Source organism: Bos grunniens, chromosome 9, assembly GCF_055505025.1.
Source record: "Bos grunniens cultivar Pamir isolate PY7600 chromosome 9, Bosgru_T2T1.0, whole genome shotgun sequence".
In the NCBI taxonomy this organism is placed as follows: domain Eukaryota; kingdom Metazoa; phylum Chordata; class Mammalia; order Artiodactyla; family Bovidae; genus Bos; species Bos grunniens.
This window is the reverse complement of record NC_141173.1, coordinates 22,093,968-22,154,915: the sequence shown is the minus strand read 5'-3', so window position 1 is coordinate 22,154,915 and position 60,948 is coordinate 22,093,968. Positions and strand designations below refer to the sequence as shown.

At 38.0% G+C, this 60,948-nt stretch overlaps 1 long non-coding RNA gene across 2 annotated transcripts; it reads right to left on the bottom strand.

Moving 5' to 3' along the window:
- Positions 1 to 18,533: 18,533 nt before the first annotated feature.
- On the bottom strand, positions 18,534 to 39,068 carry LOC147365666 (uncharacterized). 2 transcript variants are annotated; one of them, XR_015132642.1, is made up of 4 exons: positions 38,952 to 39,053; positions 38,758 to 38,828; positions 35,457 to 35,543; positions 18,534 to 18,641 (listed from the first exon to the last, which is right to left on the bottom strand). It is a non-coding gene; the product is annotated as an uncharacterized LOC147365666 (long non-coding RNA). The 2 variants fall into 2 exon arrangements; XR_015132641.1 differs by lacking the exon at positions 18,534 to 18,641 and adding an exon at positions 21,535 to 22,775 and having other exon boundaries at positions 38,952 to 39,068.
- Between the last annotated feature and the right edge of the window lie 21,880 nt (positions 39,069 to 60,948).

Here is a 60,948-nt window from a genome sequence, read left to right as displayed (position 1 = left end):
TTACAGAGAAGAGATCTGGTACTGCCATAGCTGAATCATAAGGCATACTTAATGTTACTAAATTATGAAAAATTACCCATTAAAGTAGTTGTACCCCCTATATATTATGGCTGCATGTTTCTCTGTTCTCTTACCAACATGTCATGTTACTAAAATTTTAAATGATTTTCTTATAAGATGTTATGAACTCACTTCTTTAATTTGCATTTCCTTAATTACTACTGAGAAACATTTTTCATATGTTTATGAATATTTATATTTCCTCCTTTGTAAATTGTCTGTTTTCTATTTGTTTATTTAGTATATGATTTAGAAAATCTGTTTTCCTCCTGGGAACCATGGAGTATTCCTTGAGAAGTCTGAGAGCAGATTACCTTCTCTCTCAGACCCACAACTTTTGGGTAGAGACAAGTGAGAATGAATTCTTTTAGAACAATATTTCAAACATGAATTAGGATGAGCTCTCTTAGTTATTGATGTAAATTTAAACAGCGCTATTCAAAGCAGAGCCAGCAGCATCAGCCTTTTATGTGCTTAGTCACTCACTCATGTCCGATTCTTTGCAACCCCATTGACTATAGACTGTCAGACTCCTCTGCCCATGGCATTCTTCAGGCAAGAATATTGGAGTGGGTAGACATTCCCTTTTCCAGGGGATCTTCACAGCCCAGGGATTGAATCTGGGTCTCTTGCAATGAAGGCAGATTCTTTACCATCTGAGCCACCAGGGTACATTCTCAGGCTACTTTGTCAGAAGCTCTAGAGGCAAGTACAACAAGCTATTTTAATTTAACAGGCTTCTAGGTGACTAAGAAGCACTAAACTAGTCCATTAAAAGAAGAAAAAAGTCAGTTAGTGATTCTAAAACTAGGTTAAGAATAAGATTATATTTGTTTTATTAACATTTAAAAATTTTATTAGTAGTATACACAACAACTTGAGTAAGTTTCAGGAGAATTACATAGAGTGAAATAAACTCATTTTCACATATACTGTATGATTCTATTTATATAATATTCTAGAAATGAAAAAATTATAGAAGTAGAGAACAGATTAGTGATTGCCAGGAGTTAGGGAAGGTGAAGGGTAGTGAAGGATTGGGAGGTGGACTTGATAATGAAAGAATACAGTCAGGAATCATTGTTCTGAAGGAACTTTCTGCATCTTGACTGTGGTGGTAGGTACACAAACACACACATGGTAAATTGCACAGAAATGAACACACACACACATACACACAATTAATGCAAATAAAACTGAGGAAATTTGAGTAAGACCAGTGGATTATATCAATGTCAATATCCTAGTGGTGATATTATACTATTGTTCTGCAAGCTTTGGTGAAAATTGAGTAAAGGATTCAAAATATCTCCTTGTATTACTTCTTACAACTAGAAGTGAATCTCCAATTATCTCAAAATAAAATGTTCAATCAAAAATGAAAACAAAAGATTTATTAGGTTTAATTGCCATCAATTCCCCTCAAATATTCATAGGAAATGGGAAAATGGCTCATTGCCATTTTCATTCAGAATTTGGCAAAATGTCCCAATTATCTTAATCGTATATTCAAAGAATTAGATAAATTAATACACATGCTGAGTGAAGAGAATTTATTTTCTTGAAAAAAAATCAAAGAAATAATGATTTTTAGGCATAGATTTAATTCTTCCTCAAACAATGTATCTCTAATGTATCTATAATGTTAATCTTATGTTATTAACTAAGACATACTTAAAGAGGAAAAAATATCATATATTTTAATTTTTAACTTTTAAGACTGAGTGTATTTTTATTTGAATGACAATGCTTTGAATAGGAAAATTATAACTGAAATTAGAGTGTAATTTATGCAGAACAGACTTAAAAAAAAATGGGAACTCTTGACTACAGATGGGATTTTAGTTTTCAAATAATTACAAAATAAGCTTGTTCAATAGTCTCAAACACCTAAACATTCTGCTAGTGATTAAAGACTCCAAGAGAAAGATGTTTATGAATCTTTGGTAAAATCACTGTGATGTTCATGTTGACATAATTTCTCATGTAACGGGCTAAAATACTCCTGGGTATCAATTTTGTTTTTCTCCTCAGAGGTGACCTAGACGTTCTCATGATGTACCGTTCAGTTCAGTTCAGTCACTCAGTCGTGTCCAACTTTTTGTGACCCCATGGACTGCAGCATGCCAGGCTTCCCTGTCCATCACCAACTCTCAGAGCTTGCTCAAACTCATGTGCATCGAGTCGGTGATGCCATCCAACCATCTCATCCTCTGTCATCCTCTTCTCCTCCCACCTTCAATTTTTCCCAGCATCAGCATCTTTTCAAATGAGTCAGTTCTTTGGAGTTTCAGCTTCAGCATCAGTCTTTCCAATGAATATTCAGGACTGATTTCCTTTAGAATATACTGGTTGGATCTCCTTGCAGTCCAAGGGACTCTGAAGAGTCTTCTCCAACACCACAGTTCAAAAGTATCAATTATTCAGTGCTCGGCTTTCTGTATAGTCCAACTCTCACATCCATACACGACTACTCGAAAAACCATAGCTTTGACTAGACAGACCTTTGTTGGCAAAGTAATATCCTGCTTTTTAATATGCTGTCTAGGTTAGTCATAGATTTTCTTCCAAAGAGCAAGCATCTTTTAATTTCATGGCTGCAGTTACCATCTGCAGTGATTTTGGAGCCCCCCAAAATAAAGTCTCTCACTGTTTCCATTGTTTCCCCATCTATTTGCCATGAAGTGATGGGACCGGATGCCATGATCTTAGTTTTCTGAATGTTGAGTTTTAAGCCAACTTTTTCACTCTCCTCTTTCACCTTCATTAAAAGGCTCTTTAGTTCTTCTTCACTTTCTGGCATAAGGGTAGTGTCATCTGCATATCTGAGGTTATTGATATTTCTCCTGGCAATCTTGATTCCAGCTTGTGCTTCCTCCAGCCTGGCATTTCACATAATGTACTCTGCATATAAGTTAAATAAGGAGGATGACAATATACAGCTTTGAAATACTCCTTTCCCAATTTGGAACCAGTCTGTTGTTCCATGCCCAGTTCTAACTGTTGCTTCTTGACCTGTATACAGATTTCTCAGAAGTTAGGTAAGGTGGTTTGGTATTCCCATCTCTTTCAGAATTTACCAGTTTGTTGTGATCCACACAGTCAAATGCTTTGGCATAGTCAATAAAGCAGAAGTAGATGTTTTCCTAGAACTCTCTTGCTTTTTAGATGGTCCAGTGGGTGTTGGCAATTTGATCTCTGGCTCCTCTGCCTTTTCTAAATCCAGCTTGAACATCTGGAAGTTCATGGCTTATGTACCTTTGAAGCCTGACTTGGAGAATTTTGAGCATTACTTCACCAGTGTGTGAGATGAGTGCAATTGTGCGGTAGTTTGAGCATTGTTTTGCATTGCTTTTCTTTGGGATTGGAATGAAAACTGACCTTTTTCAGTCCCATGTCCACTGTGAGTTTTCTAAATTTGCTGGCATATTGAGTGTAGCACTTTCACAGCATCATCTTTTAGGATTTGAAATAGCTCAACTGGAATTCCACCACCTCTACTAGCTTTGTTCCTAGTGATGCTTCCTAAGGCCTAGTTGACTTTGCATTTCAGAATATCTGGCTCTAGGTGAGTGATCACACTATTGTGATAGATCATGAAGATCTTTTTTATATAGTTCTTCTCTGCATTCATGCCACCTCTTCTTAATATCTACTGCTTCTGTTAGGTCCATACCATTTCTGTCCTTTATTGTGCCCATGTTTGCATGAAATATACCTTATAGGAAACCATTTATACTTTCTTTTTCCTGGAACCTTGATCTTCTTCACCTTATTGACTTATTCACATTAAAAAAAAAAAAAGACTATCTGAATGTATTCAAGATTCAAACTTAGAAAAGTTTGAGGATTAACTGTATGGAAAGAATTATTGTACATTCACTAAAATTCATATTCTCTTCATTTTCCTGGGCACACAACTTGTGTGTATAACCAGCTTTCCTTGAAGTTTATTTGGTCACTAAGTCGTGTCTGATTCTTCAGAGCCCATGGAATATAGCCCACCAGACTCCTCTGTCCATGGGGATTTTCCAGGCAAGAATACAGGAGTAGGTTGCCATTTCCTTTTTCAGAGGATCTTCCTGACCCAGGAGCCCAACCAGTGTCTCTTGCATTGGCAGATGGATTCTTTACCACTCAGCCACCAGAGAAGCCCCTCCTTGAAGTTAATGTAGACATGTGATTGAATTATAGGTAGCAGAATGGGATAAAAGTGAATCTTCCACTTCCAAACCTCATTCATAAAAATGCGCCTAAGCACATTTATTTATTTCTTTTTGGCTGCTTTTGGTCTCAGTTTTGGCATCTGGGATCTTCTGTTACCACATGTAGGCTCTTTGTTGGGGCATATAGGCGTCTCACTGGTTGTGGTGCATGGGCTTAGGTGGATCTCATTTCCCCAGTCAGGGATTAAACCCCTATCCCCTGCATTGGAAAGAGGATTCTTAACCACTGGACCACCAAGGAAGACCCCTAAACACAAATGCTTTTGTTTTATTCACCTTCTGGTTGCCTGGGATGTAGACAGATGCCGTGGTCTTGTGAACCATCTGTTATGACCCAGTTTTAGTATCAGTCTTCCTTCTGTGATTGGCTGACTGCTTTAGACATTCATTGAACTTTTATGTCAGTCTTGGGTGGTATATTTTAACACAGACTTTTCATCTGTGAACTACTAAAGCAGTCAATGAAAGTTGAAGAATCAAATAAGAATGGAGTTGCCTATATTCTAACTGGAGTCTTTCCCTTCATTTGACTTATTCCTGGATTGACCAAAGTGGGTTTCTCTCCACTCAATATTCTATTTCACCTGGGACTTAAAAAATGGACACAAATATTCATGAGAACTGTGAGTAGAATTTATCATATTTAGAATCCTTAAACTACTTGAAAGTGAAAGAAAGTGTTAGTTGCTTAGTCAAGTCCAACTCTTTGCAGCCCCATGGACTGTAGCCTACCAGTCTTCTCTGTCGGTGAAATTCTCCAGGCAAGAATACTGCAGTGGGTAGCCATTCCCTTTTCCAGGGGATCTTTCCGACCTAGGGATTGAATCCAGATCTCCTGCATCGCAGAAATATTCTTTACCGTCTGAGCCACCAGGGAAGAAACATGTTTAAGAATTTTCACAATTTAAAATCAGTTAAACATATATGCTGCTAACATAATTTATTATTATAAATCATGATTTATTTCTACTCATATATTCATTTGCCCTGATATCCTAGGATGTCTATAGGTATGGGTTGCTATCTTAGAAATGGGTATTTGATGAATATCACATAGAAACTGGAAGAACACAAGAGCTTGTAGCTTTACATTAGGATGACTATTCTAAGTAAACTTTTGGAAATATATTTTATGCTGTGTCTAGTTCAAGGGAAACTGCATTGTAGTCATTATTTAGACAATAAAAAAATCCCATTTTGTATAAATCTGAGATCAACTTTCAGTTGTAAGTCTACATGTTTTTCCCCTGCATTTTGGGAATGTCTCCATTCTTCAGCAGCAGGAAAGTATCTAACACAGGCTTTGAACTCTTCTCAAAACCATAGACAGAGAGTCAGTCTTTTATAGTTCCTGTTTACTGAGCCATAACAGAGCAAGTCACTGGTGCCAAAACCCCACACTCATTCCCTTTAAACAGTCTCTGCAAGCAGGTCAATGAAGTGTTCCTGGAACTATAATTTATGGTGCCTCATGCAGTGATAAGAAAAATGCTGGGCTGAGTTCAGAAACAAGGGTCAAATGATGACAATGAGAGCAAACCATTTCAAATTGTTTTAGCTGCAGCTGATTACGAGGCTGCTAGGAGGGAACATGTATCAGGGAGAGCTAAATAGTCATAACTAAGCCAGGCATTGATTTATTTACTTATTTGTTTATTCACTCATTCATTCATTTGAACATGCTTTGAGCTCTTTGAGAGAGGGAGGAGAGGTAATATGTTTCAGTCTTTCTCCTAAAAGGTTCATTTAGGAAAATTGGGCAAGAGATCCTTTTTGTCACAGATTTCCAAGGACTGGTAAGACTCAGTTATGTGAGCAGATTAAAAGCACAAAATATTTATACTTTTGGTCAAGGAAAGAGTGGCCCTCTGTTGTTTGGTTACTGATGTGAGCATGTGCTGTGCTTGGTCTGTCGGTTTCATCCTCGTTTCCAAAATAGTACAGTCTTTCTGTATATTACCCTGCCATATTATCACTCACCATTATCTGTCACCATTCAGATCTTTCCTTGTTTTTAGCTAATAAAGTCTTTAAGCTCCCTTAACAAAATTAAGATAACAAACTGAAAGGGGAAAAAGTAATGGCTCAAGTCTTATTTGCCTAGGAAGAGATTGGAAGTCTTAGTAGATTTTCTAGGTGCTAGACAAATCTCAAATATTTTGAAAGAATCCCACATTACTAGTGTTTAAGTTGAGAAAGAAAAAAAAATGTGTAGTTATACTTCTCTGAAGTAGAAAGAAAATAGCTATTATATGTCCTGGTTCTTCTCCTATTCAGTTTGTGACAGTTGGATCATGTTCCTTTCAGTCAGGGCAGTTCTCCCATCCTATTCTGACAGAATTTTCACAGGCTTTTCTTTTATCTTGGTCTCTCTATGAACCTTACCTCTATTTCTGTTACTTTATCTAATTTGGAGATAAGCAGGGTCAAAGACAAACCAAAAGAGCTGGCCAAAGGAATAATAGAAACTTTTGTCTCTCTTCTGAATTGGAACATTCCTACTCCCTACAAGTAATGTAAATTGAAATGCAGGTGAGTCATCCTTCTCTGTCATTTCCATGAATATCACACCTGTTGTCCATCTTTGCAAGAAAGGTCACTCGCTGAGAATAATGGCTCATGCCATCCACTCCTGTTCAAGGACTTTCTAGCTGTCCATGCTCATCAACAGCATCTGTAAAATTAATTCCACTTGGCACTTTCTTCAGTCTACATCCTAGAGATCACTAGATCTGCCCTGCCTCTGTGCAAGGATCTTCTTACCTGACTTAAACTCCCCTGAGAAATCTGGGTACATGATGCTGACCCCAGGTACCCTAGAAAGAGCGCTGAAATTCAATATGTGTAAAGCAAACCAAATTTGACTTGTTAGCAACAGAAAAGTCGACATCATTCAGCATCATTCATTATTTGATAAAAGAAAGCTTAAATTTCTTCTATTACTGTTTAGCAGTAGTTTGATGTTGTGATAAATTTACATTTCATTTTGCTTATATGAATACCATTAAAAACTGTTGCAGAACATAGCAATAGTTAACAGGTACTACTTGGGGTTACTGTATTAAATGTTTCACAGTCATATTTGACCTAAACCAAAGAGATAGGTGCTATAGTCTTCATTTTTCAGGAGCAGAAACTGAAGTTTAGTTAGATTAAACAAGTTGTTATCATGTAGCTAATAAGAATTGGAGGATTAATTAAATAAAAACTTTTATCCTCTAAAGTCTATGTTCTTCTCCACTTTGCTATACAACATCAAGAAAGAAGAATTATACTAATTCTGAATCTGCCTAACAGAATTTGTAATAATTTAACCAAAACAGTCATACACATTTCTACTCTGAGGATAAATCTGTTAATTTAACAAATATTTAAAGATTTACTGGGTGAGAGTTGTGTAAAAGAGATTTTTTTTTTCCCTAAGCTACTCAAATATTTTTTTCCATTTCAGTTATAGGAGACCTATTTGGGAAGAGAATACTCATTTCCCAGGCAAAAATAAAATAAAAAACAATGGTTCATCTATTGTCAATGTTAAACTGTTGAGCCTACTAGAAATCTTTAACACATTCTGTTTCTTCTCTCAGGCTGGAGTTTGCATCTGAAGTATTATACTTTGAAAAAGAACTTTTAAATACCAGAATTTCTAGTTGTTAAACGGATATTTTAAGCCATCATTGTTGAAATATTTTGAAACTTAACAAACCCTTACATTAAATAATAGTGTTAAAATAAATTGGAGACCAGGCTTGCAAACTGCCCAAGCCATGTTGTGCGCGCGCACGCGTGCGTGCTCAGTCACGTCCGCCTCTTTGCGATCCCATGGACTGTAGCCCACCAGGCTCCTCTGTCCATGGAATTTTCCAGGCAAGAATATGGGTGGGTTGCCATTTCGTCCTCCAGGGAATCTTCCCACCCCAGGGATTGAACCTGAGTCTCCTGCGTCTCCTGCATTGGTAGGCAGATTCTTTACCACTGCCATCTAGGAAGCCCCTAAGTCATGTTAGCAAAACTAAATCTAACTTATTTCATGAAAATAAGTGAAACTTAGGTCATTTCTTGTAAATGTATTCCTCTGATAATCACAATAGAAACTTAACTCATTTTCCCAAAATGGTTTGAGATAAATCATTTTTAACCAGTCCTCTGTCATCTGGAAACCCCCAGTGTAATAACCAATTACTGTAAGAGTTAAACAGTTTCCTCATTTTTGCTTTATAAGCCATCCCTGCAGTATTATGCCTCTGAGCTTAATTACAGTTTTAGTCTGAAGACTCTTAGTTCATGAACTGCTCTTGTATGCACAACAAACACTATTTTATTGATCTGGTTTTAATTTTACTGTTACTGGATTTTTGATGGTTCTTGGGGTCAGAAATGGGAACCAAAGAAGACGCCCCTCAGTGACTGTGAGGCTGATGTGCAACCATGTGCTGGTACCCAAGAGCCCCTTGCACTCACTGCTTTCTCACTTATCTCAGGGTCCTAGGATAAGTTTCCACTGGATTCAAGCTCTTTTTTTTTTTTTTTTTTTGCAGTTTGAACTTTCTGAGTTTATTTTGCATACCTGTGTTTGTGGAAGCTTCTTAGTAAGTCATCCTTCTGTTCAGAAAAGGAGATAACTGTAGTTTTGGGGACTTTCAAAAGTACATAATAAGATTGTATCATCTGTAAATGGAGAAAATTTACTTTTCCTTTCTGATTTGGATGCCATTTATTTATTTTTTCTTTTGTAATTGCTTGCGGTTAGAACCTCCAACACTATTGAAAAAAAGTGGTTAGAGTGGACATCCTTGTCTTGTTCCTGAGCTTAGAGGAAATGTTTTCAGCTTTTCACCATTGAGATTAATGTTTGTTGTGAGTTTGTTGTAAATGGCGTTTATTATGTTGAGGTAGGTTCTCTCTATGATCACTTTCTGGAAAGTTTTTATCATAAATGGATGAGTTTTTATCAAAAGCTTTTTCTCCATCTACTGAGATGATCATATGGTTTTTATTCTTCAATTTGTTACTGTGGACTATCAGACTGATTTGCAGATATTAAAGAATCCTTGCATTCTTGGGATAAATCCCACTTGATCATGGTGTATGATCCTTTTAATATTGTTGGATTTTATTTGCTAGTATTTTGTTGAGGATTTTTGCATCTATGTTCATCAATTATATTGGCCTGTATTTTTTATTGTGATATTTTTGTCTGCTTTTGGTATCAGAGTGATGCTGGCCTTGTAGAATAAGTGAGACGTGTTCCTCTATATGAAATTTTTTGGAATAATGTGAGAAGGATAGGTCCTACCTAATGTTCTGTAAATATTAGGGAGAATTCTCCTGTGAAGCCTTCTAGTCCCAGACTTTTGTTAGGAGTTTTTTTTTTTTTTTTTTTTTTTTTCCTGATTCAGTTTCATTGCTGGTAGCTGTTTTATTTCTTCCTGATTCAATGTGGGGATTTAGTATGTGTCTAAAAATTTGCCCATTTCTTCTAGATTGTCCATTTTATTGACAGATAATGGTTCATAGTAGCCTCTTATGATTCTTTTATTTCTGTAGTGTTGGTTTCAACTTCTTTTTAATTTATGATTTTATTCATTTGGGCTCTCTCTGTCTTTAATGAGTATGGCTAAAAGTTTATTAATTTTGTTTATCTTCCCAAATAACTGGATCTCAGTTTCATTGATCTTTTCTATTATTTTTCTGTCTCTATTTCATTTATTTCTTTTCTGATCATTATGATTTCTTTTTGCTTTCATTTATCTCCAGGTATATTTTTATTTCCCCTTTGATTTGTTCAGTGATCCATCTGTTGTTTAGTAGCATAGTATTTAGCCTCCACATGTTTCTATTTTTTTCATTTTTTTATATAGCTGATTTCTTATAATGTTTTGATTGGAAAAGAAACTTGATATTATTTCAATTTTATTAAATTTATGAGGTGTTTTTTTGTGGCCAGCATGTGATCCAACCTGGAAAATGTTTACCATGCCTTTAAAAGGAATGTGTATTCTGCTGCTTCTGGATGGAATATTCTATTTAAATCTATTAAGTCCATTTGGTTGAATGTATCACTTAAAGCCAGTGTGTCCCTATAGATTTTCTGTCTAGATGATGCATCCATTGATTTAAGTGTGGAGTTAACATCCCCTATTATTATTGTGTTACTGTCAATTTCTCCCTTTATGTCCGTTAGTATTTGCTTTATGAATTTAGGTACTTTTATGTTGGGTGCATATGTCGTTATAACTGTTACATCTTCTTCTTGGATTGCTCTTTTAATCATTATGTAATGTCTACTTTTGTTGTCAGGTTAGGGAAGTTTTCAATCTTGATTTCTTTAAATGTTTTCTGTCCCTTTTCCTCTCTCTCCTCCTTCTCGGATCCCCATAATGCAAATGTTAGTATGTTTGATGTTATCTCTTATATGGTTTACTGTAGCTTTTTCTAGGTCTTTTGTCATTCACTGGCAATTACTGTTTTGCCCTTGATTCTCCTCTGAAAGCATTTACAATCAACTACAGGCGAACTTGTTTCACTTTCAAGCAGGTTCATGGAAAAGTACTTGACGATGGCTCTAGAATACAAGTTTCTATTAACTTTTAGATCAAAACGCTGAATTCAGTGAGAATTTTTAACGGAAAAATTGACTAATTCAAATAACTGCTAGTCTGAGATCAAGAAAAATAAGAATTGTTTACATAAAAATGAACAATTGAAGATGGTTATAATGTTTATGACTTTGCTTGAAATAGTGCTAGTGCTTTAGTGCCGTCTCCCCCCACCTCCCCCCCCAGATTTAAACAAACTACTTTTCTCCTTAATTTTAAGCTATCTATAACTTGCAACAGTTTGGCAAAATATACCTTTATAAGCAAAGATTGAAACATTTATCTTTTCCTCCTTATCTATTTCCTCTAGAACTCAGAAACATTTATTAAATATTCTTATTTTTCATGACAATACAAGTATTTACAAAAGTTCTTAAATGATCTGTTCTCCCTACAATAGAACACAATTGGGAAAGTCTCTAACTTGGCTTCTCTGCCCAGAGACTTTTAAAGTTCTCATCTGAATTTATTATTACTTGAGAATTTTAAGTACTGAATGTTAACCTTATGGAGCTAATAAACACATTGGATATTAGCAAAGCTTTGACTAAAACGTTATATTTGAAAATATACATGTAATCACTATTCTTGCTGCTACTGCTGCTGCTGCTGCTGCTGCTGCTAAGTCGCTTCAGTCGTGTCCAACTCTATGCAACCCCAAAGATGGAAGCCCACCAGGCTCTGCCGTCCCTGGGATTCTCCAGGCAAGAACATTTCCTTCTCCAATGTATGAAAGTGAAGTCGCTCAGTCGTGTCCGACTCCTAGTGACCCCATGGACTGCAGCCTACCAGGCTCCTCTGTCCATGGGATTTTCCAGGCAAGAGTACTGGAATGGGGTGCCATTGTCTTCTCCACTATTCTTGCTACTTTCATGTAAATAATCAGGCCATACTTAATGAGGCTAGACTTATAAACAAATTAGGCTCACTGTAACTATTTTTGATAAAAGTACTTTTACAAAATGTAGACAAAAATATATAAATACAGACAAAAATGGTTTTAATGGAAATCTATAGTATACCTATTATTAGATTCTAATCTTCTTCATTGTCTTTGAGATATTGTTATTTCCATGTAAACTTCAGAGAAATCGTAACAGATGATATATGGACAACCTTCAAACAACCTTCAACTTGTTGTTGTATGGGACACTCCAAAGAGTTCAGCGGAACACCCATGGATATGATCAAAGACAGTCAAACTGCAAACTCAGAGGGTTCATCAGATTGAAACTGCCACCCACATTTACCATCTAAAGATGCTTTGAATTCAAAACTAGAAATTTTCTTAATTAGCACCTCTTCATTTCAGATACTGGGTTTATATTTTGCTCCAACTATTAACCATTGTTTTTCTTTGGTTTCCATAGAAATTCTTTTTACTAAATTGCTTGATTGCTCAAATCATAGAGTGGTCTAATTTAGGTGGAAGTTCACCTGCAACACTGTCTCCTGAATTAAAACATCCTCAGGCCATCCTTTCCTAAGTAATCGTGAGAATATGAGATGCTCATACAACATGTTGTGCTTGGTAAATAATTCAGAAAAAAAGCAAACCCAAGTGCATATTACTCTGCATATGTAAGTTGACTTAGAAATGTGAAACATGAATCTGATTATAACTCATTTGATTTATTTCAATTTTTACTCCTGGGAATGTCTGCTCTGGGTTATTTTAAATCCTTGGCTATTATCCTGTTCACAGTCATTGTATTAACAACTTCCCTAGTGCATTGTATCCTCTCAAGGCTTTTAAACACATCGCAGCTGCCACTCACGTCTCAAATGGTATCATCAAGATTAGACGTCAAAGGACTCACTGATCCAACCACATGTATCAATATCTGTTATGATGATGCAACTGTTAGTCATGTAACAGCAGCTACATGACCGTCTGTCTGAATGACTGTGTCCATAGTGGTACCTGAAAGTAGCACTATACTGGTTGGTCATACGCTCAGCTTGTGGAGAGAGTGACCAAAAGGGAGGAGTTGTTAAAAAATGCAGACCAGGACTGATAATCCTCCAAAAAGATAAAACCATTTAAGGCACATCAGTTCAGTTCAGTCCGGTTGCTCAGTCGTGTCCAACTCTTTGTGACCCCATGAATCGCAGCATGCCAGGCCTCCCTGTCCATCACCAACTCCTGGAGTTCACTCAGACTCACACCCATCGAGTCAGTGATGCCATCCAGCCATCTCATCCTCCTGCTCCCAATCCCTCCAAGCATCAGAGTTTTTTTCCAATGAGTCAACTCTTCACATGAGGTGGCCAAAGTACTGGAGTTTCAGCTTTAGCATCATTCCTTCCAAAAAATCCCAGGGTTGATCTCATTCAGAATGGACTGGTTGGATCTCCTTGCAGTCCAAGGGACTCTCAAGAGTCTTCTCCAACACCACAGTTCAAAAGCATCAATTCTTCAGCACTCAATTTCTTCACAGTCCAACTCTCACATCCATACATGACCACTGGAAAACCCATAGCCTTGACTAGATGGACCTTTATTGGCAAAGTAATGTCTCTGCTTTTTAATATGCTATCTAGGTTTGTCATAACTTTTCTTCCAAGGAATAAGTGTGTTTTAAATTTTGGCTGCAGTCACCATCTGCAGTGATTTTGGAGCCCCCAAAAATAAAGTCTGACACTGTTTCCACTGTTTCCCCATCTATTTGCCATAAAGTGATGGGGCCAGATGCCATGATCTTTGTTTTCTGAATGTTGAATTTTAAGCCAACTTTTTCACTCTCCTCTTTCACTTTCATCAAGAGGCTTTTGAGTTCCTCTTCACTTTCTGCCATAAGGGTGGTGTCATCTGCATATCTGAGGTTATTGATATTTCTCCTGGCAATCCTGATTCCAGCTTGTGCTTCTTCCAGTCCAGCGTTTCTCATGATGTATTCTGCATATAAGTTAAATAAGCAGGGTGACAATAAACAGCCTTGACGTACTCCTTTTCCTATTTGGAACCAGTCTGTTGTTCCATGTCCAGTTCTTAATGTTGCTTCCTGACCTGCATACAGATTTCTCAAGAGGCATGTCAGGTGTTTTGGTATTACCATCTCGTTCAGAATTTTCCACAGTTTATTGTGATCCACACAGTCAAAGGCTTTGGCATAGTCAATAAAGCAGAAATAGATGTTTTTCTGGAATTCTCTTGCTCTTTTGATGATCCAGTGGATGTTGGCAATTTGATCTCTGGTTCCTCTGCCTTTTCTAAATCCAGCTTGAACAACTGGAAGTTCACGGTTCACATATTGCTGAAGCCTGGCTTGGAGAATTTTGAGCATTACTTTACTAGCGTGTGAGATGAGTGCAATTGTGCAGTAGTTTGAGCGTTCTTTGGCATTGCCTTTCTTTGGGATTGGAATGAAAACTGACCTTTTCCAGTCCCGTGGCCACTGCTGAGTTTTCCAAATTTGCTGGCATATTGAGTGCAGCACTTTCACAGCATCAGCTTTTAGGATTTGAAATACCTCAACTGGAATTCCATCACCTCCACTAGCTTTATTCATAGTGATGCTTTCTAAGGCCCACTTGACTTCACATTCCAGGATGTCTGGCTCTAGGTCAGTGATCACACCATCGTGATTATCTGGGTCATGAAGATCTTTTTTGTACAGTTCTTCTGTATACTCTTGCCACCTCTTCTTAATATCTTCTGCTTCTGTTAGGTCCATACCATTTCTGTCCTTTATCCAGCCCATCTTTGCATGAAATGTTACCTTGGTATCTCTGATTTTCTTGAGGAGATCTCTGCTACTGCTAAGTCACTTCAGTCGTGTCCGACTCTGTGTGACCCCATAGACGGCAGCCCACCAGGCTCCCCCGTCCCTGGGATTCTCCAGGCAAGAACACTGGAGTGGGTTGCCATTTCCTTCTCCAGTGCATGAAAGTGAAAAGTGAAAGTGAAGTCACTCAGTCATGTCTGACTCTTAGCGACCCCATGGACTGCAGCCTACCAGGCTCCTCCATCCATGGGATTTTCCAGGCAAGAGTACTGGAGTGGGGTGCCATTGCCTTCTCTGGAAGAGATCTCTACTCTTTCCCATTCTGTTGTTTTCCTCTATTTCTTTGCATTGATCGCTGAAAAAGGCTTTCTTATCTCTTCTTGCTATTCTTTGGAACTCTGCATTCAGATGCTTATATCTTTCCTTTTCTCCTTTGCTTTTCGCTTCTCTTCTTTTCACAGCTATTTGTAAGGCCTCCCCAGACAGCCATTTTGCTTTTTTGCATTTCTTTTCCATGGGGATGGTCTTGATCCCTGTCTCCTGTACAATGTCACGAACCTCCGTCCATAGTTCATTAGGCACTCTATCAGATCTAGGCCCTTAAATCTATTTCTCACTTCCACTGTATAATCATAAGGGGTTTGATATAGGTCATACCTGAATGGTCTAGTGGTTTTCCCTACTTTCTTCAATTTAAGTCTGAATTTGGCAATAAGCAGTTCATGATCTGAGCCACAGTCAGCTCCCGGTCTTGTTTTTGTTGACTGTATAGAGCTTCTCCATCTTTGGCTGCAAAGAATATAATCAGTCTGATTTCAGTGTTGACCATCTGGTGATGTCCATGTGTAGAGTCTTCTCTTGTGTTGTTGGAAGAGGGTGTTTGCTATGACCAGTGCATTTTCTCGGCAAAACTCTATTAGTCTTTTCCCTGCTTCATTCCGTATTCCAAGGCCAAATTTGCCTGTTGCTCCAGGTGTTTCTTGACTTCCTACTTTTGCATTCCAGTCCCCTATAATGAAAAGGACATCTTTTTTGGGTATTAGTTCTAAAAGGTCTTGTAGGTCTTCATAGAACCATTCAACTTCAGCTTCTTCAGCGTTTCTGGTTGGGGCATAGACTTGGATTACTGTGATATTGAATGGTTTGCCTTGGAAATGAACAGAGATCATTATGTTGTTTTTGAGATTGCATCCAAGTACTGCATTTCGGACTCTTTTGTTGAACATGATGGCTACTCCATTTCTTCTGAGGGATTCCCGCCCTCAGTAATAGATATAATGGTCATCTGAGTTAAATTCACCCATTCCAGCCCATTTCAGTTCGCTGATTCCTAGAATGTCGACGTTCACTCTTGCCATCTTTTGTTTGACCACTTCCAGTTTGCCTTGATTCATGGACCTGACATTCCAGGTTCCTATGCAATATTGCTCTTTACAGCATTGGACCTTGCTTCTGTCACCAATCACATCCACAGCTGGGTATTCTTTTTGCTTTGGCTCCATCCCTTCATTCTTTCTGCAGTTATTTCTCCACTGATCTCCAGTAGCATATGGGGCACCTACTGACGTGGGGAGTTCCTCTTTTAGTATCCTATCATTTTGCCTTTTCATACTGTTCATAGGATTCTCAAGGCAAGAATACTGAAGTGGTTTGCCATTCCCTTCTCCAGTGGACCACATTCTGTCAGACCTCTCCACCATGACCCGCCCATCTTGGGTGGTCCCACGGGCATGGCTTAGTTTCTTTGAGTTAGACAAGGCTGTGGTCCTAGTGTGATTAGATTGACTAGTTTTCTGTGATTATGGTTTCAGTGTGTTTGCCCCCTGATGCCCTCTTGCAGCACCTACCATCTTACTTGGGTTTCTCTTACCTTGGATGTGGGGCATCTCTTCACGGCTGGTCCAGCGAAGCGCAGCCGCTGCTCCTTACCTTGGACGAGGGGTATCTCCTCACCGCCGCCCCTTCTGACCTTGAACGTGGAATCGATCCTCTAGGCCCTCTTGCACCCATGCAGCCACCGCTCCTTGGAGGTGGGGTTTCTCCTCCTGGCTGCCGCTCCTGGCCTCGGACGCAGGGTAGCTCCTCTGGGCTGCCGCCCCTGACCTCGGACGTGGGGTAGCTCCTCCCAGCCGCCACTTCTGACCTCAGACGTGGGGTAACTCCTCTTGGCCACCTTCCCTCGGGCATGGGGTCCTCCCTGCTTCTGCTCCTGACCTCAGACGTGGGGTAGCTCCTCTTGGCTGCGAGGCTCGCAACCACCCACACTAAGTGTGCCGCTTGCCGCCGCCTGCCGCCGCCTGTGCTAAATGTTGTTTAAGTCACATAAACAAAACTAAATCTAGCTTACTTCATGAACAAAACTTAACTTAGTGTACTTAACTTAGTGTGCTTAACTCTAGTGTACTTAGATATGTATTCATCTCATAATCATAAAATAAACTTAACTCATCTTTCTAAAATGGTATAAAATCTGCAGTTTTAACCAATCCTTTGCCATCTGGAAATCCTCATTGTAATGACCAACCATTGTAAAGGTTAAATGATGTCCTCGTTTTCACTTTATATTTATAATGGCTTATAAATATGATTCTGCAGTATCATATCCCTGAGCTTCTCCACTTTTGGTTTGAAGATTACCAGTTTGTGAACTGTTCTTATGTACACAATAAATGCTTACTAACAAAATTTTACTTATCTGGTTTTAATTTTTACAATTTCTGGATTTTTTAATAATAGTTATATTGTATTACAACATGAGTTTGTGCGTGCATCCTCAGTCATGTCTGGGTCTCTGTGACCCCATGGACTGTAGCCTGCCAGGCTCCTCTGTCCATGGAATTTTCCAGGCAAGAATACTGGAGTGGGTTGCCATTTCCTCCTCCAGGGGATCTTCCTGACTCAGGGGTCAAACCTGTGTCACTTGTGTTTCCTGCATTGGCAGGTAGATTCTTTGTACCACTGTGCCACCTGGGAATCCGTATGTTACAATATATATTGCTTGAATGGTTTTTAACCATAAGTTAAAAGTCCCTTTTTCCACTGCGGTGGAATTAAATTGTTTTTGAGTTTTTCTACTATGACTTTCAAATTTTCTACAATCTCTCTGCAGTTTTTCTCAATTTCTGAAATATGATAAATGATATTTATGAGAAGAATCAAAAGAAGAATCAATTCAGTTCAGTCACTCAGTTGTGTCCGACTCTTTGTGACCCCATGAATTGCAGCATGCCAGGCCTCTCTGTCCATCACCAACTCCCGGAGTTCACTCAAACTCATGTCCATCGAGTCGGTGATGCCATCCAGCCATCTCATCCTCTGTTGTCCCCTTCTCCTCCTGCCCCCAATCCCTCCCAGCATCAGAGTCTTTTCCAATGAGTCAACTCTTCTCATGAGGTGGCCAAAGTACTGGAGTTTCAGCTTTAGCATCATTCCTTCCAAAGAAATCCCAGGGCTGATCTCCTTCAGAATGGACTGGTTGGATCTCCTTGCAGTCCAAGGGGCTCGCAAGAGTCTTCTCCAACACCACAGTTCAAAAGCATCAATTCTTCGGTGCTCAGCCTTCTTCACAGTCCAACTCTCACATCCATACATGACCACAGGAAAAAACATAGCCTTGACTAGCACGACCTTTGTTGGCAAAGTAATGTCTCTGCTTTTGAATATGCTGTCTAGGTTGGTCATAACTTTCCTTCCAAGGAGTAAGTATCTTTTAATTTCATGGCTGCAATCACCATCTGCAGTGATTTCGGAGCCCCAAAAAATAAAGTCTGACACTGTTTCCACTGTTTCCCCATCTATTTCTCATGAAGTGATGGGACCAGATGCCATGATCTTCGTTTTCTGAATGTTGAGCTTTAAGCCAACTTTTTCACTCTCCACTTTCACTTTCATCAAGAGGCTTTTTAGTTCCTCTTCACTTTCTGCCATAAGGGTGGTGTCATCTGCATATCTGAGGTTATTGATGTTTCTCCCGGCAATCTTGATTCCAGCTTGTGCTTCTTCCAGCCCAGTGTTTCTCATGATGTACTCTGCATATAAATAAAGTTAATGAACAGGAAAGCAAAGGCAAAAAGAAGAGAAGATGCCCTAGGAAACAAAAGAAATTTTTAAAAAGGAGGATGGTGGGGGAGGAGAAGACGCAAAATAAACATAAATTCCAAGCACATGGGGCATTAAGGGGCACTGTTGGTGATGGACAGGGAGGCCTAGCATGCTGTAGTTCATGGGGTTGCAAAGAGTTGGACATGACTGAGCAACTGAACTGAACTGAACTGCTAAGATGGTTAAGAATCTGCCTGCAATGTGGGAGACCTGGGTTCAATCCCTGGTTTGGGAAGATCCCCTGGAGAAGGGAATGGCAACCCACTCCAGTATTCTTGCCTGAAGAATTCCATGGACAAAGGAGCCTGGCAGGCCACAGTCCATGAGGTCGCAGAGTCAGACACAACTGAGCAACTACTACTTTCATTCGCAAAACCCTTTCTTGCTTCTGTTAGCATATTTTTGTGCATAGATGAACATTTGGAGGTTGATCAGTGGGCACTTTATTTTTGCTAGTTGTTTCTGTGAACCAAGTAAGTGGGACATGGCCACTGGTGCTTGATCACATTGGTAGTACAGGGTATCTTCCTTCAGAGAACTCGACTGGGACCTTCTCTCTTTGAGGTGCTCATGAGCCAACCTAAAGGATGGTGTAGAGGAAAATTATGAACATCCCTCTGCTGTTTGGGAACCTGAATGCAATCGTTCACTTATTCATTCCCTCAACCATAATTGCTCATTCAAGTAAGTTTCTATTGAAAGCTAAAAGCACTGTACTGAACACTACAGGGAATAAAAGAAACATTATACACAGAATCCTGCCTAGTTTTTTCATATTAAATGCCTTTTGTGTATGTTCCACAAGATACACAACCTCAACAGATACAAAACTAAATTCAACAGGCTCTTCATACCTCACTCCCATCACTAACCACCCAGCTCTTCCACTTACAAGCAAATCTACTCTTCCCCTAATATCTCCTATATTTGTTATTGATAAAACCATCCAAACTAGAAACCTCAAGTCTTTCTCTGTTCTTTCAGCTTCCTCATCCTGTTCTCTAATCAGTCATCAGGTACCTTCAACTCTTCTCCTGATTATATCTCTTTCTTTCTACCCACTTATCTCTTACTTGTACTCAACTGAGATAGGCTTCTGTCCAAATTTTCTATCAGTTCCTTTTTAGTCTTCCTTTTGAATAAAGTCTGAAAGCTGTCCTTAAAATACAAATAGTGTATCACTTTCTTGCTAACAATCTTTCAGTACTTCTCATTACCAAAGAGCAAATAAAGCCCCTCAAATTATAGAGAAATATCTTCATATCTTGGAGAAGGCAATGGCACCCCACTCCAGTACTCTTGCCTGGAAAATCCCACGGACGGAGGAGCCTGGTAGGCTGCAGTCTGTGGGGTCGCAAAGAGTCAGACATGACTGAGCGACTTAACTTTCACTTTTCACTTGCATGCATTGGAGAAGGAAATGGCAACCCACTCCAGTGTTCTTGCCTGGAGAATCCCAGGGACAGGGGAGCTTGGTGGGCTGCTGTCTATGTATGGGGTCACACAGAGTCGGACACGACTGAAGTGACTTAGCATCTTCATGTCTATTCTATTAGCTATCTACCTATCTAATGTTTCTATTTTCATCTCATATGTTCTTTTCCATAAACTCTTGGTTTGTTGTATGTTGTATTTTTCTTGAAATGTTTGTTAGGAGTCTTTTTTCTTTTTCTTTTTTTACTTTATGGGACATAGAAAATTATTGGACTTATTTTTGTAAGAAAGAGATAAGATCAGGAAATGATTTATAAGGATAAATGTATTAATAATTTGAAAAATGAAACGAAGAAAGAACAGTTATTTTTGTAAGAAAGAGATAAGATCAAGAAATGATTTATAAGGATAAATGTATTAATAATTTGAAAAATGAAATGAAGAAGGAACTGGCTATAGTAGGTGGTTACTGCCATGGTGATGAGGATGTGAGCCTAGATAGTAGAATGGAAAAGGAGATGCAGTGAGATAATGTATAAGGTGAGATTATACATGAATATGTGTGAGTTGTTGTTTCATCTCAATAGGCTGATTTCTTGGTGTAACACAATGGACAACTTAAAGAATAGAAAAAAGGAAAGAGTTTTAGATTTTTCTTAAAAGTTAATTATGAGAAATTTAGTAGAGAGGTGAAAAGTAAATATGCAGAAGAAAAAGTGAAAAGTTAAGTTGCTCAGTCGTGTCTGACTCTGCGACCCCGTGGACTGTAGCCCCCCCGGCTCCTCTGTCCATGGGATTCTCCAGGCAAGAATACTGGAGTGGGTTGCCATTTCCTTCTCCAGGGGATCTTCCCGACCCAGGGATCGAACCCGTCTCCTGCCTTGCAGGCAGATGCTTTAACCTCTGAACCACCAGGGAAGCCTATGCAGACTACTGTACAAATAAATGAGAACAACTGATATTTAACATAGGATTTGTGTTAAAATGTTACTGAAATACTGGTGTAACTTTTGGTCACTGTATATTTAAGCTATATCCTGATTTAGTAGTATAGTATTCATTTCTGAATAAACATTTTATAAAATTTTTAGGAATGAGTAAAATCTAAAATGGTTTGTCGTTTTTTTCTGTTTTGTTTTTGGGTTTTTTTTTTTTTTCCCCTTTCTACTTTGAAGTCATGTGTTATGCTGAATGCTGTATGGAGGCCTGTAGAAAAAAATAAACACTAGATAATCCCTACCCTCAAAGGAAATTACTAACTCATTTAAGGCTTATAACAAGCAAAACAAAAATCTAAACTTTAGTCAATTAAGTAGAAAATTTAGGCCCCAAACACTTTCCTCTGAAGTTTGTATAACCAAAGCATGAAAAAAAGGGATATCTAAATTGTTTTGCTTAATTTATTGGTTACCTACTAGAACCAGAGGCCCCCAAACATGAAACAAAAACAAAGTATTCATGGGAAACATTCAACATGCAAAACATGTTTGCCAAGAAGCCAAACAACCCACACATAGCCAGTAAAAGCTAAGACTCTTACTCATAGTCTAAATGCCTCCAGACTGAAACTGTGTCAGGGAGAGAATATTTCACAGCTGTAGGACTTCTTCATCGAGAGATTTTTTTTTTTTTCCTGCCAGTCTCAAAATTCAGCAACACAAATCATTACTTTGAGAATCACACCCAAGCTTCTTAAATAATGAAGGGGATACAGAGAAATGTTGTTATTTTAAGTTTTCAGGAAAGACGAGACTCTGTTGTGCAAACAGCTATTTTTTAGCCCTTTGAGATGGGTGAAGATCCCCTTCAGAGCTGTGGACAGGGTTCATACAGTCTAATTGGGAGGACTGAAATCTGAAAGATCTTTGAGTTAGAATCCTAGCAAGGACAGATCACTTTGTAAAGTTTGTCTTTGAAATCTTTAGCCTAATTAACTGTCATTTAAAAAAAATCAGAATAATTTAAAGTGTTTGCCATGAAATTATAGATACAGGATTTTTTCCAGTTCTTAAAAAATCAATTTTTCTGCTTTTGTTTGTTTCCACATACATCATCAGAACCATTGCGTACTGACTTGAGGATAAATGACTAATATTTACTGCAATTTTGACAGTAGTTTCTATTCTGCTTTGTCCTTCAGTGATGGTTAGGAATTTTCTGGTGGGCCAGTGGTTAGGACTCAGGGCTCTCACTGCTGAGGGCTTGGGTTCAATTCCTGTTAAGGGAACTAAAATCTCATTAGCCTTGCAATCAAAAACAAAAAAACAAAACAAAACAAAACAAAACAATGGGAGACTTCCACAGTGGTCCTGTGTTTAGGAATCCGCCTGCAGATTCAGGAGACATGTTCCTTTCCTGGTTTGGGAGGATTCCACATGCTTTGGAGTAACTAAGCCCGTGTGCCACAACTACTGAACTCTGGGGGGCCCAGAGCCCATGCTCTGCAGCAAGAGAAGCCACCGCAATGAGAAGCCTGTGCCCTGCAGCAAGGAGTAGTCCCTGCAACTAGAGAAAGCCCACATCCAGCAATGAAGACCCAGGGCAGCCATAAATAAATAAAATAAAAAGGATGATGATTAAATGTTTCATACTTCTTTTTCCTGTTCAAAATGTTCTCCGAGGTAGACCTAAAAAGAGAGAAGTACGGAGTAAGGAAGCATTTACTGGGAAATGAATTTGTATGAAAAATCGTAGAGGTTTAAGTTTAGAGATAAGGCATATTCATATTCAAATTTCCAAAATGAATTTTGCCACTGGGTATAATGTTTATCAGAGAAAGCAATGGCACCCCACTCTAGTACTCTTGCCTGGAAAATCCTATGGATGGAGGAACATGGTAGGCTGCAGTCCATGGGGTTGCTAAGAGTCAGATACGACTGAGTGACTTCACTTTCACTTTTCACTTTCATGCATTGGAGAAGGATATGGCAACCCACTCCAGTGTTCTTGCCTGGAGAATCCCAGGGACGGGAGAGCCTGGTGGGCTGCCGTCTATGGGGTCGCACAGAGTCGGACACGACTGAAGCGACTTAGCAGCAGCAGCATAATGTTTATAATAAAATGTGCCCTTTGATCCAATTGTCTGTGGGCTAAGCGTAGTGACTTTCATCTTTATTGAGAGGGTATAGTAAAGGAAAAAACAAAAAGAGTACAGTGGGGAAAGCTGGCAGATAGCATTTTAAGCAAAGAATAAAGGTTAACAACATCAGTAATAATTCATGCTGATATCATGTACCCCTTGATAGGATGTGATGAGCAGTCAGCTTATCTTATGTTTTTATCTCAAACCTTTGTTATTGTTGTTGTTTAGTCACTAAGTCTCAAGTCATGTTGTTAGCCAAATTATGAGAAAATATCACACAGCTAAACTAAAGGATAGTCTACAAAATAACCACTACTCCTCAACATTGTTATGGTCGTGAAAAATAAGGGAAGATTTAGTATCCCACACAGATTGGAGGAGATCAGGAGACCAGATGACTTAATGCATTGTGGTGCTCTGGATTGGATCCTGGAACAAAAAAAGGACATTCGTGGAAAAATTGGTAGAATCTGAATAAAGACTGAAGTTGAGTTAATCGTCATTTACCAATGTTATTCTTCATTTTTGTCAAATGCACTATTCCTACATAAGATGATGACTTTAGGAAAAATTACGTTATGGGTATATGGAAACTTTTTGTACTATCTTTGCAACCTTTCAGTAAATTCAAAATTATCCCCCAATTAAATATTCATTAAATACCTATGCATATATACACACCCTGCAGTCAAGAGTTAATTACAATTTTAAGAAAGACTAATTACAGCAATGATGTTGTCATTGTGTTCAGTTGCTCAGTTGTCGACTTTCACTTGATGTTTTAAGTCTAGGCATTGAGTAAAGTGTAAGCAGTTCAAATGAGACTTTTGTTTATATTTTATATGCAGAATAACAATGATAATGCCTCATGAAAGTAGTGTTACTCAGTTTTTCTTCCAATTGTTATTTATTGAATACTGGCAAGGCATAAGGAGCTCTTTAAAACATTTATACCTAGAGGTGCTGATACCTAGAAAACTTATCATCAGACCTGGAACCAGACTGCAGTCCTTCTGACTCCTGGGCTCGAATCCTTTCAAACACAGCTTGGAGCCTACTAGACCTCTCCCACAGTTCCATGGGGCATGGGAGCTATTGAGTGGGAAGATATCTTTCTCAGTGGAACTTTGAGAAAACAATCAGAGGGCAGTATTCAGCTTCTATGTGTGTGTGTGTGTGTGTGTGTTAGTTGCTCAGTCGTGTCCGACTCTTTGCGACCCCATGGATTGTGTCCACCAGACTCCTCGGTCCATGGAATTCTCAGGCAAGAATACTGGATTGGGGTACCATTTCCTCCTCCAGGGGATCTTCCTGACCCAGGGATCCAACCTGGGTCTCCTGAATTGTATGCAGGTTCTTTACCATCTGAGCCACTGGGAAGCAGTGGTCAGAGACTTTGGGCATTTTTCCATCCTGATTTGTAGAAGTAATTGTCTGTGTCTTTGATGGGGATTTTGAATACCCTTTTTACATCTCTCCGTGTGTGCTCTTGCTTAGTTGTGTCTGACTCTTTGTGACCCTATTCTCTATAGCCCTCAAGGCTCTTCTGTCCATGAGATTTCCCAGGCAAGAATACTGGAGTGGGTTGCAAATTCCTACTCTTTTTACAGCCTTACCTAGTTTAATTGCTGGCATCATCAGAGTTGTGAATTAGGATATTACCAAAATTGCTTGCAGTGTTCTTTTTCAGGTTGATGTAGAAAGTTTCTGAGATGACATCTAATGATCTTCATATAATCCTTTTTGTGTGATACCAGGAAATTAGTGTAGGCTTGAGTTAGTGATTTGATTCCAGTAAACAGAATACAGCAGAAATAAGAGGCTGCCACTTCCAAGATTGGGTTTAAAAGATTGTGGCTTTCATCTTGTGTGTGTTTGAGCTCTCTCATTCTCTCCTGGATAGCTCAGAACTGGGGAAAGACAGCTTCAAGTCCTTGAGGCAACCCTGTGGAAAAACCCACATGGTGAGGGAGTAAGGCCTCCAACAGTGACATGAGTGAGCTTAAAAGGGCTCTTCTTCAAGACCTCCCTACCCAACCTAGTTGTTACTGCAGGCCATGAGAGATAGTGAGTCTTAGCAGGGACGGTGGAGCCTGATGGGCTGCCGTCTATGGGGTCGCAGAGTCAGACATGACTGAAGCCGAGTTAGCAGCAACAGCAGCTATCTAGCTAAGCTATTCCTGGATTTCTGGTCTGCTGAAACTACGTGTCTGTTTTTTTCTTTTTCTTTTTTATTGAAGTGGGCTCCCCTCATAGCTCAGTTGGTAAAGAATCCACCTGCAATGCAGGAGATCCCGGTTCAATGCCTGGGTTGGGAAGATCTCCTGGAGAAGGTATGGGCTACTCACTCCAGTATTCCGGGGCTTCCCTTGTGGCTCAGCTGGTAAAGAGTCTGCCCGCAATGCGGGAGACCTGGGTTCGATTCCTGGGTTGGGAAGATCCCCTGGAGAAGAGACAGGCTACCCACTCCAGTATTCTAGCCTGGAAAATTCAACGGACTGTATAGTCCATGGGGTCCCAAAGAGTCAGACACGACTGAACAACTTGTAAAACAAACAAACAAACAAACAACAACAAAAAAACAGTTGACCAACAATGTCATGCTAACTTCAGGTATATATTTAAGTAAATCAGTTAGATACATATATTCTATTTCAGATTCTTTTCCATTATAGATTATTACAAAATATTGAGTAGAGTTCCCTGTGCGATATAGTAGGTCCTTGTTGTTTATCTATGTTATAGGTAGTAGTGTGTGTATGTCACGCCCAAATTCCTAGCTTATCCACCCCCTGCCCACTTCTTTCTGCTTTGGTAACCATAAGTTTGTTTTCTATGTCTGTGAGTCCCTTTCTGTTTTGTAAATAAGTTCACAGGACAGAGAGATTATTATACTAAGTAAGTCAGACAAAGACAAATACCATATAATACCACTTACATGTGGAGTCTAAATGTCTACAAGTTTTAAGCTGTCAAATTTTGGGTAGTTTGCTATGCAGCAGGAGAGAACAAATAGTCTCTCTATAAGGGCCGAATGGGGGAAGGGTACAGATTTTAACCAGTTAACTACATTTATTTTATGCTTAGTATTTTGCTACAGTTGACTATTATCTTTATGATACTGCATATATACAACTTATTCTTTTATTCAATTTTATCTGACAGTTGTAGTACATAATTTTCATAATCATCTAAAAGTAATCATGAAGGCCCTCCTTCTCTCATTTGTTTTTATTATACTCAAGGCCAGCTTTGGCACTACAGAATTAAAGCGGAAAAATGAGCTTCAGCTTTGCTTTTTGATTGTTAAAATGCTCTGATGAGATGGAAACATGTTGTGAAACATGTTTATTTATTTATTTGGTTGTGCTGAGTCTTAGTTGTGACACGTAGGATCTTGGGTGCAGTGCACAGTCTCTCTAGTTGTGGCACACAGGCTTAGTTGCTCCACAGCATGTGGGATCCTCCCGGACCAGGGATCAAACTCATGACCCCTGGATTAGCAGGAAGATTCTTGACCACCAGGGATGTCCCACACATGCTTTATATCTAATTTTTTTCTTGAAAAGTTTAGTAAATCTCCTGCCTTATGTGCATTTAGAAATATTGAAGGACAACATATAGAAGCATCTCCATTTATAAGAAAGCCAGATTAATACCTTAATGGGCACAACGGCTTATGTGATACTTTGAAAAATGCTTGTTGTTTCTTTTTTTTCCCTATAATAATTAAATCATCTTTGTGCATATTCAAAAAAATTGATATTATTCTTTTTTTGAATTTCGCATTTACAACTCTTAGGTTTAAAGACATAAAGTATCTCACTACTATTTCCATTTCATCTGCCTATATATTCATCAATCTGTAAATAAACTCATAGGTAAATATACACATGCATATTTACCTCTAAATATGTACATATGTATATACATATATAGTAAGTATACACATGTATAGTATGTATACAAATAAGTGCAGGTCGTGCACATTTTCATTGTTGTTGTTGTTCAGTCATGAGTTGTGTCCAACTCTTTGTGACCCCATAGACTGCAGCACACCAGGCTTCCCTGTCCTTTACCATCTCCCAGAGCTTGCTCAAACTCATGTGCATTAAGTTGGTGATGCCATCCAAACATCTCTTCCTTTGTCGTCCCCTTCTCCTCCTGCCTTCAATCTTTCCTAGCATCGGGGTCTTTTCCAATGAGTCAGCACTTCACATTGAGTGGCCAAAGTATTGAAGCTTCAGCTTCAGCATCAGTCCTTCCAATGAATATTCAGGGTTGGTTTCCTTTAGGATTGACTGATTTGATCTCCTTGCAATCTGAGGGACTCTCAAGAGTCTTCTTCAACACCACAATTTGAAAGCATCAGTTCTTTGGAAAAACCATAGCTTTGACTACACAGACTTTTGTTGGCAAAGTAATGTCTTTGCTTTTTAATATGCAGTCTAGGTTTGTCATAGCTTTTCTTCCAAGGAGCAAGCATCTTTTAATTTCAGGGCTGCAGTCACTGTCTGCAGTGATTTTGGAGCCCAAGGAAAAAGTCTGTGACTAAATTCATTATTTCTCCATCTATTTGCCATGAAATGATGGGACTGGATGCCGTCCCATTCACTTTTTGAATGTTGAGTTTTCAGTCAGCTTTTTCACCCTCCTCTTTCAGCTTCATCAGGAGGCTGTTTAGTTCCTCTTTACTTTCTGCCATAAGGGTGGTGTCATCTGCATATCTGAGGTTGTTGATATTTCTCTTAGCAATCTTGATTCCAGCTTGTGCTTCATCCAGCCCAGCATTTCACATGATGTACTCTGCATTTAAGTTAAATAAACAGGGTGACAATATACAGCCTAGACGTACTCCTTTCCCAACTTGGAACCAGTTCATTTTTCCATGTCCTTTTCTAACTGTTGCTTTTTGACCTGCATACAGATTTCTTAGGAGGCAGGTAAGGTGGTCTGCTAGTCCCATTCTTAAGGATTTTCCAGTTTGTTGTGATCCACACTGTCAAAGGCTTTAGCATAGTCAATTGAAGCAAAGTAGATGTTTTTCTGGAATTCTCTTGCTTTTTCTATGATCCAAGGGATATTGGCAATTTGATCTCAGGTTCCTCTGCCTTTTCTAAATCCAGCTTGAACATATGGATGTTCTCAGTTCATGTCCTGTTGAAATCTACCTTGGAGGATTTTGAATATGACCTTACTCAAAAGGCAAAATGGTTGTCTGAAGAACTCTTACAAATAGTTGAGAAAAGAAGAGACGCAAAAGGCAAAGGAGAAAAGGAAATACCCATCTGAATGCTGAGTTCCAAAGAACAGCAAGGAGAGATAAGAATACCTTCCTCAGCAATCAATGCAAAGCAATAGAGGAAAACAATAGAATGGGAAAGACTAGAGATCACTTCAAGAAAATCAGAGATACCAAGGGAACACTTCATGCAAAAATGGGCACAATAAAGAACAGAAAGGTTATAGACCTAACAGAAGCAGAAGCAGAGGATATTAAGAGGTGGCAAGAATACACAGAAGAACTATACAAAGAATATCTTGATGGCTTGGATAACCATGATGGTGTGATCACTCATCTAGAGCCAGACATCCTGGAGTTCGAAGTCAAGTGGGCCTTAGGAAGCATCACTATGAACAAATTAGTGGAGGTGATGGAATTCCAACTGAGCTATTTCAAATCCTAAAAGACGATGCTGTGAAAGTGCTACACTCAATATGCCAGCAAATTTGGAAAGCTTAGCAGTGGCCACAGGATTGGAAATGTTCAGTTTTCATTCCAGTCCCTAGGAAGGGAAATGCCAAAGAATGTTCAAACTACTGCACAATTGCACTCACTTCACATGCTCACAAGGCCTGCATATACATATTTATTTCTTCATTGCCTTGTGATTGTAGCACATTAAATATCAAAAATTATTTTATTTCTATGATTTTAAATGAGAAACACATAGTACTATTTTCTGGAAACTTTTTTTAAATGAGAGCATATTCAGTGTGGAGAAGATAGTATATGTGGCCTCAAACAAATCTGCCTAGGTAATTCTGCTGTTCAATTGCAAGTGGATAAAGGTGACTCAAGAAATTTTGCCTTTCCTCTGAAATCAGAGATTTTTATAAATTTGTGTTTTTTTTTTTTTAATTTGAATTCAGAAAATACACACTAAGCTTTATTATTATGGAACACTTGTGATGGAATGTACTAGAGATATTGACCTTAGATTTTGCCCTCACAGAGCTTTCAGGCTGGTGGATGGGACAAAGAGAAAGCAAATTTACCTACAGTTTTTTGCTTTACGTATAGATGACATATTTCAACTTGTGATCCAAAAGAATAGTGACTCAAATCTGCCTACCATGACAACTGGCATGAGCAGGGAAGTATGAACATTTTAGTCCCACATTTTGGCTAGATTACTGTCTTAGTCAATTTGAGCCACTATAATAAAATATCAAAAACTGAGTAATATACAACAGAACAAGAGAAACTTATTTTGCAAAGTTCTGGAGGCTGGAAAGCCAAGATCAAGGTGCCAGCATAGTAGGGTTCTCATGAAGACCCTCTTTCTGTTTTCAGATCACTGATTTATTCCTGTGTCCTCACAAGGTTAAGGGGCAAGGGATCTCTCTGGGTCACTTTCTATAAAGGCACTAATCCTATTCACGAGGGCTGCATCTTCATGACCTAATTACCCCCAAAAGCCTCACCTATTCACACCATCACCTTGGGCTTGAGAATTCCAACATATGAATTTGAGGGAGATACAAATATTTACCATATGATGCAATCAGGGAGAGTTTGACTGAAAGAGGTGGCTTCTGTATAGAATTGTACTTGTATGGAATTGAAGGTTAGGAATAATATGGAAGAAGAAGGACTCTCCACACAGAGGCAATAGCTCATGGAAAATGGTCTTTGCTTTTATACAAATTGCTACTATCATTTTCACACTCTTATTGTTTAAATATGAATAATGACTAAGATAGCACTAAAAATGGTCTTTGCTTTTATACAAACCAGGTTTTAAAAGTCTCTGGGTCTCCTTCATCCCCTAGAAAGAGCATTTATTGAGTTCTGTCTTTTTAAAAAAGGTATTTTGAAGATTTATTTTATTCTAAGACATTCAGTGAAATCATTTTCAAGACAATATCTTGAAAAAATCAGGGAGGAAGACACTATACTAAAAATGTGAGGATAATTCTACAGCAATTTATTACTGATCTAGCTTCATAAATGTAGTATTTTTCTCCTCAGTCTATCCTTATAAATACATTTCACATAATATAAATGCAGATAAGTAAGTTAACTGAAATGTATACATTTATGGTAAGTGCTCACTAAGATTAAAAATTAAATAACTTGTTAAATTAAAAGAAATTGAATTTAACTGATTAAAAATCACTTTCAGTGAGTGTTTAAAGGCTTGATGCCTTTCATGTTGTGATGCTGTTGGCCATTATTAATTGTTACGGTCAACAGATACAAAAGGAAAGAGAGTTTTAAGAAGAGGCATTATGATGATGATGGAAACAAAAATGAGCTCATTGGAAGTGCAAAGTTATTTGAGTATAGGAAAAATTTGAAAGGACACACCAAAAAAATCATTGAACATATGATGCATGTTATTTAGTCTGTTAATGCATTCTTATCTCAGCAAAAGGTAAGGAATCGTTATAATGAATGGTTACAGATAAAATAAAAACTATTCATTTAAAAATACTCACCATGGTTAGAAAAATCAGCATCAATGCAAATGCCTATTGAACTAATACTATCTCAAGAGAGGAGAAAACTTTGAGAAGGTAGAGATGAAAGAGTGATGATGAAAGTTGTTTTTTTTTTTTTTTCTGGAAAAGTAGAATGAGTCACAAGCTCAAGGCCAGTTATCCTTTCTATATATCATCAGATTATGTGGTAGTGCCTGCTGACTGCTGAGGAAGTGATTTGCTGTAATCGTTATCAAGAGAGACATTGCCCACATCAGCAGATTTTCCTATGGATGGAATAGTTTATTTTGAGAAAAACTATGGCCAAATAGGCTATTGCAGAAGGAGAAGAGTGTGTCTTGTTTCAAAGCTTCAAAAGACCAAAGTGAAAGTGAAAGTGAGTCGCTCAGTCATGTCTGACTCTTTGCAACCCCATGGACTGTGACCTGCCAGGCTCCTCTGTCCATGAATTTCTCCAGGCAAGAATACAGGAGTGGGTAGCCATTCCTTTCTCCAGGGGATCTGCTTGACCCAGGACCAAACCTGGGTCTTCTGCATTGCAGGCAGATTTTTACAGTCTGAGCCTCGGAGAAGCCCCTCGAAGAACCAAGGTACACACTTATTTCTTGGATATGTAATTGGAGCCTACAAACCAGAACCCCTTTCAAACACTGTAGGCTTTGTGTTTAAGCTTGTTTCTACAGTTGGTACAAATGTCAGAGAAATACAGTTTGGAGAAAACAAGACTAATCTTTACTCTCCCATTGGAAGGTATTAAAATTTCCACTGAGACCTCACCTTGTAGCTCAGACCCCAGCATGACCCAGTGGTCTCTTCTTGAATACTTTGCTCCAGATTCAGCTCCCTAAGCCTCTCGTGCTGGCTCTGTATCCCTGTGGCTAAACTCATACCTGCACTTGATGAATTCTGTGATCTGTTGTACTTCATCTTTTCTAGTTTTGGTGTCTTTCCTAATATCCTGAATCACAGTTTCCTTAACAACTCATTTGAAACTAATGGAATATGTTTGAGGAGGGTAGACACGGTTGTCTTTTCTCTCCATTGGATGATAAATAAGTCCACTAAATAAAAGTGCACTTTGCATTATTGAATTAATTCTTTATGCAAGTCATTTTTTTTTTTTTGGTAAGAGGCAGTAATTTTTCATATCATTTACAGTGAATGTTTTTCCCATATGATCTCAGGAAATTATATAAATAATACAGTGTGTTATAAAAAGTTATAAAGGTATGAATGTAATAATAGTGACTAAAATACAGTGTTCACCTTTCACTTTCATGCATTGGAGAAGGAAATGGCAACCCACTCCAGTGTTCTTGCCTGGAGAATCCCAGGGATGGGGGAGCCTGGTGGGCTGCCGTCTCTGGGGTCGCACAGAGTCGGACATGACTGAAGCGACTTAGCAGCAGCAGCAGCAGCATAGTCATGTATGTATTATTTATGAGAGTAGAAAACATGAAGATAAAATGCAAAAGCCATAGAGTAAGTCTTTTGACTCATAAACAGATGTGATATTGTTTAATCTACAAGTAGCCTGAAAAGAGTGTGGGAGGGTGTTTATCATATTCCTTTTAAAGTTTCCAGCCCAAGTTGTAAAGGGCTGTAAACCATCTACATTTTTGTCAGTAAAAATTATTTCATCCCTTGCTAAAACTCAGTCAGCTAGAGAGTGAAACCAAGCAACTGTTAATACTATATATAACTGTGCTTGCTCAGTGGTTGAGGTTATAGTGTAGTGAAGGGCCTCTGCTGTGATACTGCTAAGTCACTTCAGTCGTGTCCGACTCTGCGAGACCCCATAGACGGCAGCCCACCAGGCTCCCCCGTCCCTGGGATTCTCCAGGCAAGAACACTGGAGTGGGTTGCCATTTCCTTCTCCAATGCATGAAAGTAAAAAGTGAAAGTGAAGTCGCTCAGTCATGTCTGACTCTTAGCGACCCCGTGGACTGCAGCCCACCAGGCTCCTCCATCCATGGGATTTTCCAGGCAAGAGTACTGGAGTGGGGTGCCATTGCCTTCTCCCTGCTGTGATACAGGAAAGGTCTAATACTTGAAGATGAGCTAACAAGTATTTGTGATGACTAATGCACTTTTGGTCATTTACTATCTAAAAGTGAAAGTGATTTATGCTAAATTACCGCACAGCAGCTATCTTCTACCAACCAAGTTGGCAACCCACTCCAGTATTCTTGCCTGGAGAATCCCATGCATAGAGGAGCCTGGCAGGCTACAGTCCATGGGGTCACAAGAGTCGGACATGACTTAGTGACTAAACCACCACCACCAACAACCATCTTCAACCAACCAAGCTTGAGCCTTACTGAAATTTCAAGGAAGAATAATAAATACCCCAGATTTGATCAGTACTGTTATGGAGGAAAAACCATCAACACAATTTGTTGAATGAGGTAAAAACCATGATGTGGTAGATATTTAATTCCTTTCATCACTCTGATTCCTGTTGTCGATCCTGTGAACTGTAGCCTCCTTGGTCTCCTCAACTCGGGGAATCTGTATGGTTCTAAAGACATTCTCCCACTTTGTGCTGCACTCTGGAACCCCCCCCTCCCACCCCCCGCACCAAGACCCTCTGTGGAGAACCTTTGGTCTCACCTGGTTCCTCTCCTCACCCTCAGGAGTGACTATTCTTCACTGCCTCGTGCCCAGTGCATACAGAATGGTGGTTTCCTTTATTTTGTTTCTATTTGGTTGATTCAATTAAGAGGATAAATTCAACCTCTCTTACTCTATGTTGGTCAGAAGTGGGAGTCTTGTTTTGAGTTCAACAATTGGATACCCCTGGTTTGCAATAAAGCCATACCAGATTTATTATGTTTAGTGTTTGCATGTACAGCTTTTTCTACATCTTTACTTTCAAGTATTTACTGTTTATAATTATCATGTGTTGCTTATAAATAGCATTTATTGAACTTTGCTTTTTCATTTTGTCTGACAATTATTGATATTGTAGTGTTTAAATTTATGAAACTACTATTTGTTTTATATTTATCCATTATTTAATATGTTCTTCCTTTTTTGCCTTTTTTAGGTGAATCAAGTATTTTTCATATTTTATTGTACCCTTTTGTGTGTGTGGGTGTGTGTGCGTGTATACCTCTGTGTGTGTTTGTTATATGCTTAGTAACTACTCTATAATATAAATAAGTATCTTTAATTTATCATAGTCCACTTTTAAATAATTGGATACTTTTTCATGAGTCTTAAACATATGGTCCCAGTTTTTATGCTCTAATGGCATTATATATTACTTCACACATGTTATAAACCCCAAATACATTATTATTTTTATTTTAAAAAGTGAAAAGTTTGAAAAGATACAAGGGTACGTATAGTTTATAAAATATATTTTATGTTTCTGATGTTCATCATTCTTTCCTGTAGATCCAGGGTTTAATCTATTATTTTCTTTCTGCCTTTTTAAAGTATTTGTTTTATAGTACAAATAGTCTAGATAAAAGCTATATCTGATTTTTGTCAGTAGGAAAATGTTTTTCTTTATTATTATTATAGATACATTTTGCTGAATATAAAATTCTAGGTTAATTTCTTTTTCATTTTTTTTTTCTTTCAGCATTTTAACGGTGCAGTTCCTCCTTTTTCTAGCTTCCTTTCTGTTGAAAAGTCAGACATCACACATATTGTGGTTCTTTTTTGGTATCTTTTTTGCAATGTATCTTTTATAACATATCTTTGTTGAAATGTATCTGTTTTCTTCAGGATGCTTTCATTATCTTTTGTGTTCAGTATTTTGTTTATCATATGCCTATATATGTGTTTTCCTTGGATTTGTTATGCTTTGCTTTTATTGAGTTTCTGATATCTATGGAGAGGATGATTTTCTTGAATTTTGGAAAGCTCTCATCCAATGTTTTATTAAATATTTCCTTTTTTCATTTTCTCTCCTTCCTCTCCTCCTGAAATTATTTTTACATCAATGCTGACTATTTACTATGGATCTACAGAGAGGGACTTTTTTCCACTTTATATTTCAGTTTGGATACTTTCTATTGTCCCGACTTCCAGTGAACCAATGTTTTCCTCCGTGCCCAACTGTGAAGCCGTGAATTCTTCATTTCTGGTAACATTTTTCATTTCTATCTTTTCTATATTTCTCCTGCAGGGTTTTACATTTCTCCACTAAAATTCCTCATCTCCTCACATGTGGTCCATCTTCCCACAAGATCCTTTGGTATTTTTATTGTCATTATTCAATAATCCCTCTTTGATAAGTCTAACATCTGGATACTAGCATGATTCCAGAGATATCTTTGCATTTTACAGCAAAGTCACTATCTTTTTGAACCATGGAGATTTTGTCTCCAGTTTATAGTTCAGCTGCCAGCTCTTTTTGTATTACAGATAATCTCTCTCTGCCCCCCCCCCACCCCCCTGCGTTTAGCTTTGCGAGGGTCACTGCAAGCTGCCTGGGAGGCTTTCTCTCTGTTCCTCTTACCTCCAGGCTTCTGAAGTTGCCTACCTTAGTTTCTGTGGCTGCCACACTGGAGGCTCTCCCAGGAGGGTCCTTAGCCCAGCTCTCAGCTGTAAGTGTATTACAAATGGAGACCTGTGTATGGAAAAGGGTCCTTGGGTGAGTGTGGATTCGCTCTCTCACAGGGTCTTCTTGGCATTGTATCTGTCAGGCCAGCCTTCCCATGGTCATTAGAAGTTCATTCAAGCTGTGGCTTGTTTCTTCCTCTTTATACCCTTTAATAAGATATTTATTCTCTTTCCATTCCACTAAAAGTGAGACAGTGAGGAGATATCTGGGAGATAGGGACAGGGAAGCCTGATGTTCTGCTCTCCACGGGGTTGCAAAGAATCAGACCCAACAACGACTCAACAAATATGAGAGTGGGCATGTGTCTCACCAGAAATAAGAGCAGGATTTGTTAACATTTTGAAGTTGAGTCAACTAGGGTTCTTTGCCTCCTCATCGCTCTGGTGGATTAAAAACAAATAGTGCAATAGTTTATTCAGCTTGTTTTGGTGGTTATGCCAAAGGCAAAAGTCCTTTGTGATATTAATATAAAAAAAATCAGAAGAAATCCCTCGAATAGAGTTATAAAAGGGTTTCCAGTGAAAATTGGTGCTTTGTCCAGTGCCACTGGGATGCCAGCTATAGAAAGTCTATCAGTTCACTATATGTGTCAGATATTTATATTTATATGGATATTTATATTTATCAGTTCTAAATGCATCAGAACAGAAGGCAAGGAGTTGCCTGAAATCTCGAAAAAGAAAAGGCATGAAGTTGGCTGCCCTGGTGCTGGAGAACAGGAAATAGAAAACAAGGCAGTCTTGTCCAGGTAAACAGCTCTGCCAAGCACATGCAGCTTTCTTAATCCATTGATTAATGTATTATTTCATCAAGGTGCTCGTTAATTTAATGAAAAATTTATAAAATATTGATTGTGGCATTTTATATGGATTTTTTGCTGGAGATATCAGCATATAAAAAGGCAGAGAAGAATAAATCTTTGTACATGTTGTAATAGAGGTGTGTCAGCGCTCAGTTTACTACTAACTTTACTGCCAAGGCTCCTGAGCATACGATACACTGGGATAGCAGAGAGCTGCTGGAGAACTCCTTAAACCACTTTCAGGTGGAGGCTGAGAGTCACTTTGGTGTTGGTAGAGTACATGCAGTTAGTGTTAGGACCCTGGGTTAGAGAAACATTCTAGGACAACAGTAGTGCAGTGGGTGGAAACAACTGTTTCCAGTGGGTGGATGGTGGTCCTCAGAGATGCAACGCCAGTGTCCCATTTGCAGTGGAAACCATGCAAGAACAGATAAGGAACCGAGTGAGAATTTTTAAGAAGGAGAAAAATGCAACTTGGACAATTATCGAGAATTTGACCAGCTTCACCAGACAGTGATATGTGTAGCATAAATCAGATGTTGGCTTGTGTTCTGTTAAGCGTCATTTTCTGAGAATGGAGAGTTTCATGAAGCTAGTATAGCTAAATAGTTTTCCCAGTAAGTACCATCTTTAAAAGCCCATCTATTAGAGCTAGGAATTTTCCTAGACTTATTAAATGGGAGAGGCTATTTTGTCTAGCTAATATAGGGGACGACAGAGGATGAGATGGCTGGATGGCGTCACTGACTCAATTGAACATGAATCTGAGTGAACTCCGGGAGTTTGTGATGGACAGGGAGGCCTGCATGCTGCAATTCATGGGATCGCAAAGAGTCGGACACGACTGGATGACTGAACTGAACTGAACTGAACTGATTTCAATTCAATTAGAAAAATCACTAAGCATCTAACAGTGTCAGGTATGCTGTGGGCACTGTGGTATAAAAATAAATAAGACACAGTCCTTGCACCCAGAGATCCCATAGGTTACTAGAAGAAGAAACCATGTAAATAAATGTTAATATGGAATATAAATCAAATTCCGTAATGAGGAACAATCCTATGGTTGAAATGAATGCATCAGGCTATTGCAATGTGATAGCATCATTGCTTAATGATTTGTTTTGTTAATTCAATAACCATTTATTCAGTAGCTATTATGTCCCTACTTCAATGTTGATGAGAAGTGTATTTCAGTCCACATTAATCCACCTAAGTCCTTATGTCTACATTTCACCCTTATGTGTACATTTCACACTTTCATATATAGTATTATATTCCTGCATTGTCTTGCATTTTGACTTCATTCAGTGAAATGAATTTTATGTCATCTAATCTGATACATATTGACTTTTTCACTGGAAAAATTAGAAATGATAAATGAAACACATTGTTTTTTTTTAAACTAATTGGTTACAGGAGATTATATTTAATTTCACAATGATTTTATACTTGGGTAAGGTTTAAAGTGTATTTTGAGGTATGTGAAAGGTGGCTTAATGTATGTTTGAAACAGAAAGAAAAATATGGGGAACATAATATATACTTTATCCTATTAAAAAAGATTTAATGAAATAAATTTCACCAGGAAGCAAAAGACAAACCCATGTTCTAGCCTGAATCAATATGGAGAAACACAAAGGAGAATGAAAATGTAATTTGTCTTTGGAATTACTAAAAAGTATTGAAACTAAATAACTGACAAGAGAGAAGCTACAGCTACTGTCTTTTCAAAGTGCCCTTCTTATGATTTCAGAGAAATCTGAGAAGGTCAGGGCCTCTCATTCTCACTGCCTGCAAAGTAATAGAAGACAGACTCTAATTGTGGGATTAAATGAGCATATGGCTGGTGACTTTTCATGAAGAGAATTAGATAGAATTCTTAGAAGATAATTTTTATTAAAGGTGATGAAGAAACTGAGAGCTACTTTTGTTTTTCTTTTTTAAGAAAAATTGGTATATAAATATAATAATTATACATATTTATATATAATATATAGTACTTATATATTAGGATACAGCATATATTATATGTATGCTTTCAATTATTCAGATTTTTATTGGACCTTAGATACACTTTTTGAAACTAAGAAGATTTAAAAACACTTAAGCAGCCTACTTCTTGTTGTTATTAAATGATCTGTATCAAGGACATTTTTATCCCTTTAATATTCACAGCTGTATTGACACCTGTGACTCAGGTATCAGATTCATCCCTGAGCCTGAGTTCAGCTGACCTTCATGTTTTTTGAACACTATTACAGACCCAAAGATAATTTCTATGAGTCTGGCTTTTGTAATTTTCTGAATAAAACTAGAACCTTTCTAAAGATTAATAACTAGACATAGGAAACATTCTAAAGAATGGCAAATCAGTTGAATAAACATTTAAAAGTACAGTAGATAACAAATGCTTACCTTTGGAAGTTCAGAGGCCAAATGAAGCAGCAAATCTAAACTCCAACTGGGAATCCAAGCTCACAGAGCCCCTATTTAAAAAACGGAGAACATAGGGAGTGGGTTTATCCTTTGCCTTCCCAGTTCCATTACACATCAAAGTTGTTTTACAGGGAAAATAAATCCATAGTTGCAAAGCAAATAAGAAGTGATACCAGCAGCACAAATGAAATTGTGAATGATTTCCAGAGAATAAGTTCTTATTGATAAATAATCCAGACTGGGAGAAAGCATACAGGAAGTCCAGCACAGTCAGAGGAGATGTGTTGGGTATGTTGGGAAAAGCTCCAAGTTCAGTCAGGAGGCATGGGGGTGGGGGAGAACTGAAACCAGTCGTCAAGATAAGTATTTAAAAATCTGTCGGCTGACAGGACTCTAGTGGCTTTTCTCCACTTCCCCACAAATTGACTGACAGCAGAGGCATTTCTTCCTTAGCTTAAGCCAGAGAACATCTTCCTAAAGAAATTAAATAAACTGCCTAAGATGGTCTAGCCATTCAATGTGACATCTGTCTCTTGCGACAGAAGCCCAGCTGAATGGACATCAAGCTGTACAACCACAAAAAGGAATGTAAGAGGAAAGACCTCTCAAGTCAGGAGAAAAACATACTGAAATACCCAATTCTCAGAGTAATCTTTTTGTTATTTTGGCATTTTAGGTAGCCTGCTTACCTTCTGGCCACACATCCGTAAATCATTCCTCCACGTTGACACATCCTCACGTATTTACACACGGACAGGAAAACAGCCTGCTCACTTCCAGGGAAAGCCTTTTTGAGGAAATAGATCCAGACCTACTCAGAGAGGGTGCAACAGCTACATTAATTCATCAATAAAGTCCTTTATTCACAAGTATGATTTGCCAACTAAAAGATCAGAGAGTTTAAAAAAATTAGTCCTGATTTTCTTAAATGCAAAGGATGCCAAGAAACAAGCTAAAGGAACAGAATGAATGACTGTAGACGAAAAAGAAATAGTTCAATGAAGGTAAGAGAACTTAAATATTCTGATTACATTCTCAGAAAGATTTGTTTCAATATTAAATATATTTAAGAAAAAGGAAGAAGAAAGGAAAACCAGATTATGACTAAAAATAAGCAAACATTTTTGGAACTAAAAAAATTTTTTTGTGAACAATTACAAAGGAACTCAAACATACCAAATTAGTGATCTATTCTGAAAGATAAAGTTGATAAACTCACAAAACATTGAAAAAGAATTAAATATATGAGTAGAATAGGGATGGATTATTGAAAATCAATTCAGGGGCTCTGATTTTTTTTTTTTTTAGGAGTTTTAGAAAAGAATGTAGGGAAAATGAAAAAGCCATAATTTAATTTAGACATAATGTAATATGTATTAGAAAAAATTTCTAATACATGTTTTGTCCTAGTCAAAGAAAGGTAGTGCAAGTCTTCAGAAAGAAAGACTCATCTACACATGATACCTCAGAACTCAAGGGATAATGGGAAAGTTGCAAAAGTATCCAGAGAAGAGGAAAATCAGGTTACTGGAGGATGCCAAATGCTGTTTTAACAATAGGGACCTAAGAAAGGTGAAGGTTCCTGACTTTAGCGAGTTGAGTTGACTGTAGAAACAAAGGATGATTTATAAGTAGTACTGCAACAAAATCAGATAGGTACTCATATTAGCATAAGTATAAAAGACCACTAGAGTTCTGGCCCTTAGGTACTCAGAAGAGGCTTCAGAGAGGGTGCTGTCTGACCTGGGTCTTGAAATAGAAGTACAAATTCACATTAAGTGTCAGAAAATCAGAAACAAATACAATAATCTGCTTACTCTCCTGGTGTAATCTTCATATCTTTTACTTTGATATTCAAGTTTTCTTTTCCATTTCTTTTTCATTGCCCTGTTTATGCTATCTTCTCTCCACTATAAGCTCCTTCAAACTTCTTGTAGAAAGCAGATCATATAGCTTCAATAAATGAAAATGCTTAGTTTTTTAACTTTAAATGCAAGTAGGTTGAAAGTTTTATATTTTTCAGGGAACTAAATAACATTAGTTACACATGATTTTTAAGTTTTTATGGGAAGGGGGTGCTCTTATACCAGAGGCTTTAGTTCATGGTTTTGATGATTTATTGGCTTAAATGAGATGATATTATCACTGGACATACTGATCAACCAAAACTCTCCAACAGGAATGAAATCTCCTCTAGATTAAATATTTAAATATAGGGCTTTCTATTGATGCCAAAACATAGAAAGAAAGAAAAAGAAAGGACAACTCATGAAAAAGGATTAAAGGAGGCTGCAATGACTGTTCTTGAAGCCTGCCTTGTCATTTGAATGTTTATCAGAAAACAGAATGGTGAAATCTGAAAACAATACAGTATGTTTTTTAATTTTCAAGGACCATGGATTTCTATAAATTATTTCCAGATAAAGATGTTTTAAATTGATGACACAGAGCAGAAACAGTCTTAGTGAGTCAGTAAATTGATGAGCAAGCTTTCCTGAGTACACCGTGTATGCAGGACTCCATGGTGGCTATTTTAGGGAATGTATTGTCAATATTAATGCTGATGCCTCCCTTTGGGGATAAATTGGTGACAGTCAGAGTTTCCAAAATAAAGTCAAGCCTGTTTCAACATTTTTATGTTATAGGTTCTTTTCAAAGTATTACAATATTTGGAAATGAGGGTTTATATTTTAATAATGCAGTTGAACTTGGGGTCAAAAAAGATAGACATTCATTTTATATTACTACTTGTTCTGCTCCACATAGCATTTTGAATAAAATAGGACATTTGAAGATCCTCTGCACCCAGTTATATTGAGCTGGACTTGTTAAAATTGACTTTCATGGTCTTTCATTTTGATGGCTTCGGACCACTCGAAAAAGAAAGAAAAGCTAGTGTTTGGGGGAAAAGGTGCTATGTAGCTTCATCCTTTACCCCAGAAATCAGGAATACCTTTTTTGAAACCTAACAGCAGTAGTCTGACCATCAGGAAACCTTGAAATCTATCCTGGAGACCATTTTCTGTGTCTTTGGCAAAAAGCTGGGAGGCCTGTTTGAGATGGCAAGAGAAGATTTGCACAAGGCATCTGATTCTGAGAAAAGGGATTACTTAAAGGTACAAGAGAAGGGTTTTGAGTCCAAATAGGGGTTTAGAGGGCCTTTTCAAGTGTCACCACTTGAAAAATTCTTGATAACGTATCTCATCACTTGGACAGAGAGCTCAATCCCTTCTGCTCAGAGCCTTCAGAAATCTGACCTACAAAGAGCCTGGCTCCACCAACGGAAGGTAATGTTGTGATTTCTTTCCCCTTCACCCACGCTCTGAAACAGTGCTGGCAGATTTCCCTTCTGTACAATGAGCCTGCTGACCTTGATAGTCTCAAAGTCCTCTTTCAGTTCTAACCATTGAAAGGTTTTTCAGTTCACTTTCCATTTTCTCCCTCATAACCCGTATTTACTAACATTTTTTAAAGCTGGAGCATAATTGCTTTACAATGTTGTGTTAGTTTCTGCTGTGCAATGAAGTGAATCAGCTAATTTTGTTGTTGTTGAGTCACCAAGTCTTATCTGACTCTTTTGAGAACCCCATGGACGATAGCTCACCAGACTCCTCTGTCCATAGGGTTTCACAGGTAAGATGACTGGACTGGGTGACCATTTGCTTTTCCAGGGGACCTTCCACACCCAGGAACCAAACCTGCATCGCCTACGTTGGCAGACGGGTTCTTAACACTGAGGCACCAGGCAATCAGCTGTGTGTGTACAAGGATCCTCTCCTCACGGGCCTCCCACGGCCCCATCCCACTTCTCTAGCTCATACACAGAGCACCAAGCCGAGCTTCCTGCGCTACGCCGCACGTTCCCACTAGCTATCTATTTTACACATGGTGGTGTATACTGACATTTTTTAAATGTATATGCATTATTCATTACTGTAATTGTTTGCAAAGCTGCCTGAATGTTTGTATGTTTGTGTTCCTATTGTCTGATTTAAACTAGAACTTCTAGGGAAGCAAGGACCATGTCTTATTTGTTTGATCTCAGCACCCAATCCATTGAAGCATATGTTATAGGAAAAAGATGAAAAAGTGTGTGTGTGTTTACAGATAGATTGATGGTATGATTTGCAAGTTCAGAAACACATAAAATGTCTATGAATGTGGTTACGGGAGACTGGCTGGAAGTAAACAGAGACAGAGAATAGAGAGAGAGGGGATACTTATTCTAAATCAAGATTTCCATTTTCCTAGACTTTTCAGTGTCTTGATGTTTTATCCAAATATGCCAAAGTAAAGGAAGCAGAGCATAAATCTTCTACCTGCTAACATATTTTGCATTTATGTCGTTTGCTATTTTTCCAAAGTCTGAAAACTTCCAAGGGTAGAGCCGTTAATCTATGACTGAAGAGGCAGAAGGACTAAAGAAAAAGAAGCCCTGCTACATCTAGGAAAACAATTCAATGAGGGTACAGAGAAGGCCTCCAATTGAAACAAAATAATGTGTACTTCCACTCTTCTTACAGAAATTATTTTGCAGAGTTATCATTGCAGTACTTCAATTTGATTAAAAAGTCCATGATTTAGCACTAAGCTTAGAGTACCATGTCTGTTGGAGTAAAAATTATGTGAGAGAAGGTCAGAGGGCCAGGTCTAGTTAATTTCTCAGTTTTATGACTCCTTCTCCCTCCAAGATTGCTGTCCCATCTATCACCATCATGTTTGGTTAGTATGATTCTAATAGTAGTAATGATGCATTTGGCAAATGAGACAGTTATCTCATGTGAAAGCTAACTCAGATGACTGTCTTGCATTTTCGTCGGTTGCTTCAAGTCTTACCTCAAGGGGCATGCCACCTATGAAGCATCTACTGCCATCCTGCTTTCTATGTTCCCCCTCTAGTCTGGAAGAACTGCCGATCAAGTGGCGATTGTGTGTAATTGCATCACCTCCTAGTTTCATATAACTCAGTCAAACAACCTCTTTGTCTGTCTTTAAGTTTCTTGAGAGTATGGCAGTGGGGTGTGTTCATTCAGGACACATCGTCTGTCCCTGGCTCCAGGATATTCATATGAAACATGCTGAAAATGTGGCACATAACTGACAGTCTAGATGAATGAATAAATTCTATGTGCCACCTCCATAATGATCCAATTTGATGTAACTTGTACTGGAATACCCATAGGCATTATACCCTGAGATACTTTATTTATTTTTTTTTTCACACACTATTTCGTTGACTATTTCATAATACTTTGAAAATCCCCAAGATAACTGGGAAATTTACTCACAGAAACAAGCTATTTCCATTTACAAGGACTCCAAATGTAATACTGGAATAGTTTTTCCCTCCTGAAATTCACCTCTTTTACCTCTTCAGAAACATTTTATATGACTTTTAAAGCTCTTCAAATAAATACATTTTACACAGTAGAAAAAGAAATGTAAATAAGTGAATAAATCTCTTGAAAGGGACTAACCCAAAGGTGCTGCTGCTTCTAGGTTGCTTCAGTCGTGTCTGACTCTGTGGGACCCCATAGACAGCAGCCCACCAGGCTCCCCCGTCCCTGGGATTCTCCAGGCAAGAGCACTGGAGTGGGCTGCCACTTCCTTCTCCAACCCAAAGGTGGCTCAGTTGTAAAGAATCTGTCTGCAATGAAGGAGATGCGAGTTGGATCCCTGAGTCAGGAAGATGCCCTGGAGAAGGAAATGGCAACCCACTCCAGTATTCCTGCCTAAGAAATCCCGTGGGCAGAAGAGCCTGCAGGCTGCAGTCCACGGGTTCACAAAAAATGTCAGACATGGCTTAGCAACTAAACAACAGCGTTATTAGAAAAAAGTGTGGTTACAACTTACAATTAGAAACAAACTTCCAAATCCATAGAATCTACACCAAGAGTGAACCCTAAGGTAAACTGTGGACTTTGAGTAATTATCTCCTGTGTGTCCCCAAATTCCACTGCCCTCTATGCGAGGTGTCTGGTTTCCTCCATGAATTCTTTCCCAGACATGGAGGACATTGAGGGTACTCAGATATCTATAGGAGACTTTGGGGAATTATTTCTACTAATCTGTCCTGTAATCTCTGTACACTTTTTGAGCACCTTCATTCATGTAAATGCCCAGCTTCCATTGGTCTGAGGTCCACTATCTTCTGTGCTCTGCTCTGTCACCATAAGGCAAGACTTCTGGCATCCATCACCCATAGCTTATGAAAGATCTCCACTACCAGGACATATTTGTAAAAAAATAAACCAGTTATTTTGAGCACTTTATTCAACTGGTAAACAATAATGAAGGCTTCAGAAAAACAAACAAAAAAACAAGGCTTCAGAATTACCTGCAATCACTGTGTGCATATTAACCTCATATCCTAGATTCTCTGATTCAGTTTGTATTTCAACTGTTTCATTCTTCTCTCCGCCAAGGTATCTGATACTTAGAATAAATGCATTAGTTTATTCCACAAATATGGTTACCAGATAATCATAGGTTATACCAATTTTGAACCTAATTGAGAAGGGAGGTAAAAATGCAGTAGCCAGATGTTTTAGAAGGAAAACGTTATTGAATAGAAGTATTCTCCAGATTTGGTTTCAAAGGCAGAGGGAAAGTGAGTGGGACAGTCATCATCATTAACAAATAATGCATGATTGCCAGATTTCTCAAAGCTAGCCAAATATTGATTGGAAAAAAGTTTTTGAAGGGCAAAATCAAATAAACTACTCTCAAATGTTTTAAGATATTCAAAAGCTCAAATTTAATGCTAAGAACAGATAGAAGCATCTAATGTTTAGAACAGATACCTTCCAGGGCGTGGGATGGTGTTTTTGAGAAATAATATCAGCTTTGGAAGAAGAGATGTTAGTGATTTCAAATTCTGTTCTCCTACTCAAATCAATTAATTTTGGCCATCACAACTATTTTATGAGCACCCATCGGGAACAAAGGATCAACCAGGCCCTTATGAACTTATAGTTCTTAAGCTATGTACACGAAGTAAGGCAAAACGTTCTGTAACTGATTATATTTCCTTGGTGTCCAGTGCCGCAGCCAGGTGGTTTCAGTGGGCTCTATTTTTAACAGCCATTGGTATGACCTATTTCAATGCTCTATTGAAATAAAGTTTGGTTTGGTGATTGGCTTAAAGGAATTACCTAAAATTTTATTTCATTTTTCTCTTTTTCACATTTCCTACTTTAAACTAAAAAGTGTTAACATTCTAACCTAAACTGAAGAAGACACTGCTGCTGCTGCTGCTGCTGCTAAGTCGCTTCAGTCGTGTCCGACCCTGTGCAACCCCATAGATGGCAGCCCACCAGGCTCCGCCATTCCTGGGATTCTCCAGGCAAGAACACTGGAGTGGGTTGCCATTCCTTCTCCAATGTATGAAAGTGAAAAGTGAAAGTGAAGTCGCTCAGTCGTGTCTGACTCTAGTGACCCCATGGACTGCAGCCTACCAGGCTCCTCCATCACTAACCCATGCTTAACTGTGTTTGAGTCTTTGCTAGGTTGTAATAAATGATTCATACTTTTGGCGGAAGGAATTTCCAGATAGACTACAGAATATAAAAGCAAAGTGTATGAATTTTGCCATCAGAAATCTTTATCATTTAGACTATTTATTTCCTGCTATCATGATCTTAAAAACTTTTTTTCAAAATCGTAATACTTTGAAAGTTTATATCTTCGAAGAAATTCACTAACCAAAAAAAAAAAAGGATATATGCCAAATGATATCCTGAAGATGTTGGAAAATTAATTCCTTAAAATTTTGTATATAGTTCTGAATTTTAATTGAGTGAAAAGTAAGCCACATAAATAAAAACAGGCTATCTCATAGGTTAATGTACTAGGTATAACAAACATGACTGGCTTGTCTCTCTTTTTGTTGTCATTGATTTAAATGCTAAGGCTATCCAATCCTTGTATCTGTCATTCAATGTTAAAGACTTTCAAAAAATATCTATTTATTTGGCACCATCAGATCTTAGTTGGGCTTGTTTAGTTGTCCCATAGCACTTGGGATCTAGTTCCCTGACCAGGGATTGAACCCATGTCCCCTGCATTGGAAGGTGAATTCTTAACCACTGGACCAGCAGGGAAGTCCCAGTAATAACAACTTTGATCACAGGTGAACAGACAACTGGCTCATAAATTAGAACATCAATTTAAATTATAGAAGTTTGACATTCATTTATTCAATTAAAATATACTTATTTGGAAAATACTTATCTTGATAACCAGCTGCCAGACATTGTATGAGGTATTCAGATAGAAGCCAGTGAAAGAGAAAGACTGCCTTCCCACATGATGTGTATAGATTAGTGAGACAGATGTAAGAATAAGTAAATCAATAATAATAAATTCTCTGGGTGGGGGGGAACTGCTGGCAGTATCACTGAATATTTCTCTGAGATAATAAACTGATGTCTAAAGGAAGATTAAGCCCGCAAAAAAATTAAGAGGGTAAAGAACATTCTGGGCAGAAACAAAAAAAAGAACCTAAGAAAAATAATTCAACCATGGAACAGCTTGGAGAATTTCAGGAACAGGAGGTTGTTTTGATTGGAGTAGAGAGAGTAGGTGGGCCACCAGGTAAGATCATGTCAGATATTGCAGGATAAGAAAGGAATTTGCTGCTGCTAAGTCACTTCAGTCGTGTCCGACTCTGTGCAACCCCATAGACGGCAGCCCACCAGGCTCCGGCATCCCTGGGATTCTCCAGGCAAGAACACTGGAGTGGGTTGCCATTTCCTTCTCCAATGTATGAAAGTGAAAAGTGAAAGTGAAGTTGCTCAGTCATACCCAACTTTTAGCGACCCCATGGACTGCAGCCTACCAGGCTCCTCCATCCATGGGATTTGCCAGGCAAGAGTACTGGAGTGGGTTGGCATTGCCTGGGATCCGGTTAATAATCTTAAGTCGAAGAGAGAGAGATCAGATGTACTTTCACTTTATGTAGCTGCTGTGTAAGAAATGAAGCAAGACAAAAACAGAAACAAAGACAGCAGGGATCACATTTAGGAGGCTGAGAAAAGAATCCACTCAAAAGGTAATAATGGCTTGGATGAGGATAATATAATAGAGAAATAAAAAAAAAACAGATGCGAGATGTATTTTGGTAGAACTGGTAGGATGTGCTGTTTGATAGAATGTGAAGCATGAGAAGGGGAGGAAGGCATGAAACATGTCTACCAGGAATTTAGGTTAGATGGTGCAATTTACTTAAAACCTAGGAGGAGCAGGTTTGAGGATGAGGATCCAAATCCAGTTTTGGATGTGTTGCATTTAGGATGCACTTCAGACATCCATGGCCGCTCGTATATGTCTTGAATTCAGCAGTGAAATCTCGGTTGGAACTGTGTATTTGGGTAGCTAACATTGCATGTTGTAGCCATAGAATTAAATAATAGAGAAAAGAGAAAGTGTAGAATGAGAAATAGAGCAGACCAAGAGTTAATCCCTGAAGAACTGCATTTTGAAGCTGAGTCAAGGAACAGAAACTAGAAAAAGAGACTAGGAGTCTACAAAGAGATAGATAGTATGTTTAAAGAAGCAGGGGATGACTCATGATGTGGAATGCTGTTCATTGCTCTGTTAAAAAAAAAAAAAAAAAAGCTTGGATTTGGATTTGGAAACAAGAAAGCTTTAGTAATCCTGATAAGAGCAGTTTCAGTGGCCTGGGACAGATGCAGAATAGTGGTAGGAGGGTGGGAAGTAAGAAGTGGAAACAGAACATATTATAAACAATTGTTTCTGGGAATAAAAATAATGTTGGAGAAGTTTGTAGAGACAAGTCAGAGTATTTGTTTTATTTTAAATATTGGAGGCATGAGAGATTGCTTTGAACCGATGGGAGGATGCAGTGGAAAAGTAGAAACTGATGATGCCCCAGAGAGAGAAGAGATACTGAAAGAATAATGTTCCTGATGAACTGAGAAGTAGATGAGGGCTTTCCAGAATCTTTGGAAATAAAATTTACTCAATTGTTTCTATCTTCCTTTTTTCTTGAATGTTCATTATTATTATTTAGGAAAGACTTTTTTCCTCATGTCTTTAAAGAACCTGGCAACTTTACCTTCCACACCCCAAATAAGTATTTACAAAATGAACAAATAAGTGTACACCTTATCTATATAAGGCTTCCCTGGTGGCTCAGACGGTAAAGCATCTGCCTACAATGCAGGAGACCCTCATTCAATCCTTGGGTTGGGAAGATCTCCTGGGGAAGGAAATGTCAACCCACTCCAGTATTCTCCTCTTGGACAGAGGAGCCTGGTAGGCTACAGTCCATGGGGTTACAAAGAGTTGGACACGACTGAGCGACTTCACTCACTTTACCTATATAAGTATGTTTCTTGTATGTCAGGTTGCTTTTGAGCCTGTTCATTCTATTTTTTTATTATTAAAATTTGTGCTAGAATATTATTTGTCTGTAATACCATTAATATATTGTTTTTTAATTTTTCCAGTGTTGTGTTGGTTTCTGCCATACAACAATATGAATTAGTCATAATTATAAATATATCCCTTCCCTCTTGAGCCCCCCTCCCTTACCCCATCCCACCCCTCTAGGTTATCACAGAGAGCCAGACTGGGCTCCCTGTGCTGTACAGCAACTTCTCACCAACTATCCATTTTATGCACAATAGTGTATATATGTTGATGCTACTCTATCCCTTTGTCCCACTCAGTCTATCCCCCACTGTATCCACAAGTACATTCTCTACATCTGCATCTCTATTCCTTCCCTGAAAATAGGCTCATCAGTACCATTTTTCCAGATTCCATATATATATATGTTAATATACTATATTTGTTTTTCTCTTTCTGTCTCACTTAACTCTGTATAACAGGCTCTAGGTTCATCCACCTCACTGGAACTGACTCAAATTCATTCTTTTTTATGCCTGAGTAATATTCCATAAACAAGCCATAAGCCATTATGTTCTCCATAAGGCATTATGGAGAACAGTATAGAGAGTCCTTAAAAAACTAGGAGTAAATCTACCGTATGACCCAGCAACTCCACTACTGGGCATATACCCTGAAAAAAAACACAATTCTAAAAGACACATCAACCCCAGTGTTCATTGTAGCACTATTTACTATAGCCAGGACATAGAAACAACCTAGATGTCCACGGACCTGAATGGATAAAGAAGATGTGGTATGTATATACAATGAGTATTACTCTGCCATTAATATTAATACTCAGGAATAAGATAGTTGGTTTACTGCAAATAAAAAATAATCCTGAAGAATGTTGAGTTATATCTCAAAAAGTGTAGCAGGAACAATTCAGTTAACAATTGATAAATGTTCATTAATTTCTTTGTATATTAGACATGATGATAAATCATGCAAGAGATCTCAACTTATTTACTTATGGTGAAAAATTAAGAAATAGTGTGGTATTTAACAGCATGTATTTTGTTTGCTTCTACTGCTCTTGACTTCTAACACTCTCATTCTTTTTTTTTCATTTTATCATATTTTATTATATATATATATATATATACACACATACATATATATAATTCATTCAGGCTTAGACGCTCTGTCATGTCCAACTCTTTGTGACTCTTTGGATAGTAGTCCACCAGGCTCCTCTGACTGTGGGATTTTTCAGACAAGAATACTGGAATGGGATTTCCTTCTCCAATTATATTCATATATATATATATATATATATATAAAATTTATATATAATAATATGTTTTTAAATTTTATTTTTATTAAAGTATAGTTGATTTACAGTGTTATGTTACTGGGTATACAGGAAAGTGTTTCAGTGATATATATATTCTTTTTCAGATTATTTTCCCTTCTAGGTTGTTACCAAATATTGAGTATAGTTCTCTGTGCAATACAATAAGTCCTTGTTAGTTGCCTATTTTAAATATATTAATTTTTTATGTTAATTCCAACTCCTAATGTATCCTTTCATCCCTTCCTCCTTTGGTAACCATAAGTTTGTTTCTCTGTGTTAAACCTACCCATTAGAATAGGGTATGTGTCTCAGTTCATGTGTATGTACTTTTTAATTTGTATGCTTATTAGCTCACTCTTTCATTCACTTTTGTATATAGCACTAACCCTTAAATGATTAACATTGCTTACAGAGTTACATAAAGTATAATAAATAAAATTAAATTAAATCTATAATAAAATATCATATTTTAATAAAATTAAAAAGTGCATACATAAATAAAATGAGACACATACTCTATTCTTATGAGTAAGTTTAATTTTGGTGGGAAATTTAATTTGGAGGTAGGGGAGTAAAGAATAGTAATAATTATAACATAAGGCAAAGCATTGTAAGTATTTAAGTGTATAATTTTTTTTTAAATATCAAAAGATAGAGAAAACAGTATTTTTAATGGAAGAGGAAGCAGCATTTTGAGAGCTGAGACAAGCCTAAATAGACTTCCCGATTAAAATATTTTTTCTTTTTATTAGCACCATGCTCTAACCAACTGAGCTAAGCTGATATAACTTTTGTTATACCTCACTGATGGACTTCCCTGGTGGTGCAGTGGATAGGAATCCACCTGCCAATGCAGGGAACACAGGTTCTTTCCCTGATCTGGGAAGATTCCATATACTGCAGACCAACTAAGTCCCTGTGCCACGACTACTGAGCTCACACTCTAGAGCCTGCGAACCGCAACTACCGAAGCCCTGGCATCCTAGAGCCTGCTGCTGCAACCACTGGAGCCTGCGCACCTGGAGCCTGTGCTCTGTAGCAAGAGAAGCCATGGCAATAAGAAACTCATGTACCATAACGAAGAGAAGCCCCTGCTTATCACAGCTAGATAAAAGCCCGCACAGCAATGAACACCCAGCACAGACAAAAAATAAAAATAATTAAGTAAATAAAAAATATTTTTTAAACCTTATTGAAATAGCAGTGCAATCTCATGGTGGAGATATTGTATTATGGATAAAAATATAGACGAAAGTAACAATTCATGTCATTTTATAAAATTATTAAAATTTTGCAAACTGGAGAAAAAGTAGGGGAAGGAAAGACATTTTCAAACTAGGAGAACATCATGGCAAAGTCAAGAAGGAGGGAGAAAGCAACAGGAGTTGGGAATAATGGGAGATTGGACAAAGAGTGCGGTTGCTCATGACTGGAAATATAGATTTTATTTTTATCATAGAAGGCCTTGAATGCTCTGAAGAATTTTTAATATATTTCTGTAGGATTAAGACAGGACATCCCCCTATTTGGTTTTGTGTTTTAGGATGCCTAACATCCTAAACATCCTATGGTGCTGATGCATAACAAAAACTAAGGGGGATAGATGGTGGAACTAGGAAACCAGTTAGGCTTCCTATTGCAAAAACCCGAATATGAGCCATTGGGTTAATAATGGGAATGAAAATGTAGAGAAGATTGAGTGACACACTGCAGAATGAAAAACTTTCAAGACCTGGCAGATGATATGGGCAAAAAATAGAAGGTTACTGAAAAGGTTTGAACTTGAGTGCCTGCTAGGTTTGTGAAATCGAAGTAGGAAAGAAGAACTCATTGCAATAAGAACAAAATGACGAGGTTTGTTCTGAGCTTGTGGAGTTTCTGATCTCAGTGTCCGACAGGGAGTTGACAATATGGAGAGAAGGGCAGGACTGGAGATCTTGAATTTGGGCAGCTTGGCCAAGGTAGTAGATAAAGCCATGGAAGAATTAGCTTGATGAGGAAATTACACAGCTGAAGAAAGTAAAAGTAAAAAAGCCAATGTTTCATTGTATTTCTTCTCTTTCCCTTACAGTCCTAAAAAATTTCATCTTGGGAGAGACGGATTGTTTAACAGGGCGATTTGATAGTACGAATGTGCGGACAAAGACCAGAGACTTTGGCAATATGTACTAGTATTAAAAGTATTGATTGCAAATGTGGATCCTGAAAGCAAACTTAGGGTAGAAGACAGCTGTTATTTTAAAACAAATTTATTAGAAATAATTATAATATGTGTAACTGTTTGAATATAGTAAATTATAATTGAGGTTTTGGGAGGTATTTAGGGATAAAATTACTCTTAAATTAAATACTAGTGGAACTTAGGTTTCTTTTTAAGAACTAGCTAATTAAGTTCTAAAAATGGGAATTGGGAGGGTTTGAACAGCTGGAAAGCAGATGGGGGTTAGGGTGGGGTGAATAGAAAAGTCATTACTAAAGAGAAATGTTTAATATTATTTGTCTTCTGTTTGATTTGGTGGCTTTATAGTGGAATTTGAGGCATCGTTTTGGCAGCCAAATAGACTTGGGTTTGGTAGTTAAATTTATAGGTAGTACAATGTGGCTTTGCAGAGAATGATACAGTCTGTTATCATAAATTCCCTGCATAAGAACTTCTGTTACCAAATTGTGCACACATAACATGTTTGATAAAGGATGCTAAAATATTTAATTTGTGATATTCCTACAGGGTCTTTTTCTATTATTAATTTTTACTGAGTATAATTTCTGTGTTAGTTTCTGCTGTACAGCAAAGTGAATCAGCTATCAGTTCAATTCAGTTCAGTCGCTCAGTCGTGTCCGACTCTTTGTGACCCCATGGACTGCAGCACACCAGGCTTCCCTGTCCATCACCAACTCCCAGAGCTTACTCAAACTTGTGTCCATTGAGTTGGTGATGCCATCCAACCATCTCATCCTCTGTCATCCCCTTCTCCTCCTGCCTTCAATCTTTCCTAGAATCAGGGTCTTTTCTAATGAGTCAGCTCTTTGCATCAGGTGGCCAAAGTATTGGAGTTTCAGCTTCAGCATCAGTCCTTCCAATGAATATTCAGGACTGATTTCCTTTAGGATGGACTGGATGGATCTCCTTGCAGTCCAAGAAACTCTCAAGAGTCTCCTCCAACACCAAAGTTCAAAAGCATCAATTCTTTGGTGCTCAGCTTTCTTTATAGTCCAACTCTATATGTCTACTGGAAAACCATAGCCTTGACTAGGTGGACCTTTGTTGGCAAAGTAATGTCTCTGCTTTTTAATATGTTGTCTAGGTTGGTCATAACTTTTCTTCTGAGGAGCAAGCATCTTTTAATTTCATGGCTGCAGTCACCATCTGCAGTGATTTTGGAGCCCCCCAAAAAGAAGTCTCTCACTGTTTCCACTGTTTCCCCATCTATTTGCCATGAAGTGATGGGACCAGATGCCATGATCTTTGTTTTCTGAATGTTGAGCTTTAAGCCAACTTTTTCACTCTCCTCTTTCATTTTCATCAAGAGGCTCTTTAGTTCCTCTTCACTTTCTGCCATAAGGGTGGTGTCATCTGCATATCTGAGGTTATTGATATTTCTCCCGGCAATTTTGATTCCAGCTTGTGCTTCCTCCAGCTCAGCGTTTCTTATGATGTACTCTGCATATAAGTTAAATAAGCAGGGTGACAATATACAGCCTTGATGTCCTCCTTTCCCTATTTGGAACTCTCCTTTTGGATTTCCTTCCCATTTAGGTCACCATAGGGCACTGAGTAGGCTTCCCAGGTGATGCTAATGGTAAAGAACTCATCTGCCAATGCAAGAGAGATAAGAGAAGTGGGTTTGATCTCTGGATTGGGAAGATCCCTTGGAGAAGGACATGACAGCCCACTCCAGCATTCTTGCCTGGAGAATCTCATGGATAGAGGAGTCTGCCAGGCTGTAGTCCATAGACTCGCACACAACTGAAGCAACTTCACACACACGCAGAGCACTGAGTTGGGTTCCCTGAGCTATAGTGTTGGTTCTCATTAGTTATCTATTTTATAGATAGTATCAATAGTGTATATATGTCAGTCCCACCCTCCCAGTTTATCCCACCTCCCTCCTTGGTGTCCATACATTTATTCTCTATGTCTGTGTCCATATTTCTGTTTTGCAAATACAATAATCCATACCATTTTTATAGATTCACATATATGTGTTAATATTACAATATTTGCTTTTCTCTTTCTGACTTAGTTCACTCTATATGACAATTTCTAGGTTCATCCACATCTCTACAAATGACTCAATTTCATTACATCTTATGGTTGAATAATATCTCATCATATATATGTACCACATCTTCTTTATTCATTCCTCTGTCAGTGGACGTCTAGATGGCTTCCATGTCCTGGTTATTGTAAACAGTGCTGCAGTGAACACTGGGGTGCATGGATCTTTTTGAATCAGTTTTCTCTGGGTATATGCCCAGAAGTGGGATTGCTGGGTCTTATGGTAGTTCTGTTTTTAGTTTTTTAAGGAACCTCCATACTGTTCTCCATAGTGACTGTATCAATTTACATCCATACCAATAATCCAAGAGGGTTCCCTTTTATCCACACCCTCTTTAGCATTTATTTTATGTAACTGCAGGGTCTTTTAAAGGCAACATTAAGAGAGAGCTTCCCTGTGTATCCTACTAGAAGGTAGTTCATACGTCTCCTGTTCTATTAGTTTTTATCCTCTCTGTTTTCTTCCTAGTACTTATCTAAATACTAATATTATATCACAGATTGCTTTGTCCATTTGTTCATTGCCTATCAACTGCCCTAGATCCTGAGATCACTGACGCGGGCATTTGGCTCCTCTTGTTCATTGTTGTAAGTGTCTCAAGTTGTGCCTGACTCAAACTAGAGTTCAAGAAATACCTGTGGACTGACTGACTGCTGACTGAAGGATAAGAGATGGTTGTTTTCTCTATTAGAAGATATGGGCCTTGAGAAATGTGATTGTTCTTTCTTCTCTCATTTAACCCTATCTCTCTCCATTCTTCCTTCCTTCTCCATTCACTCACTTGCCCTCTAATGTGTAGGACAGTATCCTCAGCACCTAAAATAGTGTCTGAGGCACACCACTGGTGCTTGACAAGTATTTATTAAACTTGTGAATATATTTATTCATGCACTCCTTCACCTGTCAAACCCTATGCGTACATCTTGTTTACACTAGGCATTTTTCTAGGTCCTAAGTGTGTAAAGAATATCTATACTAAGAAAAACCAACAAGAACGTAAAGGCTAAGGAGTGTAGTAACTGCTGTGTTAGAGGAGTGCCTTGGGAGCTTTATGAGTGAAGAAGAAGGATACTTAATCAGACAACGGGGAGGAAAAGTGTTTGGACAGTGTCTGTGAAGGCTTGTTTGAGCTGAGAATTTAAGGAGACCCATAGATCTCATAAATATCCATAAATATATATAAAATTGAGTTAAATGAATATTATCTTTTAGCAATTGAGGAAATTTCAACACTGTCATTTTCAAATGTGGGTGATGCAGACTAAAGTAGATATGTCAGGATAAATTGGAGAGTTTCTAGAGATAAAGATCTCCTTCCTATTGTCATATCTGAGATCCTGTTTTTCAGAAAGTATATCTTGACAAAGCATAAAAGATAATTTTATATGGTTCCCTTCCTCCACCCCTCCCTAGTAAAAGAACATACCCTAATAGAATGGATAAAGTCACCTACGTACGAGTGAGTTCCATTCCAACAGCATGATCATAAATCCAGTTTGTTCATAAGTCAAACACAGTTAGCCTAGGTACCCAGCTAATACAATTGGCTATATAGTACTGTGTGTGTGTTAGTCATTCTGTCATTTCTGATTCTTTGTGACCGCATGGATGATAGCCTGCCAAGCTCCTTTGTCTATGGGATTTCCCAGGCAAGAATACTGGAATGGGTAGCCTTTTCCTTCTCTAAGGGATCATCCTGACCCAGGGATTGAACCCGGGTCTCCTGCGTTGCAGGCAGATTCTTTACTGTCTGAGCCACCAGGGAATTTTTATAATATTTTTCACACAAATAATGCATTAAAAAAACAACCAAAAGATAAAGACAACATTTTAATCTTACGCTGCAGCACCTTAAAAAGTTCAGTGGTACAGTACAGCTGGCATAACAGGGGCTGGCATTTGGTGAACAGGAAAGAAGAATTCCTGCAGGAGGAGGGAGGAGAGGCGGGAGGTGGTCTAACTGAAGGATCAGCAGCAGTAGGAGATGGAGGGCAAGCTGCAATTTCACTCACGCCTGATGCTGATGGCATAGGTTCTGATTCCTTGCTTGGACCAGATGCAGATTTGCATCTTTGAAAGCTCACACCTTGAAGGGTCGTCTGTAGGGGAATTACTGTACTGACATCTGAGATGGTGATTTTATATCTGAAAGGATCCTATGTGCTCATTTAAGCCATAGGTTCATACAATGCATTTTTGTATTTTTCCTTAAGGGAATGATTTATTGTGTTATTATTTACTTAATAGTTTGAATATACTTTTAGATCTTAAAATGTTACTTGAAATGCCTTTAAATTTACATATTCTTTAAGAACTACTCCTTTATTTAGAATAAATTTCACATATACCATTTTTCAAGGACAAAATTCTTAAACATTTGTTGAGAGAAATGGTAGTACCTGTGAATAAGATATAAAGTTTCCCTGGGGATGATATCAGAGGGAAATATAAGTGCACCATGTATAAATTTGCTTATATACATAGGCACACATGTTTAAGGTCCATCAGCAACTAGCAAAGACATATCTGTGTTAAAAACTCTCGAGCTTAACGTTATATTTACAAAACTTATGGGTTCTGTTTTCATTCAAGGCTGTTAGCATATGTTTATTGAACCTCACAAAATGATACTATACTTGTGTGTTATTTTTCAAAGAATTTTTGATGTTTCAACAGTCCCTAATTGATGGCATTTGAATATATTGTGGATCACTAATTATGACCAATTCTGTCCAAATTTTGATTTACAAGCTAAAAGATTCAGAGGAACGTATTTAATTTTTGTGTTGAAAAAGAGCAGGGTTGTCAATTTTCCTTATGACTGAGAGAAAAGGATGTCCTTCTTAGACCTTTAGCATGAAAATTTTATGTATGCAAGTTTGAAGGTAGAAATTTTAGAGAAATATTTCATTCCTGTTGCTTTCAAGATAATTATTTTGTCTGCCTTAAACTAAACATTTTTCAGAGAAACTGCAAGTGCTGAGTTTCCAAATCTAATCTTGATTTTAAATGTGTGAATACAGCATACATAACTCATGTGATATGCACACGGAAACATTTTAAACATTTTTTGATATCCAGACCCCAACAATATCTGTTAACCCTCTTTTTCAGATGGCGAAGAATAATATCTTGATTAGATTTTATAATTTCATAATCTTTTAATTAAAAACCTTATTTCAATCCTGTTTATTTTGAATTTTGAAAGTCAAGTCTGACTTAAAGGTCTTCTTATTCTGTCTTTCTCAAGCTCCATTTATTCTCTCCAATTGCTTTCTCTCTGTTTCCACTCTGTGTGTGTGTGTGTGTGTGTGTGTGTGTGTGTGTGTGTGTATTTAGAAGTAGATATGGTTAAGGATGGAGTCAGAGTGATATGGGAGTGAAGGCATTTTGGTCTTACCGTAGAATCTCCTCCTCCATTCCTAGATTTTCTGGTATTCTGGGCCCTGTAGACTGTCAAAATTACTCTTGGTCTAGTAACTACTTTTAAATAAAAACTCAAGATATAGAAATGGCTTACTTGAACTTTTAAAGATATAGAAATCAAACTTAAAAATATACCTCTTACTACTTTTCTCTTCATATTTTTCATTCTTTTCACATTTTTTACTTCATATTCTTCCCTTCAATGACAGAGCACTCTTTATGCCATAAGAAGAATCATCCTGTTTTTTGAACTATTTCACTTTGTGCTCCCCTCAATTCTGTCTTTGGTTGAAATAAGTCTTTTGGGAAGGACTCTTGTTTCTCCCTAGTAAATTCTTCCCTGTTGGCTCAGATGGTAAAGAATCTGCCTACAATGCAGGAGACCTGAATTTGATCCCTGAGTCAGGAAGATCCCCCAGAGAAAAGGAATGGCTACCCACTCCAGCATTCTTCCCTGGAGAATCCCATGGACAGAGGAGCCTGGTGGCCTACAGTCCATGGGATCACAAAGAGTTGGACATGGCTAAGCGACTTAACACTTCTTTCTCCCTGGCAGTGTTCAGAGAGAATTATGCAAGAAGCTATAACAATTATTAGTAACAGCATGTCATATTTTAGGTGTCAGCATAAGGATGGGATTTTTCTTAGAAAAAGCCTTCAGATCGTGTGTTTGATCCAGAGTGTCAAAGTGTTAGTGTCTGGGGAGATGTTTAGAAAGTGGCATGCTTATTACTGAGTGCATATTATTAGAAGAATCATCTGCTGAATGTGTGATGAAAATTTAGCCCAGCCAGGAAATTGGGTGTTCAGCCTGACATGCCACCTCTAATTTACGTCACCGCTGGATTCAAATCACATAGGTTTGGCACAGCTAAGTGACCTTCTTTAAAATATTCATGCCATTCTCATCTTCTGGGTCATTGTGTTCCTATTCACATTCAAATGAATTCCTTATTAATTATACTACTGGCTTCAATAGCATTTTTGGTGAACAATGAATTTGTGAATATGATGCAGTCTTTCCTAGCAGCCAGATGGTTGAGTTAGCCAAATTCCCTTGGCTAATTAACGTCTAGATGTGGCTTTTATCACACAAGAGCAGAACTTCTGTGACCTTGGGGTAACTCTCTTCAGCCCACAGTAGATTTGATGCTATTGAGGAATACATCAGAAATTATTCTCTGTACCAATGGAGCTTCTGTACTGAAAGAAGTAGAACATATAGATATAAATAGAGATTAGAGTAGTATTAATTGAGTGACAATTTATATTGATGGGGGCTAAGGAATGTTGAGTAATGAACTGACTTCAAAAATAATAGGAGGTAATGACAATATTTGAGGAAGAGATTGCATTGAATTAGGAGTTTTTTTCACTGAAGGAAAAGTTATATTTGGGAGGAGGGAAGCAGGGCTTTGATAGACCAGGGACCTATGATGGAGTAGTGGTGAGGAGGGCAGAGTTAGAAAGCGGTAGGCCTGGATACAAAGTGGAATCTGCAGTGTGGGATGCTCATGGAAGTGGAAGTGGAAAGCAGGGGTGGGTAGTGGCAGAGGAGTGAACCTGGGAAGACGCAGAGCAGTTGGAAGAGATCCATGAAGCACACAATCAGTGGAGTTATTTTACTCTGTAAAACAAATTGAAACCTTGTGTTGCTTCTTGAGTCACAGTGTTATGATCAAACCAGTGTTTGAGTGAGATAAATGTCACATGAAGGAAGAGACAGATTCTAGAGGCACGGAATCTCTTTCGATGATGGTGGTTAGTTTTCTTTTTAAACCTTTGGTTTCTAACACATAATAGGAAAGTTTTACAGGTACGCATGGAAAATACACATGATTACAACTGAGGGTGCAGAAAGCCTAAACAGACAGTTCACTTTCTGTTAGCTGGTACCTACACTGAAATTCACCAGAAGTGACAGCTGTTGTTTTAGGATGTTTTACAGGTTTGGATATTTCACTTTTTTGAAGTAGTGTTTTAAATTATGTAAAATATTTACTTAGCTCCAAGTCAAGCTAGGAAAAAAGCCACTAAAGTCTTGCTTCTTTCCTTGGTCTATTAATCCTTTTCTCCTGATCCCTACATAAGTAAAATTTTATTGTTTTTTATTATATATTTCCATGGTATTTATTTTAAAAATTTAATAAAATGCATGCACATATACAACCCACTTTTTCATACATATAGTGTCAGTCTATAAATAATATTCAGTACTTTTTTTCACTTTAAGTGTATTCTAGAGCTGCCTGTATCTATCTATCAATCAAGATATAGATATCTATCTCATTCTTTAGAGCTGCATAGTACTGCTTTGAATGAATGTATAATAAATTCCTTAACCAGTTCCTATTGACAGATATTTAATTAACGCCACAACTAATAGCCTCACTTATGGAATATTTTGTATATTTCTCAGGATCTACATGAGAAATCTGAAAGTCAAAGGCTAACCCATAGATAAATCAGAAAAATATTTTCAAATTCTTCTACATAGGAATACATCATTTTGTTTCGCTATAACAATGAATAAGAGAATTTATTTTCTAAGAACTGTCTTTATAGAGCATTTTCTCAGTTGTTCAGATTTTTACCAATTGGATAGCTAAACATGGTATTTCATTATAGCTTCATTCGCTTTCTATAATTTTTAGTGAAGGTGGGTATTATTCATATGTTTAAGAATAATTTATATATTGATTGTTAATCATGTTTTTATATAATTTCTTAATTTTTCTAATAGACTGTTGG